A 71,730-nucleotide genomic window follows, 5' to 3' on the forward strand; every position below is an offset into this window, starting at 1 on the left:
TCTTTGTTCATGGTACACATAAGCTGTGCTGATTCACCGACTTAGTCCACACTTCACTTGGGACTTTTCATCAGCTCTCATCTTTTTGGATCTCTGTGGTGTTCAAGACTCTGCTTGAGTTATTTTGTAAATATTCCATTTGGCCATGGCAAGTTACAAGTCTGAGTAGGGTGTCAAGGGTTGGGCATTGTAATGTTAGATGGGGAAGGGTATGGAGATAGGGTGAGGTGAAGAATTTGGGTCACTAATAGTAGCAAACTACTGTACAAGATTATGGGAAGGATCTCTAAAATCATGGTGCAAATAAGATAAACAGAGAAACAGCAGTGATGATAATGGTAATGACTAACATTTATTGCACGCTTACTGTGGGCCAGTCTCTGTGCTAGAAGCTTTATGCATATTCCCTCACCCTTTGAATCCTTACAAAAGCCTTTCCTGTAGACTGTAGTGTTATCTCTCCTTTATAAATGAGATTGCTGAGGTTTAGAGGGATTGAGTAATTGCCATGGATTACAAAGCTCCTATATGGTGTATCTAGAATAAGAATCCAGTTCTGTCTTACTCCGGAATCTAGCTCTTAACCAAATCCTAGAATACCAGAACCTGGGGGTGAGGATATCCCCTGCGATTTATTGAAGAGAGGCTTAGGACGAATAATGAGTAGCCCTGTTTCATGCAGAGGGTGGCAAACTCAAGGAATGGGTATTTGCTGACGGTAGGACCTCTATTATGCCAAAGTTATGAAACTCAGCCCCAAATTAGTATGAATGCAAAGGCAACTCTGTTCAACAAAGGTTTTATATAAATGATAGTTCCTTTGTGACTTTTTAAGAGGAGAGTAGGAGATTTAGGGGATATTCCCTTGGATGTTGATGTTAATATGGTGCAGTGGTTTTGAAACTGTGCTCTCTAGGACTTCATGGTTTTGTTTTGTTTTGTTTTTTGTTTTTTTTTTAATGATAAAATCTTGAGGAGTATTGCAGAAGTCAAGGTGGAGTCCTGGAGGCAAGATTGCACCTTCTACTTCTACAGAACAGCTCTGCTTCTAACTGTCATATTTTGAGGTTTCATGCACTGTTTCTTTTTCTAGAAGAAATAAGGGCTTTGGTGGCCTAATAAAGGAAAATTCCTCTTCTTATGGAAAAATCTCTGGTCAAAAGGTCCTAATACCTGGGTCTTAGTGCCTCTTCTACCACTGCCCAGTGTGTGATCTTAGACACTTGCTTGACTGTCCCTGGAATCCTTCCTTCCTTTCTCACTTACAGAGTGAGGAGTTTGAAGCAGGTTTCTATGCTCTTATCCAGCTATGATATTTTGTATCTCTGTGAGGGATTGAGGTGAGGTGGGCAGTTGTGCCTGTTATACTGTCAGGGTAGAATTCTAGAGCTGGTGTACCAATTGCCTGACCCACAAGTCTGTCCCTTGCTTCAAACTTCCACCTGCTTCCTCACCTTCATCCAGCCAACAATCGTTCATCTATGGTTTACTCAGTGCCAGGCACCACACCCACCTTCAAACCTCCTAAGCTGCTAATACTTGCCTTGGTCAGGGAGGGTCCTAATATCGCCCCCTTGCTGTGTCTTCTCCTGTCACCCCAAGCCTTCCTTTCTTTTCCTTCTGCCTCATGTCTTTATGCCTCTCTGCAGGACAGAGTATGAGGGTTGGAACAATTATACCCTGTCAGAGTTGGCATTGGGGGCAGTGGTCCATGGGAACCTGGGGTGTTCCAACAGGTGGGCTCATTGAGTCATTGTGTTCTACCCAGCCACCAACAGTGTTTAAATCCCCATTGCTTGGCTACCTCTCTCTCTCAGGTGGTGACTTCTTGACTAAAGGTAGGAGCTGAGGTCTGGTTGTTTGGTAACAATATCTGTATCTCCTGTTCTCAGTTCCTCAGCAAGATGGGAAGATGTGGAGGGACATTTCTCTCACAAAGTATGGAAGGAGAGAAAACTGCAGAGTACTAACTGGTACCTCAAAGTTATTTTAGATAGAGGAGGCCCAAGGTAGAGGCCTAGAGGGGGGAGGGCTTGGGGAAGGGCATTATGGACAATGGGAACAGCAAAAGCAAAGGCTCTGAGGTTGAATTGTACTCAGCGATTTTTAAAAAAATTTTTAATGTTTATTTTTTTTGAGCCAGAGAGTGAGTGGGGGAGGGGAAGAGAGAGAGGGAGACACAGAATGTGAAGCAGGCTCCAGGCTCTGAGCTGTCAGCAAAGAGCCCGATGCGGGGCTTGAAGCCACAGACCGTGAGATCATGACCTGAGCTGAAGTCGGATGCCCAGCCAACTGAGCCACCCAGGTGCCCCTAGCAATTTCTGAAAATACCAAGGGGGTGGCATGTCTGGGGCCCAGTGAGAAGTCATGGAGGAACTTGGAGAGCTAGCAGGGGGCTGGCTTTGCAGGGTCTCGTGGAAGACAGGGAGAACTTATTTTAAAAAATATTTTAAAATTTTGTTTTAAAAAATTTTTTTGGATGCAGTTCACATGTAGTGTTACATTATGTTACAAATGCTGTACACACTTTAGGTGTATAGGGTAGTGATTTGACATGTTTAAACATTATGCTGTGCTCACCACAAGTGTGGTTACCATCTGTCACAATACAAATACAGTATCATTGACTGTATTGATAAGGAGGACTTTGGATTTCTTTTTGAGTATGTGGAGAAATCATTGGAGAGTTTTGAATGAGGGAGTGATGCCTTCTACTTTAAAGGTCACTCTGGCTGCTGCACAGAAGATATCCCATAATGGGCAAGGACAAAGCAGGGTTACTGGTTAAGAGGCTAGTTAGTACATAGTCCAGGAGAGAGACAAACACTGGTGTAGCCAAAGCTCTTCCCTATGAGGTCTTGGGTCGCTGGGCCAGACTGGAATTTTCTGCTAAAGAGTCAGGGAACCCAGGGAACATGAGAGGTGGAGAAGGGTATATGGTAGATTAGGTGGGGTTGTAGCAGGGACTATTAGCCAGACCTAGTTCTGCCCTTTATGAACTGCATGACTTTGGAAAAAATATTTAATCTCTTGGGGAATCTAAGTTTACTCAGCTATAAAACAGGGATAATAATAGGTACACTTCTTACAGCTTCTGTAGGAAGTCAGGTGTAACATACTTGGAGTATGCCTTGCACAACATGTGATATGAGTACTGCTGCTGTGAGATGCATGTATTGCTCCAACTGTGAAACAGCCTTTCCAATGGCTTTCCAAAATCATGGGTAGACCAAATGGCCACTGGCCTTGGTCCTGAACACACCTTCCTGGAGATGGCATTCCCTGGCATGGCCCTGTCCCTGCTTCCTATACTCATGTTCCCCATTCCCCACTGTCAACCATTGCTTTACACTGAAAGTAGCATGGTCTGTACCTCACACCTCTGAGGTGAACCCCACAGATGCGTCCGTGCCCCACATTCACCCCATGGTGAAGCTGGGGGTTGTCTGGTTTGGGTCTGAACAGCTCTAGTCTGTCCAGAGCCTCTGCACATCCCCCTGCCAGCTCTGGCACTACTTGCTTTGTTAATGGAGGATTTGTCAAGTAATGGGAATAATTAGCACAGTGGGGGCCTTACTGTGCCCTGGAAAGAGAACAGAGAGCCATCCCAGCAGCCCCAGACATGATTGCTGGGCAGGCTTATTTTCTCTTGTCTGCATCTCTCTCCCCATCTCTTGCATGTGTTTGATTTTTTTCTCCTTTGTATAGAGAGAGTTGGCTAGGAGAAAAGACCTGTAAATTGCACCCTTGCTGGGCTAGTGCTGCGAAAGCTGGATAAGATTGTCTTCTTGGACTGAATAATTTCCCTCTTCTCCTACCTCCTTTAGGGGGACAGATTGGCTAAATATCTAGTTTATTTCCCCCTTCCCTTTTTTCTCCTCCTTTCCTCCCCACCTCCACCCAAACCCTCCCCACCCTCCCTCCTTCTCCCTGTCCCCTCATGTAAAGAACTCACTGACTCTCAATTGAATCCTTTTTAATGGTCCCAAGAGGCGAGGATCTTGAAGGGTGATTATCTCCATTATAAATTATTAACTCTCCCTGTAGCCAGATGGCTTCCCAACCTGTGGCTTGGAGCTCTGGGCTGGGAGAGGAGAGGACGGGAGAAGGGAGGAGTCTGAATCATGAATGACCACGGCTTCTTGGGCTCCTGGTTGGATCTGGGATGCTGGGGAGGCTGTTGGCTCCTTGCAAGACCTGAATCCTGTGTTCTGTGGGCGTTTGTTGTTGTGTTTTGTTCACTGGACAACTTAGGGCTCCCTTAGCAATGGAGTAGAAGTTGTAGACAGGAGAGAAACTAAAGCCATAGGTTGCTTTTGATATGAACCTTACAGATTTGTCAAGATGTGGCAAGAAGGCATGATTATTATCTTACACCATGTAGTCCTTTACCTCCTTTGATGTTCACAACATCCTAGAAGGTGTATTCATTGTCCTCTCCAGTTTACAAGAGATAATAGTTTTCCATGGGTCATTTGGGCAATAGTTAGTAGAAAGACAGAGTCTGGTTCTGACCCACCCCCCAGCCAAGTGGCCTTTCCCCCCATACCAGACTTCGTCTTCCCAGTTGCCTGTGCTCTACTCATCCTTCAAATTTCCACCTAAGTTCCACTTCTCTGAGAAGTCTTCACTGACTTCACTAGGCCAGTTACCTTGTGTTCCTTTGGACTCTATTGCACTACATGCACAGACCTATTTACTACTGGAAATATAATTCCAAAGGGTGGCCAGCTTCTTCTGGAATATCTCCAGTGATATGGATGCCTACTTCATCTTGAGGTGGCCTGTGTGTAAGATAAAGATTCAAATACTCTTCCTCAAATTTATTCACTAGGCAGAGTCTTATCTTTGAGGGCAATAGAGAAACTGTGAGATCTCTCTTCCAATTGAAGAACACTTCAGACCCCTGAAGGTACTGTTCATGCTACTGCCGAGTTGTCTCCATAAGCCCAAACACCCTGGTACCTACAAAGGTTTCTCATGTAAGGAGACTCAGGTATGACTTTTAACATTGCCTCTGTAATTGGGATGAATTTTAAAAGATGTCCACCTGTCCATCTTACTGTCCCTGAGCAGCCCAGGTGAGAGGTACTAATATCAGCCATGCTGCCAGGATGACATATGAACATCAAGGGCAACAGTAACAGAGGCAGCAGTGGTGGCAAACATTTATGTGGTACTTACCCATGCTGAGCATTGTTCTAAGGGCTTTCCTTTGTAGTAGATGCCTTACTATAACAACTCGTTATTCAACACCTTATAGGTGAGGCAGCCGAGGCACACAGAGGGCAAGTAACTTGTTCACGGTCACACAAGCAATAAGTAATAAGTCTGGGATTTGAACCCAGGAAGTCTGGCTCCAGAGCCCATGCCTTTGACCTCTGTAAATGGGGTTATTTACCCTATAACACTGTGTTCTGTTTGCACCCTAGAGATGGACCACTGCTGTATCAAGGCCATACTCAATAGAGCCTTCTTCTCACCTTTGATCTACCTTCTTATATTTTAGGCTCCTGTCTTTCCTTTCTATTAGCATGTAAGTGCCTTGCAGGGTTTGAGCTATTTTTTAGAAGTCTTTGTCTGTATAGCATGGGTGCTGTATGGTTAAAAATGGTTAACAAAAACTTCCTTTCAATTTGCTAACTACCAGCTTACCTACACCTCTCTCAAATAGTGGGGCTCAGAATAAAAATCTAATGATCAAATTGACACAAATGATCATTTTCCTTTTCCTATAAGTTATATTTTAACTAATGTAATCTAAAATTGCATTTAGTTATCTGTCACAAAACACATGTAATCTCTGACTTGCCTCATCTTGTCTATTTAATTCCTCTGTCCTAGTTTACTATATAGTTGCAAATTGTACCTTCCACCTTTATGGGTTATTTTGGGGGATCATGCCATATAGCTTTCCATTTATCTCCACCAGAGTTTACCTTATTAAAACATAGGCTGTTTAATCCTGCATAACTTCATGGGATCCCACAGCATCATCTGGGATGCTCACAGACTGTCAGTGTCAGGTCACCCACAAACATGACCAGTTTCATCTAAGCTTAATGAATATGAGGGAGGGGGCAAGGCCTGTCCTCACATCAGAGGCTGCTTCCCAGAAGGCTTGCCCTCTTTGAATGCTGTTGTTTAGCAGTGACACATCTTCTTGGTTCTGTCCACCTTATGTTCCTTGTATCATGAGAAACTTTTCTGAAAGATTGGCTGAAGCCCATATGTGTTATAACTCCTGTGTATCTCTACACAGTAATCTATAAGAGATTACTATTCTTGACAGAAAAGAAATTAAGGTTAGTCCGACAAGACTACTTAGTTTCTATGGAAAATTGAAAAACCTATTATAATTCAAAGCTTTAAAAAGTTGTCTTCCTACCTCTGTTATCTTTTCAGCACGATAAAGCTCAAACACCCTTCTCTATATGTCCATTTGACAGACTGGTGTTGAGGTCCTTGGAGGCCTTCCCAATCTCCCTTACCTTTGTAAAAAAAAATTTTAATGTTTTTTATTCATTTTTGAGAGAGAGAGAGAGGGACAGCATGATCAGGAGAGGGTCAGAGAGGGAGACACAGAATCTGAAGATAGGCTCCAGGCTCTGAGCTAGCTGTCAGCGCAGAGCCCAGTGCGAGGCTCAAACCCATGAACCGTGAGATCATGGCCTGAGCTGAAGTCGGATGGTCAACTGACTGAGCCACCCAGGCACCCCTCAATCTCCCTTACCTTTCAGGGAGGCATAAGGACAGCTAACAGAGTAGGGTAAGCTTGTTGGCCAAGGCACCAATAAGACTAGACTCAGCTCAGATTTCAAGGGAGGAAGAGACAATAGAAGTGGGGGTGGTGGTATGCTTGGACACAAATAAATTGTGAACAGAGGGAGGTGAGTGAGGTTCAGCATGGGCTGGGAGGAGAGGACAGTGAGCTCCCTGTTGAAAGACCTTGTGGATGTTTGCCCCTATTTTCCCAGATAAGGGATTGGCTTTGACTCGAAGTATAACATGTGTATAGAAGAGTATATACATCATGTTCAACCAATGCATTTTTCACAAACTGAGCCCAATGTGCAACATCACCCAGATCCCGAAATAGAACTCTTTTACCCCTTTGCTTTCTTCTAGTCAGCAACTCCCCCAAGGGTAACCACTATTCTTACATTTAATAGCATAGAGTAATTTTGCTCTTTTCATACCTTATATGAATGGGACACATTCAGTGTGTGCTCTTCTGTGAGATTCTTCCATGCTGCTGTCCGGAGATGAAGACCAGTCATTCTCACTGTTCTATAGCATTTTGCAGGAGCAGACTATAATTTATTTGTTCATTCTACTGTGGATGGACATTTGGCTATTTTCTAGGTTTTGGCTATTATGAATAGCATTGTTATAAACATTCTCATGCATATCTTTGGTTGGACATATGTAAGCATCTCTGTTGGTATATACCTAGGAAGGGAATTATGGAGTTATGGGGTAAAAATATTCAGCTCTAATAGCTACTGCCATATAATTTTCTAGAAGTAGTTGGGTCTCTATCCTTTTTTTAAATTTAATAAATTTCAAAACTACTCTATGAGACAGGCGTTATCATTCCCATTTTTTTGGATGAACAAATAGAGGATCAGAGAGGTGCCCCAGGCTGAATAGGTATAATAATGAGTCTGGGTTTAAATGCAGCCCTGTCTGATGTCAAAGCCATTGATGTGCATCATTACCCTGAACTACTTTCATGTCTTGGAGAGAATTCATGCCTTTACCTCCCTCCCTGCCTGCTGTAGAGGCTTCACTGTTGCATTAAGGTAGGGAGGACTGAGCATGTGAGGCAGCTCTAGTTCTGTAGTGTCAGGAGGGACATAGTTTAGTTGACTTAGTGAATCTCTGAGGCTATTGTACGCGAGCATGCCTGCCTTCCCTTCCAAAGCACCTAGGGATAGAGCATGACCACGTCCTATGCTTTTGCCCAGAGATGTGGATAAGTGGAGGTGTGGAGCACTGGCCATGGGGGTGAGCCATCTGACCTGTGTCTCAGGTCACAGGGAGTCCTGAGAGGTATAGGTGGCCATATGAAATGAAAGCTCCTGTCAGCATGTCAATAACAGTGTTTTTGAAGGTCTAGTAACCCAATTCAAACTCGATTAAATTAAAAAAAAAAAGTTGTGGTTCATACAGTGGAAGTCCCAGGATCTATTGGACACTGGGCCTCAGGCCTGCCTGTATCTAGGTGCTAAAACCTCACTAGAAATCTGTCTTTAGCCATCTCTTGGCTCTGTTTTTACCTGAGACAAGGTCATCTTGGTATCTATCATCAACTCTGGGCTTCATTCTAACAGTTTGAAAAGATGGTGAGAAGAGGAGACCTTTCTGTCAATAATTCCAGCAACAGGCCTAGAGTTAACCCTAATTGGACCCTGGGTGACAAGCTGGTCCCTAAACTAATGGCTGTGGCAGGAGATTGGAATGTTCTAATTAGGATCTGGGATTAAGATAAACCCCACCTGAATGACCAGGACTGAGATTGGTGGTGAAACTCATTTTAGCTTCAAAGTGGAGTATGGCTGTGTTGAAAGGGGGGTGAGTAAAACCAACAGAGAGCCATTGTATGGATTTTCTGGTTCTGGTGAAGTGAATAAGAGGGAAGCCAATGAGCACTTCTAGTGGAAAAATGGCAAGCCCAGTCTGAGGACTGTGGCATACCAGCAAGGGCTGGGCATGAGGACAGTCACCATCGTGCCTTCACACACCCATCCTGGCTCTACACACAGGCCCCACTTTCTCCTGAGTCTGTCTCAAGAAGTGGAGACACTGGAGAGAGGGGGGTGGGAGAGAAAATGGCAGCCAGCTCTTCCAAACCAGGCCCATGTGTCAGAGTTGTGAGAGCCCCGGCACCCCGCCCTGCCTCCTAAGCAGTCGGATTGTGAGACATTTGCAAAGATGTTAACCCCACGTAAAAAGTGTGCCATTTGATAATTATGTAAATTAGCTGACAATTAGATAATGTCACTCACTTTCTCTCTCCTGCTAGATTCCCACATAACAGATAAGCGTTTGCGCTTCTACATGAGCCCAGACGCTCTGTGCAGCCTCCAGGGCAAACCATGTACCTACAGCTGCCTGGGCCACCCTGTGACTCAAGAGAGGGTGGAAGTAGGCTGACTGGGTGGAGAGGGCTCTCTGCTCCCATTTCCCATTTCTTGAGCCTTGTGTAGCCTTGCTAGAAAGCCAGAGAAGGCTGAAAAGTAAATGCCTGGCAATTGGCTTGAGGCCTGTGCTACTTCATGTAAGGTCATCTTTAGCTTTTAGCCATATTGACAATTTCCCAGAGGCCATGGGAATGTCCACAATCCAAGAAAAGAATGGAAGGGCTTTAGGAGAGAATGTGGGCCGATTATAGGGTGTCAAGTCTAGATGAACTCAATTCTGACGTTACCAGTCAGGAAATCAAATTCTTCCTGGCACCCGTGGGAAAGAAAACTTGTTTTTCCTCAGATAGCCCTTTTGATCCCCCTTGATGCAGGCAGGGGAACATTGGTTATCTCCTGTGCTGGTCTGGACTGGAGGGAAGGACTGTGAATCTGACATGAGAGACTCAGCCGGCAGGATGGAGCTGCTCCCCAGAACAGGCTGGGAAAATTCCCATGATCCTCCTTATAGAGGAGTGTTCCTGGAATGCTTAGTCCTTAATTCATGGGTTTCCTCAGATAACTAAGCATGTGCTGCTTTGCCCTTTGGGGACGTCTGAGGTTGGCATCCAGAGAAGTGTGGGAGGTCAGGGCTGTTGTCATTATGTAAAGTGGGGTAGTATGGAGGCCACTACATGGAATAGAAGTCAGATGATGCATGGCGATGCTCTTTAGCTTCTGTTTTCACTTTCCATTCTCTCTACATATGTTTCTTGAGCTCCTACTCCATGCCAAGGCCCTGTGGCAGGGACCATGGTGAAGCAGACCCTGAGTTCCCCATCAAGTTTCCAAAGCCTGGGCTCTTCTTTGCTGTTTTGTATCTTTGAGGCACACTTGACCCCTCTAGTTTTTGACGGCCTTAAAAATAAGAATTTTTAAAAAATTCTGCTTTGATAGAGCAGTGTTTGGAATGAATCAGAGCTCAATAAACAGATCGGATTGAGCAAGTCATTTAATTTATACAGACAAATACGTAACTTCCAGAGGCTTAGAGGTGACTTGGTGGATAGTATAGACCAGTCTGGAAGTTTCTGGGACTATTTTAAGGGTTTCCCATGTCCTTGCTCATCTATAATATTGGTCCTTCCATCTCCATGTCCGTTCCTCCCTCGGGTCCTGCATTGGCTAGGTTCCCATCTGAGCCTAGGCCTTGCCTGTCAGCCAGTGTACTCCTTGGTCTAAACTGGCAGGACAGAGAGAGGAGACAGAAGTCTCCCCTGCCTCCCACCCCATCCGCAAGAGGTGAAGCAACCAGCGTAGTGTCACTGAGAAAATTTTCCCAAGCCATTTGGGCTTACACACGCTAAGCTCCATTATGGCCATGTGATTTTTATATTCTTGGCTCATCAGTAATTCCAGGATTGGAATCCCCCCTGTAAGAGGCTTATTCTTTCTGCTCACACCTGCCTTGCTCCCCCTTTTCTTGCCCCTCCCACTTACCTAAATCAAAGGCATGCTGTGGGGAGGGGACAGAGGAGCAGCTGTCTTCTGAGCACATTTTCTGAAAGTGGCCCCTTTCAACAAGTTGATTTAAGGAAATATGTGAACGTGGCAGTTATTGAAACCAGAAGCAATCCTCTTTTCAGAACCAGGGTTTCCTCTTCCCCCGGGATGTTGCGTTTTGCCTTGGCTGGCATACCTCACCGCATACAATGGTCACATTCATAGAGACTGGGTCATGTCTCAGCACCTAGCCTCCTGATAATCTACCTTAGGCTTCATGTCTTCCAGTCGCTCCACCTAAAAGCATCAGCCTACTTGCTGTTCTTCACACATACCAGCCTGCTCTGGTCTCAAGGCCTTTGTTACTGTTACTCCTGGGACATTCGTCCCATGGGTAGTTCCCTCACTCTCTTTCAATGCATTCTTTAAATCTCACGTTCTCAAAGACTCAGATTTGTGGTCTTTGACTATTTCCATGGTGTAAATACTCCTAGCATAGTTGATTTCATGCTACTAAAGTGACCGTAACCAGCTCAAAAATTGCATAAGTTTTTATAGGTGGCTCTGACAAGCCCACACGATTTGGAAACTTCCACACTGCTGTGTCTATATTCTAGTTAAGCATCTTTTGTACTACTGGAGTACCCATGCCACACTTTTGGAAACACTGCTTGTACAAAATCTTGTATAGAAAAAAGGTTTTCCTTATGTTGGATTCAATCAACCCCTTGTTAGTTTGATCTGTTTGTTCAGTGGGCATAGATGTTTGTTCCTGGTTAAGGAACATTTTCCTCTTCAAAGCAGGGGTAATAACCAGCTTTGCTAATGCCATCATCATAAAAATCGTGGACGGTAATGGTCTGATAGAGACTGCGGTGAATTACCAAATGTGCCAGTTAATAAGCAGCAATTTGGACAGCTCTTGGAAATTATACTCTTTGCTCTTATGTGAACAAAGAAGCTCCACTTGCCTAGGTGGGCCAGAGTCTGCCTTCATCACCCACTTGACTGGGTTTTTGTGCACTTCCAATCAGTATAAAACAAAGGTAATGCACTCCAGGTCTGTGGTGTTCCTCATTTGTTGTTCATTCTGAAGTTTTTATAGTTTTTTTTTAAAAGTACTTGTGGTTTTATATACTGCCCCTATTCCGCAGATATACACACACTCACATCAACAACACTCCTTCTCATTCCTTTGTATCCAGAAATAAGAAAGTAAAGAACCTAGTGTTTATTGATCACCTACTATGTATGTAGCCTCATGCTAGGATCTTCCTTTCCATCATCTCCTTGTGTCCTCTCTCCAAACTTAGAAGTTGTTTTCCTCTGCTTTATCAATGAGGGAATAGAAGCTCAAATAGGTTAAGAAATTTTCTCAGAGCTCAACATAAAAGATCTAGGATTCAGACACAGCCTTTCTTTTTTAAGTCTCTTAAACACATTTTTTTTTCTATAAGGACTTTTCATCAACATTTATTAAGAGATGAGACTTGTTTTGTTCATTACTCACTTTCTAATTTAGTTTTGCTGATTTTTATAAATATTTCTTTCAAAAACTTAAAGGTGGGAATGTGTCTTAGGCCACCTACACCCAAGCATTGGATTGTCAAGTTGAAAAAGAAAAATCTAAAAAGAAATCAATGTCATTTCATGCCTTTTAATAGGTAAATAAGTTAAAATTATGTGTGTGTATTCAAGTGTATAAAATGTTAGTACTTAAAAATAAATTTTAGCTATGTGACCCTGTGATAGGAATATTGTAAAAATGTGCTGATGTGGCTTTGGGAGTTTTGTACTATTTTTGCATATGGAAAAACCGCGTGCATCATTAGGCATTGAGCTCAGGGTCCTGCAATGGCTCTGGTTAAGAACCGGGGCCCTCTCTTCTGTTTGAAGCGCCAGGCACTGTGAGAATCCTTAAAATAGCCAGACTCAGAGCGCTCCATCAGTATTTGTGAATATGAGATGCAGTATTTTCCTGACACCGCCCTAATCGTTCTTTCCTCTCTGCCCGCACCCCTTCTCCCTGCAGGTCTTTCTCTGGAGTCCTGAGACGCAGGTTATGGGCAGGACTGCCCGCGGTCGGCACCATGCAGTCTGAACCTGCTCCGGCTCTGCCCTGGGCCCTGCTTGGCCTGAACACTCCGCTTTGGGCTGCCCCGCTCCCGGCAGCCCCCCGCTGCTAGGAGGTAAAACTTCAGGACCCTGTCCTTGGCCTGTTTTTGCCTTTCACCTGGCTCACTTCACTGCGCACGCCTCCTCCATCACGGCACCCCCTGCCCAGCCCTCTCCCGGGCCTCCCCGGCTGGGGCGTTTGGGGGCCCTTTGGGAGGAGTGCAGTGCTGAAGGCTTCCTCTCGCCGTGGACCATCTTCTCCTTGAATCAAGGCCTCCAGATCCACATGGATAGCTGAGATCTTTTCTTGGAGAAAGATACTTTGCTCCTCACTCTAGTCCCACACTTTCCCACCTGACTTTCCTTCTCTTCTGCTGCCTGGTCTTTCCCCTCTGCTGCTTTATTGGATCCCTTGCTTGCGCGCCCATCTGGGGCCGACTCGTTCACTTTCCTTCTTCCTTACCCTCTGGATATCTGTGCGTGTGCCTCCTTCCTCTTGTGTGCTCTGTGCCCCCCCCTCCCCCCCCACCCATCTCCTCTTCCTCTCTCCCCTCCCGCTGCCGAGGGGGATCGTCCCCGGAGGGCTGTTCCCTGCCAGTCTCCTCCTCTGGCCTCAGTCCTGGCGGCCACGATGAGCTTCACCGCGCACTCGGTTTGCTTCACCCTGAAGGTGAGCGTCCTGCTGGGGTCGCTGGTGGGGCTCTGCCTGGGCCTCGAGTTCATGGGCCTCCCCAACCAGTGGGCGCGCTACCTCCGCTGGGATGCCAGCACGCGCAGCGACCTGAGCTTCCAGTTCAAGACCAACGTCTCCACGGGGCTGCTCCTTTACCTGGACGACGGCGGCGTCTGCGACTTCCTCTGCCTTTCGCTGGCGGACGGCCGCGTGCAGCTCCGCTTCAGCATGGACTGCGCGGAGACCGCTGTGCTGTCCGACAGGCAGGTGAACGACAGCAGCTGGCACTTCCTCATGGTGCGCCGGGACCGCCTGCGCACCGTGCTTGTGCTTGACGGCGAGGGCCAGACGGGCGAGCTGCAGCCCCAGCGGCCCTACATGGATGTGGTCAGTGACTTGTTCCTTGGCGGAGTCCCTGCGGACATACGGCCTTCCGCCCTGACCCTCGATGGAGTACAGGCCATGCCCGGCTTCAGAGGATTAATCCTGGATCTCAAGTATGGCAACTCAGAGCCTCGGCTTCTGGGGAGCCAGGGTGTCCAGTTGGATGCTGAGGGGCCCTGTGGCGAGCGTCCCTGTGAAAACGGAGGGATCTGCTTTCTCCTGGATGGCCACCCCACCTGTGACTGTTCCACCACTGGCTATGGTGGCAAGCTCTGCTCAGAAGGTAAGACCTTCTTCCTAAGTCCTCTCTTACTAGAGACCCACCCACTGTGTTGGGTGAGGGCCAAGACCCTGGAGAGAAACCACCCCTGTTGTTGAAGGGCATCTTTAGCTACATGTTAGATAATTGGGTCCCTTTCCCTGAGGAGGTGGTGGAAATCCTTGGATTGCTCTCAATGGAAAACCCCTCAGATCTGGGCAAGGAGAGAATCTTGGTTACTCAACCCTGGGCTCCTTACTCAGATGTTTGGCTGTACTCAAAGTGCTAGATGGAGTAGGTTGAAGGATGTGTGCCCCAGGTCAGCTTCTTCCATGGGAGATAGCTTAGCGGGGTCAGCACAGAGCAAGAAATTTGATAGAAATGGGCAAAATGGCTATCCCTTGAGAGTTGGGCCCTTGGGATGGATGGGAAACTCCTCATCACTTCCTCCTGAATCCCCAGGAAGAATGTCCATGGCAGACGGATGGCAGGTTCATGCTTGGCCCGCTGTCATCCCAGGCTTCCATTTGCTTCTCCTCCCACAGTCTTTGTGGAGGTGTCTGACGGGTGGATGAGGCAGCTGGGGACGGTCCTACTCACCTCCTCATTCTAGTAGCAGGATTTTTCATATGAGGTTCTTCTTTCTTGTCCTCCTCCTCCTCTGCATGTACCGAGGATGGGCAGGAAGGCACAGAGACTGACAGGAGCCTTGTCCAGCCACTCCCCTGAGGGAGCTGGCAATACCCAGCATAGCCTTGACGAGCCTCTCAAGTTCAACCATAGCTTCCCAGGGAGAGGGAAGGTGGGACTCATGCCTGAGGACTTAGATTGCCCTCAGGTTGTTCACCGAATTCTGACTGTTTGGGATTAGAGCTGAGAGAAGCGGCCCAGACTCTATTTTGACAAATACCTAAAATCCAGAGTCATGGACTCCAGGACTCACTGAAGGCCTGGCCTTGAACAGGAAGAAGTGTTGAAATGACAAAGAAGATGAGAACTGGCCACAGGGGTCTGCATGTTGGGAGGCTGGGATGAGGAAGAGGCAAAGAAGTTTGATTTTCTCCTATTCTTTTTGAATCAAACCCTGGATTCTTCTAGAAATATTTTGCCATCCCATGCTGGTCTCTCCATGGAGGGGGTGGGATGGTGTAGGGCAGAACAGTGGTTCTCAACCTTGGCTTCGCATTTTAGGATCACTTGCGGGGGCGGGGATTTAAAAACTCTCAGGCCACCCCGTGGGCTAACCTTGATCAGAATTTTGTAGGGAGTGGGATCCAATGTGTGTTTTTAAAGCTCCGCAGGCTATTGTGCAGCCAAGATTGAGAACCAACAGGTCAAGGGAGGTCAGATAGGTGGGGCTAGGTGAGTGTCCCAGCACAGACTCCTGGGATTTCTTCATTCCGGTGAAGCCCCTGCCTCGGGATTTGTAACTGAAAATAGTGTGTGTAGGTGTTCCTCAAGCCAACCCATAGTAGCCCATCCCCTAAAGCAGGTTGTAATTCATATGAACTTTAGCCACTCCCATTTAAATAAAAAAAAAATCAACAAAGTTTTTTTCACAGGTGGTAGATGCTGGAGACTGGGACACTTCGAGGGGCTTGTGGGAGGCCCCTTTGTAGGGGTTATTGTGGGGCCCCTCCCCCGGTCTCTGCTGCTTCTTTCCTCTGCTGGGCTGGGCATCACATCTCCCTTCCCGTAGCTGCGCTGCAGGAGAGGGAGATTCAAAACATGCATGCCACTTTCCATTGGCTTCTTTTTCTCCATGGAACCCACTGGAAAAGTGGATGGGGAAGAGGACCCGAGGCCACCCCAACCCACAAAGCCCCTTTGGGAATGTGGTTATTGAAGCACTTCTTATAAGCAGGTGCCTTCTGGAGCTGACTGCTGTTCCAAAGCTTCTTAGCTTTGGAGAAAGTTCTGCCTGAAGACGCTGACGTGATCACTTGTTTTCTCGTTCACCCAAAGGATCTGTTCTGTTCTCAGAACTTGCATTGAAAGCTGGCATTCTTCCTTTCTAGGGACTAGGGTGTTTGCAAGTGTGTTGTTAACTTGCTGATTATCCCTGATTGCATTTTTTGTGTTTAAAAAGAACTCATTTCCTCTGGGCAGGTCCGGATCAGCACTTTTCTGCAGGAAGAATCTCTATACTGTATATGTATACAGTTTGTCTTTTTCTCTCTTTTGGGGTGTGTGTGTGTGTGTGTGTGTGTGTGTGTGTGTGTGTGTGTGTGTGTGTTTCAGGTCTCCGGTGGCACTTCTTTAGAGCAGATTGTAGGTAGTCAATATTTTAATAGCTAAATACAACATGGATATTTTAGTAATAGTTCTTTTTGCAGGGTTCAGATCATCTAGTGGCTGTGGATTGATACCTCTATCTGAAGAAGGCAAACACAGAGCACAGCTCATTTATTCTCCTGATACATAAATAGAGTAAATGAACTCAGTTGTAACAGTAACAGTTGGTTGGCTTGGAACAGAGCAGTGCAAAGGTTGAGGTGAGGGTGGTTGTTGGAGGGTATCAGAATTTACTGTTGATAAATTGGAGTCTGTTGATCCTTGTAATTGTCATCATGCCTAATCAATCACAAAAATACATCACAGGCTTTTAGAAAATAATCCATCTTTGTACACATAGTTAATTAAAAACATTTTTTTGTTTATTCTTGAGGGAGAGAGAGGGAGAGAGAGAGATAGAGAGAGAGATGGAGTGCGAGTGGGGGAGAGAGAGAGATAGAGAGAGAGATGGAGTGCGAGTGGGGGAGGGAAAAAGAGAGAGGGAGACACAGAATCCAAAGCAGGCTCCAGGCTCTGAGCTGTCAGCACAGAGACTGATGCGGGGCTGGAACTCACAGGCTGCGAGATCATGACCTGAGGCAAAGTTGGGACGCTTAACCAACTGAGCCACCCAGGTGCCCCAGAGTTTTAGCTAGTAAGCAGGAAAACTCAACTGTAAAATATTAAGGGGATAAAATTTAAGCAGATCTGCCTAAAACAAGGTACATAGTCTAAAGAAATGCTTACCCATTTTCCTAAAGATAATGTGGTGAGGTGGGTGGTGAGGATGCATCCACTCCCTACCCCACCCCCTTTCAGTTGTACACATCATAGACCTGAAGCCAGCTTATTCCCAACCGTTGGTCCTGTGTACCAGGCCTCTGATTGTCCCAATTTCTAGGATAGGCCTTGACATTTGATTATGTGAGGGCTTGCACCCAGTATGGAAGATCCATTTTGTACTTCATGCTTTAGCAGTTCAAGAGCAGGAAGAGTGGGAGGTCTCCTGCAGCTTCAGATGGATGCGGTCGGGGCCTATTGAAGGCGCTGTCTGTGGTCCATTAGCTTCTAGCATGCTGACGGCATTGATGTTTGCTTGGCCTGTCTGGCTTTCCATGCCTTGATGGCTCCGAAATATCTCTGTGTTGCACCCTGGGAAGAATGCACAGATGGGCCCATCTCCTTTTTCTGCTTTGGGCTCTTTTGATCCCCCATAGGGTATCTTCCCTAGGAAAAACCTAGAAGACACCAGAGATAGTTGCTGTGGAACAGTTGGGCCTAGGGGTTGAAGGTCCTGGACTCACTATCTACTTTCATGTGGTGAAGAGTTATTTGGTCTGGTGTAGACTGAACTCCACACAGCCTCCTTAAGAAAACTTCACTCCTAGGCTCCCAACCTCATTAGTGGTCATTGAACATTCTGGCACATGGTGGAGATATGGTACCAGATCTTTACTTCCAGGTGTTATGTTTATAAATAAAATGTTCTGGTGCTCAACTTCAGACTTGCTTGTTGAAGCTTGCCTTTTTAGTAAGGGTCTTAGAGGACAGAAGAAGTGCAGGTAGTTCAAAATGATTTTAAACTTAAACATATCTATTTTGGAATATAGTCAAGGTATGACACAGTATATTCACTGGTTTCTGTCTAGCCCAGTCTATCCTGTTACCAGTATCCTGGGAGCTCACTGAGCAATGAAGAGCTATCCTGAGCTTCCCCCCAAAAGAGCTGTCCCCTCATGGGTCATTGAGAGTTTATTATTACCCTGAAATGAGTTGAGAATTGATACTTTATTTTTAAACCATTCTTAGTTTTGAAAATGTGTGTATTGAATTTCTTAACAACCTTATGGTCATGAAGAATTGATTTGCTCCCAAGGTGTGTATATTTCAGTACTAGTCTTACTGAAGAGCTTCTTTAGTGTGAAGTCAGCCTGTTGTAGGTGGGGTGGGGCCAGGGAAAGATGGAGAAGGCCTCACACGTTGATTTATCCTTTATCATTGCATGGGCCTACCTATGTCACATACCACTTGTGTGTCCATACTTTAAGGTTAATTCAGTGAAGAGTCATGAGGTCCTATTCATTTGGGGAAGAAAACTTTCATTGTCTACCTCTTCCTGCTGACTTGGGCAGGTGCCCAGACCAGAAGCTGCTGTCTTGAGTCTCCGCTCTTAACTTTCCAGATATTGTGATGCTACAGTGAGGTACAGTGGTGGGTGTTGGTGGAAGGAGCCAGGGCCTTATTACAAGCACACTGTTGAGTGGTATGCCTACTCGCCTCCCTTTTCCACCCTCCAGCTGTCTTAAGCTGCCAGGTTGGTTGGACTGATGGCTCAACACCACTGTGCGGCCTTGGTATGCCTTCCTGAAAGTGAATTTCAACTACTTTTCTTTTTATTGAGAATTTCGTGACTCTTCCCACATTTATGCAAGCCAGAACTGGAATGGAATGGTATACCAAGAGACTGTTTGCCCCTGAGCATTTACCAAGGGCCAAAGACATCCAATGCTGAAGTTAAGGTACCAGTGATTGCCCCAGCCGATCCTCCATTTCAGGGCATTTGTGTAAAAACACAAACGTCTCCCTCCCCGTCCCCAGTGCACATCCCCCTGGAATTGTAACATGGCAGTGTTGTTCCTAAACCCCGTCAACCCTGCATGGCCTGGGGGTGGAGGTGGGGGGAGCTGCAGGGGAGTGGTGAGCAATCAGAGAGTAAAGACCATCTCCTTTCAGAATCCTTCTCCCCAGGATGGAGACTGTACACCGAGGCAAGGCCTTACAACAAGCACAAAGGAGAACTGCGGCTTCTGAGACTTGATTCCCACCCAGCATTCAGGCGTTAGGTGGGACCAGCCCAGCCAGCCAGCAGGGGCTGTCGCTAAACGGAGCCTGAATAGGGGTCTGATTGCTCCTTTTTCCTCCTCTCCTCCTGATTACCAAGTGAGATTTCCTGGGTATGCTGTATGCTAAATGGCAGAGCAGCCGCCTGCCACTTGCACCAATTATCCCTCTTTTAACTGCCGAGGGAAGAGCAATTTTTTTATGTCCCCCCCCACCCCAGTAGCATCTCTGCCTCCTTTAAAGAAATAAGACCGTTTTTCCTTGTCCCCCCTTCAGAGGGGTGAGAACAGCCTTCTTTCTCCCTTCGCAAAATCCACACACCAGCTGCAGGCTACAAAAGGGGGTGGACACAGGGTAAATGCCTCCTCCGAATTCAGCGGGGTTGAGGGTCACACAGGCATTTTGCCAAGAGCCGTGGAGTGGCATGTGAGCTTGCATTTGCATTTGGTAATGAGACACCACGGGCCCAGCACCGGGGGCTAATTGTCTTTACGGCCCCTATCTCCCTTTGCAGGCTGTCGGGGAAAGATGGTTTCCAGTTCCTGGGGCAGCTGCCCATCAGCTGGGTCCTCTGCCCCCTTCACAGGACAGAAGAGACAGGGTATGGGCTGTGCTTGGGGGATGGGGCCAACATGCCCTCCCCTGCAGTGGGTGTCTTGTGTGACAAGGCCCAGAGGTGGAACTGGAGTGAGACGCTTTGGGGCAGGGCTGTGATGGGCAGGTACCCTTCCTAGGATAAACATAACGATGCCAGTATTACTATTATTGAATGCCATCCTGGGCCTGACAGCCTAGGTGCTTTAGGTGCATATGTCTCATTTAATCGTCACGGCACTCCTATGCAGTTGATACCATTAACTAGCCCCACTTTACAGATGAGGAAAGTGAGGAGCAGAGAAATTTGGAATTTGACCAAGGTTTAGTGTAGTATTAAGATCATGGCTTCCAGAGTGAAAAAGATTGGACCTTAATCTGGGCTTGCCCACTTCTAAGTTGTGTGTCTTTGGGGAAAGTTTTAGAAGATTCAGTATTGTCATCAATAATAGTAATAATTAATATCAGTTAACATTCAAGGAGTGCTTGGCCACACGTCTGCACCGTATTGACTGCGGTGTATGAAATGACTCTTATAACCCTCACAACCACTCAACACACTATTATCCTCATTTTGTAGACAAGGAAGCTAAGGGACAAGAGATTCAATAATCCGTCCAAGGTCACACAGCTAATAAGAGGCACAGCTGGGGTTCGCATCTAGGCACTCTGGCCTCAGAGACCACACTTAACCACTGTACCGCCCTGCCTTGCAGCAAATCAAGATAAGAAATTGTACATCATGGAGTTGTTGAGAGCGTGAAAGGAGATGAGACGTATGGAGTTAGCTACATAGTCTCTGGGCAAGAACAAGTCCTGACTCTGGCTGTTGGTCTCCTGGTGCTTGTAAGAATGAACCGTGTGTCAGTTTGGTTTCTCAGAAGGTTGGAAGCTCCCCTCCGAGTACCCCCACCTCTGCCATTTTCCTTCATCCCAGTTTGAGAAATGACAGAAACAAAAGGAGGGAAATCCAGTTTCATTGCCGTTTTGGCCCTGCCTGAGAATCGCCATGTCAATGATGAAGGTTGTGCCTGTTGGACCATATTTGGAGCTCTTTGCAAACCTGTGGTTCTGGCCCCCGTAGCAACCCAATGAGGCAGGGAGGACAGGCTTTCCCATCCCACTGAATAGGTGAGGAGGCCCAGAGCTGAGGTTCCAGTGAGCGTGTGGGTATGTGGGCAAGCTTGGATGCTGCCTGCTTGGCAGGTGTCTCTGGGACCTGAAAACCCAGATCCCCAGTGTGGCATTTTATTTCTGCTCCTAGGCTCCCTTCATTAACACAAATGGCCTGTGTCTCCATTGTGAAATGGAGCGTCGCCTCCCTGGATGCTGGTGATAAGCAAAATGTCAAAGTCCTGGTGTAGGAGGTTATCAGCTTGGCCAGTCCCAGGAGCCTAACTCCTCCCAGACAGACAGAAAGCGAGAATATGAGAGAATGAGAGAGGATGAAATGAATGTGTCTGAGTATTCAATTCCCACCCTCAAGATCCCGGTTTGAAGTGAAGTGACTGGGGATTGGACCCATGGGTCCTGAGGCATTTGGAGCACAGCTACACCCCACCTGAGTGTTGGCATCGCTGGACAGCACGCACGACCTCTTCAGACTTACCTTTGGTTTTCCAAGTACCAGGAATTGCCCAGCACCCCACCCAGGGTTGGCGGTAAAAGATGGAGCTCCTGGACTACTCTCTCAGACTCCTTCTTGCTTTCCTGCTGCCTTGGGACTGTCTTCACAGCTAACAGAACCAAACTCTCTTTCTCTGTGTTTATTCTTCTTTTTCCCTTTGTGTGGGGGGGAGGGGAGATCAATACAGAGGCGGATTTAACCAGGAAACAAAACCTTCCATATACCCTCACTTGCATGGTCCCTTTCAAGGTGCCATACCTAATTCTGTATTTGTGAGTTTTTTTTTCTTAAGGAAACCCCAGTATCATCAACTTCCAGCTCCGCCTCTGTGGATCCGCCTCTGTGAAGACTTGTTGCTGCCCAGTGACAGCAATGTGGCGCTGGGTGTACATGTGATTCCCCAGTGACCTACGACCCTTCATCACAGACGCATTTTCCTTCCTCTCATAACCAATAGGGCAGGAAGAGCCATGGAGGGGGTGCGCGGATGATGAAGGGCATCTAGGAGTATCATATGGGGAAGCATCTAGAATATCCAGTGGGTAGACAGAGGCTGTGTTTAGAAATGTTTGCTCTTGGTGCAGAGGAAAGTGCTGGTCCTTAAAAAAGAGGGGGCGTCCCTATCCCCCTCCTGAGGTTTTCTCAGCTGAAGTGGGGATGTTTGGTTCACTGCGGCTCGCTGGGGGGCTGTGTTACAGGTGACAGGCTGCAGCTGACAGAGGAGAGGGACAAAGCGTGGCTCGGCAGGCCTGTCTCCGTGATCTATTTGGGAACTGACAGTGCCAGTGGGTTGTCATTACTGTTGTTGTTCTCTAGAAATTGATGTCTTTGGGTGACCTATTTAAAAGCAATACGGGGCCCCCTTTAAATGTGCCATCATCCATATCTGCTCTCAGATCTCCACTGCTGACCACAATGTTCCTAAATAATGCACTTTCCAATTAAAAAAAATTTTTTTTTAATTCAGCAACCAATAGTAGCAAGCTTTTAAAAACAAATTGATCTCACAGTCATCCAGCCCAACTGCCCAGCTCTGCTCTGTGTTAAAACTTACTTCACACGTGGTCCTAGAAACTGTGATCTTTTCAGCTCTTTTGGGGAAAAAATGCTTTACTCCGTGAGGGTTTGCAAGGGCCTGAAGAGGGTGGAGACAAAAGAAAGGCGGGGACATGAGCTGTAGGCAACACGAAGCTCTTGGTTTAAGCTGGGAAATGCATTCAGGATCCTTTGGGTTTTTCTGAGGCTCTTATTTAAGTATCTTTGTACCTAAGATGACTCTGAGGAGCTTTTCCCTCAAGTTTCTCCATGAGACTCTCTGCGTCTTATCTTCTCCTGACATTTTTGCCTCTTGAGTGCAGGTTTAGTTCTCCTAAAGCAGTTGTGTTTGCAGGTGCAAAGTTCTTAGAAGACAGTCTCAATAGTCTCGTGGTTGTCGGCAACACAAGGGCCAGTGTCTTTGCTCTCTCAGGCAGAGTGTTCCAGGCAATCCCATACCCTCTCCTCCAGGAATTATTGGGAATGTGTTACCTGCAGCCTCTGGAGAATAGACACAGTGCAGCGAGAGAGTGTTGCGCTTCTTTAGTTAATAAGTTGTATTAAAATAAAAACAATACCCCTCTTGGGAGGAGGGACCAGCCAGGCTGAAATCACGCATCTGCGATCCAAACATTGGGAACAGGGCTGGCAAGGCTGGGAGGTTGCCATGTTCTAAATTTTTTTCCTTCCTCCTCGGTCCCTCAGGCTTCTTTCCTTTCCAGAAGGGGTCCTGTGTCTTGCCTGGCTAGCTTGGACTGCTAAAGGAAGAGGGAAGGGGGAGCTTAAAGGATGGTAAGCCTCTCACCCATGGGATTCCTAAAAGACTAATTTTCCCCTAGGACACTTGCTCCACCTGGTTCAGGAAAGGCAAGGCTGGAGTTAGGCTGAGGCGGTGTGCTGTGAGCCCCTTCTCAGGTTTAAGGAGACACACTGAAATTTGGGGGGACTCTGGTGCTGGGGAAGAAATATTCTGTGAGGGATGAAGCACACATCTCATGACCCATGTAGAGGAAAGTGAGACATTTACATTGCCTTCTGGTCCTGCCTTTGCCTGTGTAGTGCACTGGAAACCAAGTTTCATTGTGAAGAATCATGGGATAGTAACTTTGGAGGGGACTTTAAGGGTCATTGGGTCAAACTACCCATTTCCCGTCCTCTTCTCCACTGCGTAACACATTTTCCCTCCTCTCCAAAATCCCCCTAGTCAGCTACAGTGACAGATCGGGACTCAGTTCTTTTTAGGACAGCTTCATGTGTCTCTGGTCACTGCTGAGGATCAGAGAGCTAGCTCTTCCCACATCAGGCCGTGGTCGGCCTCCAGTCACTTCCTCACTGGTCCCGATTCTAATTAAAGCAGTCTGACCTTTGCAGTGGGTTGTGTGGATGAGGGGATGGGTGGGTCATACGAGTTCTGGATGATGCTCTGCAAGAATCAACCCTTGTGTCAAGTAAAATTCATAAGGGGTTCTCTAATATGGCACTGGCAATACACACATCACAGAGTTATTTAGAATTAACTGCTTGTGATTAATCTTAAACAACGTGGGAGGGACTGATGTGGGAAGAGACTCTGAGGTAAGCAGGTGATTCATGCTCTAGTCATTTCGTTCCTAGGGAGCTTGCACTCTGGAAAATTCATGGTTGGCTCCATCTCTGCCTCTATTGTCTGTGCCTCATCTCACCCCCCTAAGATGTCCCATCTTCCTCCACACCCTGCTAGCTTTGCAGCATCTCTGCTTTTCCAGGAAGCCCCCTGGAAATTTCTGATAGCTTGGCAATAAGATAGAAGTTGTAGAATGCTAGGGGCACCTGGGTGGCTCAGTCGGTTAAGTGTCCGACTTTGGCTCAGGTCATGATCTCGTGGTTCGTGGGTTTGAGCCCCGGTGTTGGGCTCTGTGCTGACTGCCAGCTCAGAGCCCGGAGATGTTTCAGATTCTGTGTCTCCCTCTCTCTCTGACCCTCCCCTGCTCACGCTGTCTCTCTCTCTCTCTCTCAGAAGTAAATAAAAACATTAAAAAAAAAAGAGAAGTTGTTGCAGAATGCTAGAATGCAGTAGCATAAAGTAGAATTGGATTGGACTAGTTTAACAAGCCCATCCTGGCCTCCAGGGTCAGACACCCCAATAGACATCAAGGTTTTGCTAAAAAGGCTAACAGAGTGGTTTTTTAGAAAAGAGAAGGTCATGGAATGAAGCAGTATCGAGAAGCTGCTCCTGGAAACTGGCCTTGGAAACAAATGCCCTGTCCAAAAATGCTTCCATTCTGCCAGGTTGCCCTGGGTATCCCATGTTTTTGGCCCTGTTGGGCAGAAGTCTCCTAGGAAGAGGGATTAGGCAGGGCTAGAACATGTTCCTCTCACGTTGGCATAGACTGTAAACCTGCCAAGCAAATTCCATCCTGCAACCTAAAGGGGGCGAGGCTAGTCTGGCACTCAGCCACCTCCTCACTGGTGGTCATTTTACTGACAGTGCCGCAAAGGATGGAGGACTCATCTCATAACTTTGTGATTTAAAATCATTTACTTTTAAGAGCAAAGCCCACAGACATCATTTTGAGTTTAAGCTTGAAATGTACCCAGAGTCACCAGCTTCTACTCCGTGGTCTCTTTGTCCATCAAGGTTCCTTGGACTGCACACATGTGCTGGGAAGTGGGCATGGCCATGTCACATAGTCATGTGAGAGTTGGCACGTGGGCCGATGGTTGGATTTTAGTTGCTGTAGAAACTTTGCTATTTGCTCCCCCTGATGTTGAGTGTTCAGCCTTGTGTTAATGCAGATTGGGGCTGCTTTCTCCCCATGTACAATATGTAACCAGTGGCTGTATTTTAATGTGTCTCTTGGCTCCCTTTGGCTTTCACATCCTTAATGCAAGTTGCAGTAACTCAGTTGAGTTCCTGATTCTTGTTGCAGGAGTGTATATAAGGAGATACTCTCTTTGAGAACTCTAAGACATGAAACCAAGGGAATCTGCTGTTTCCATTTGTTGATTACTGCACATACAGGCTTGGTGCTAAACCTCTGTTGTGTGACAGACAGCAGGTCTCAATAAATGTTTCACTAATAAAGCACATTCTGTGTATACAATGTGTGTGCTTTCATGTTTTGCATGCGTACATTGGTGTCTGTGTTCATGCGCTCACTAACACATGTGATGGATAGATGGAGGTTCCCAGAAATGTGAGTTTAAAAGTATCTGTTTAACAATTTAACTGATGTGTCAGATATGACTTGGGCTGCAGTAGTGCGGGCCACCACTGGAAATGCCTACTCTCTTTGAGTGGAAAAAGTGGCGTGTTTACTGTGGGGCAGTTTTCGCTGAATCTGTGTCAAGCGCATACCTGGTTTGATCTAGTTGAAGACAGACCAGAAAGACTTTCTCGTTTGTTTACAAACCAATGGTTTCCTGTAACAATTACAGGCAGCAGCGAGCCTGGGACCATGTAAATGCTTGTGCAGTTGCTGTTTGAGGCAGACATGTGGTTGTCACTGGAGATGGAGAGGCCCCATTAGCTTGTGTGGATTCCCTGGAGAAGATGAGGCTCACTGGGGACAGGATAATTGTCCTCGGATATCAGAAGAGCTGCCACAAAGAAGAGGAGCGGATACTGAGTGGGAGGGTTGAGAGATCAGAGCTACAGAGGAAGAATCCTGATGCTTAGAGCTATTGGACCATGCCTCCCCCCCATCTCTGGGGGGGAAGGGCAGCAGGTGCTGGAGTGACATCTGTCAGTGTGTGCTAGTGTGTACGTGCCTTCACGCTAAGGACGCCATGGTTTTGAGGGTCTCAGCCTCCAGGCCCACCCTTATATTTGATCATGTTCATCCTCTGCCTTTCAGCGGGTGGGGGTGAGAAGATTATTCTCTAGATCATTGGCCTTAAAAATGGGGCACATCCAGGACCATTCTTTGGGGATATGTATAGTTAACATATGCAAATTATTTGTAAATAAAGAAACATCTCTTGGGACAACATATTAAAATTACGTTTTTAATTTAGGCACTTTATTCAGAAAGGGTTAGAGGCCATCGATCAACACTCAGACTTGTGTTTATCTCTCTTTAGTTGATTATAGTTACTCTTGGCCTCCTGTTACAATTCCTCACACCCAGGGGCTTGCAGTTTTCGGGTGGTGCTGATGCCAGCGGTATGCGTATTGGGCTCCTTTGCTCTATCTTTAGCCCTGTGTACGGTGGTCTTGGTTGACGTGGTCAGGTGGTTTTGGAGGGCCCCATGGGAACATACTCCAGTCATACCTTCCTCCTTCAGAGGCCCCACTGTCTGGAATTACTAATACTGTCTCGGAGTTTCCTTCAGCATAATGCCAGGGCATTTGCTGGGGCAAATTTGGCTTGTGGAAGAGAACAAAGTCTTTGAGGTATTGTCAAGCATTTGTAAAGCAGTTCTTGATGTAGAATCATCTATTTTTTGGAATAGGCCATCTGTTTACTGGAATAAGTATATTCTGTGAATAGGCACTCTCAGAGGGCATGCGTGTTATGTATCAGTGAGGTCCCTGCCTATGAGGAACTTGTGGTCTAGTTAGGAAGCCTGTCAGGCAAAGAAGTTACAGCAAGCATTAGAGCTACTAATGTACCAGGTAGAATATTAGGAAAGTAGCTCCGAAAGGGGTGTCCCACCCTGCTTGGGGTTGGAGGACATTTCACAGTCAAGCTTAGAAGATTTATTTGGTAGACTTGAGGGGGGGAGGGCATTTTAGGGCAGCCTTGTGAACCAGTAGTTTGCAATAGGTAATGTGCCTGGATTGAAGGTAGAGATCGATGGGAAAATAATAAGAGGAGGTGTTAGGCAGGGTGAGTCTCAATGCTTTGTAAGGATTTTGGACATTCTTTTTTTCCTGCAGTTGAGGGGTATTGGAAGTTTATCAGTTGAGTAGTAGTAGATTCGACTTCTAGAAAGACGGCTCTGGGGCAGTTTGCATGATGGATTGGCTGGCTATTAGAAGCCTTAAAGCAGAGAGACCAGGTGGAGGCTATTGTGTGGTTTTGTTGAGAGAAGAGTCTGTACCAAAGGAGTAGCGATGGAAGAAGGATCAACTGCAGAGATGTTAAGGAAAGGAACTTAGTAATTGGAAAGGCAGTGACTTTGAGTGGTGTTGGACTCAGGATGTCTGGCTCTTCCACATACTAAGCTGTGCAGACTTGGACAAAAGACAACTTCTCTGTGTTTTAATTTCACCATCTGTGAAATGGGTGTAATAATAGTGCTCACCATTTAGGATTGCTGTGAGGTTTTAATAAGATAGCACACACAGAATTCTTAGAACAGCACTTGGCACATAGTAAGCATTCAGTGAATGTTAACCATTATTACTAATTAGTATCAATTATTCTTGAAAAGGGGAAGAAAGAGCTTCAATGACATGCTCTGGTTGTAGGTATAACTAGGGCAGGAAAGTCAGTGGGAGGAACAGATCTGGAATCAAGGCAAGAGAACGATAATAATCAATTTGGGTTTGTCTGTCTGTACCCCACCTTCTCTTTTGTCTCTGTAAGATACTTGCAAGGAGATGTGCAGAGGCAGGTAGGGGTGATGGTTGTTCTAGGGGGGAGGGTGGGATTGGCTGTAGATGTCAGAGTGTTGTAGAGGTGAGAGAAGGCTTATATATGGATGAGGCTGTCTAGGCAAAGAGTATAATTGAGAAGAAGGTGTGGAAGCTTTGGGGACCTTAATATTTAGATAGTAGAAAAAAAGGAATCTGAGCTTGATGAAAGCAGATGACCAGAGATGTAGAAGGAAATAAGAACAAAGGAAAGTTCCTTAAAATTCTTCACTGGTCAATAAATGAAAAAATACTCCTAACCTGGTTGGGGTTGGGGCACTGATTTGAATACAATAGAACAGCATCAAAAGATTACATAGTTTAAAAAACTATTCACATTGGCCTTTTTTCTACCTTCAATCTAGTGTGTTCTGTTCATTTGAGAAAATTTCTACAAATAGGAAGTGAAGTCTTAGATAGAGATGGTGAAACTGAGGGTTTTGGATGTTCTTATGATGGAATTTCTGGCCCCTAGAACATCAGAATCCCATGGGAATCTAGGACTCAAAGATTTGAAAGAAACAAATCCAAAGAAAAAGGAGTGACTTGCCTAAGACCAGCCAGTTGGCATTCTTATTTGTGCTTTGCATTTGAGACCATGTGAGTTAAATATGAAATGCCTTGTCTACATTTTTCTTGGGGCTGGGCATTACTCTTGAGGATACCAGCACCAGCACTTAGTTCAAAGCCACACACCTTTTCCTGGGATTGGGCGAGAGATCTTCTAATTGTGGTCCTTGTAAGCTGAAAGAGCAAGTTCTTCTACACAGGGGAAGCCCATGGAAGCCCATCACTCAGCAGCTGGTGATGTAAATGCTGGTAATTAATTCACTTGTGGTTTTTCTACCTTTACCATGGGTGGGGTGTTTGGAAAGGAAGCACAATCATTTCTGAAGGAAATTGAGGCTCTGTTCTAGCTGCCCGCTTGCTGCCTTCTCCTATCTCTCACTCTCCAGGGCTGGGGGGCCGGTGCTGTGTCCATTCTCCGAATGCTTGCTGCGCAGCACCGTTTTCCAGGAATTTCAGGACACAGGAATTTTCACCCAGCTGTGTTGTGTGTTGCTGTTCAGCAATCTGAAGTTGCTTATCCAGCGTAAGTCAGAATGGGGAGCCCGGGGAGGAGGGGGAACGCCTTCAAACATTTTTCTCAGCAGAAGAAATTGAGGTGTTAGGGGCCCAGCTGGCGTGTGATGGGAACCAAGAAATGGAGCCGACGTGAGCATGCATGCTCACATGAAATCTGCTACTGATGATGTTATTCCAGACGTACTTCTTTCCACACCCTTGACCACAATGAACACTTACTGAGGACCTACTGTGTGTCAGAGGGAGCATGGGAGTAGAGCCGTGAACAAGGCAGGCATGCCTTCATGCTGCTTAATTCACCGAGAAATTATCAAAGTGATGGATGCTTTGAAAGGGGAAGTGTAGTGTAACAGTGGTCATACATTCAGGGGTCCGTCTTCAAGGCTGGCAGAAAAAAGACTGAGGGAAGTTCAAGGGTATGCTTAAGATACTCTAAGGAATCACAGGAGGTCCAGTGCTTTTTCTAGATGCACTCCCAGACTGAGTCTGCTGGCCACAGACCGCAAAGGTAGGTTCAAGGCTGAGTTTAGCTTAGTGCTCTGCTCTAACCAAACTACTGAGTATGGTCTTTAATTTTGTGGAAATCTCACAGATTTATCACTTGCTTATTTTAATTGACTAAATTTAATGATGATGCTGATGCTGATGAAGAACTAATCCTCACGAAGCACTTTCTACAAGTCTGGCATGGTGCTAAGTGCCCTCAAGTGTAAGTTCCTTTAATTCTCTCAACGACCCCTTATGAAGGAGGTGCTGTTGTTCTTGACTATAGGTGAGGGAGCCAGAGTTGAAGAGAGAAAGTCATCTATCTGCCTAAGAAGCAAGCCTGGGTGCAAAAGAGGGTGATTACCCTATAAGGTGGTTTCAAATATTAAATGAGATAATGAAGGCAAAACCAAGAAGCACATTGATTGTCAAATAACACATGATCGCTCCATGAGAACCATTATGGTGATTGATCCCTGCACCAGGCTCTATGATGGTCACTGCTAGCCATGTGGTTAAGATTATCTATGCACTAGACATTGTTCTAAGCACCTTACATACCTAAGTTCATTTAATGCCCAAACAGTTCTCTGAGTGCTGTAGTATTCCCATGTTATAGATGGATATGCTGAGGTCCAGAGACACATACTTATTTGCCCAAGGTCATGCTGCCAGACATTCTCCATTAGAAGCGGGTGTTTTAACTCCAGAGCACATGCTCTCTTAGCCATTATGCTGCATGGGACGTAGTTACACAGCCCCAAATTCAATGCTGTCCTACATGAACTCCTGAAACAGAAGACGTGGTTAATTTAGCCTCCCGGGTCCTGCTTGCCTCTTATCATCCACTCTTCCTCCGTTCCCCTACACCACTGTTTGATATTTTAAAGACAATGTGTAGCTAAGGAGAAAATGGAGAAGAGGCTTGTCCCACGAGAGCTCATTCTCGAGTGGATCCTCTCAACAGTCTTTCAGATGAAATAATCATGTCATGGTTATTAAGACAACAAGGAAAAATACTAGAGAAGCTCTAAAGAAGTAAAAGCATTACATACAACACACAACAAAGAGTGGCTCAGACCCTCATTTCTCCAATTCAGCCCACCCCCCAGACTCAGCCTCCCTGTGAGAGAACCTGCTATCCTGTCCTTACTCTCTCCTCACCCCTAATAACCAATCAGGCCCCTAGTTCCACCCAGCTAATCCCCACTCCTCCATCTCATCTCAGCTCAGACCTCATCTCCTCCAGAAAGCTCTCCTGGACCCCCAGGCCCAGCCCCCTCCATCTGGACTGTATGGCCCTTCCTGAACGCCTATAGCATCCACCACAGTTTCATAAGTGGAAGGCGACTTACAACAGGCCACTCTGCCAGTAGGTGGCTGAGGCGTGGGGAATAGAGCCCACATATTCTAACTCCAAGTCTGGCATCCATCCCCCTACATCACGCTGAGAAGAGATAGGTGGCCCAGGAACCGGCTGATTCCACAGAACACAGGTTGCCAAGTACGGTGTGTGGTGACGTTATGGTGCCTGTATTGGTGGCATCTTACAAGTTAGAGGACAATAGGGATGGAAAACTTAATCCGATATGTGAGTAATTATACATGTGATGAGTGCTATGGATGGCAAAGAGCGGGATGGGAGGGGGGATGTCATGAGAAAAAGGGTGGTCAGGGAGGACTAATGATGAGAAGGAACAGGGAGGAAGCAGTGGAGACGGGCAACATCTCTTCATTGTCACTTCTTTGGCCTAAAGACAAGGGGAATTAAGTCTAATACTGCTGTCAGGAGCTGTGTTATATTTGTAAATGTTTGTTTGGAATATGGTTGATGGGTAAAACCAATGGAAGGAGGGAGGACGGCGATGGAGAGCAAGAGAAACCTTCATTCAGTATGGTAGGATGAGGTCACTGGTCATGTCTGGTAAATGGGTGTATCTAGGGACACCTGCATCCAGAGTTCAGAATCTGGAGGTGAGGATTTGGGGATAGAATCTCCATCTAAAGGAAGCTCCATGTGGAGAAGGTGAAGATGAAAGGCCGCTAGAACAAGAAAGCCGGTGAGTGTCATTAGCTGCCAATCCAGACAAAGACACTTGTTCCCCAAATAGCCGCACAGCGTGAGGGCCACCCACAGCATTTCCAAGCAGCTGCCTTTCCGCCTAGCGCTGACTTTCTCAGGCCTGCCCTATCGGACGCTCCTGCCTGCCATGTGTGTGTTCTCTGTACTGGAAGAGGAATAGCGGGTTGCCCTGGCTAATGCACATCTTTAGTTATGGTCAGGAGCATCATATTCCAGAACGTGTAAACAGTTCTCAGCTTGGAGGAGAGAGGGGACAGTCTGAGGCTGGGAATCTGCTTGATCCTAAGTGTCCCATGCTTCCTGGGTTTTAGGCTAACATTTATTGAACGATTACTATGTTTCAGGCTCTGTATGATTAGCTTTAACTTTTGTTCCCATTTTACTGATGAGCAGACTAGAGCACAGAGACTTTCCCCATCTACCTTCGGTGACAGACACGCAAAGGTACTAGAATGAAGTGTCACCATTTTTCAGGAAAACAAGAGAAATAAACATAATGTAAGAAGTTTACTGTAAAGTCACAATTTTTTTTTTCCGACTTTGAGATTATACCCTTTTACTTTTTGGTATTAAAGTACCTTTTATTTTTAAGAAATCCTGGTTAATCCAAAGCATCAGTTTTGGGCTTTTGCTTTTTCTTGGCAAAAGAAAAATATAGTTATCCTATGTTTCCAAAAGTACTAAATTGCTTGAAATATATTCCAGGAGAGTAAAATCTATTAGTGTGTCAATGATTATGCAGGCAATAGGTGGTTCCCATGCTACTTCCTTCCTATGAATAAAGTGTTTGTATAATTCTATTCACTTTCTATTCTGATCTTTTATCAGAAAAAAAATTGCAGCTGGACAGGAGCTCTGAGATAATATAATTTATTTTTCTTCAGCATTTATCAAGATGTTTTGATTGCACAGTTTGACCTTGAGACATTTTAACTCTATGTTGGTGTAGTCAGGATTATACAAACACTGAAACATTTTTATCATAGGAGTATTTTTAGAGGCAAATGGTATGGGGCTCAGATGATTCCTCAATCCATTTTTTCTTCAGCATACTTAAACCATTTCTTACTTTTCCAATTCATTTATATTTTACTGAATTCGTTTTAACCAGATCAATTCTGCTCCATGTGTCTTCTGCAGTAAAGATTTGATTAATCGATCAGTTATTTTTTTGTGTGCCTATCAAATTTTGCCTATATAGCTTCTGCCATTGTGAATGTTCTTTTTGTGGTCATTATTTCTACCACATCCAATTTTCTCACGTCAGATTTGCTGGTCTAAATTTTGTCAAGAATGCTTGATCTTTCCTTCAAGTTTTTAGTCAATAACAAATTTTACTATGTGCATTTTTAGCTGCTGTCAGTTCCATTTTTTGTTGACTTTTTTCCTGACAGGTCTGATTTTTTTTTTTCAGGTCACTTTTTGCGGTTCGAAGAACCACATCTTCCTACAACTAAAGTCAGCCTCTTGCCCAATTTTTTTTTTTTAAAGCAGTTTCAAAACATACATGAGAGGTCAAAAATTCAGGGTCCAAATAGTCTGTGTTGTTGACAGAGACCAGTGATCCAGAAGGATGAAGAAATCTACCCAAGGTCATACATCATGTTCGTGGCAGAGTTCTGCTGAGTTATTTTAGCTTACACAGCTCCACTAGTTCAGTGAAGGGCAGATCAGACTGTAAGATTGGGTTGATCTTGACGGCATCCTATCTCCTGCCCTCTTAATCCCCCTTCTGAGCCTAACGGAACTTCCACCTACCCTCCTTCTTGAGAAATGGCAGCTGGGACCCCAGTTCAAAGCCTCTAGATTTCTCTTCCTACTTCCTAGCGAGGCCCACCTTAAGCTGTGTGTGCACTGATGTGGCATGATTTACAAATAAGCAGGACCAAAAAGGAAAAATCCTCTCTTGTGGAGAATTAGGTCAGTGACAGAGTTGGGGAGGGGAGGGAATCCAGACCTTGTTCTCCCATCTTTCACTTCACCCCCTCTTGCCTGAAGCAGTCAGGGCAGAAGCCCACAGTGCTGTTGGGAAGCAGACATCTGGGCTTGGGGGTGAGGAGTGGGGGGCAGTGCCGTGCACGTGTTCTTGGGCAGATGCGTGTGAACATGAAAGCGGCCTGTTTTCTGGCCACTCGGGACTCCCCCCTCTCTCATTGTATTTGTCTGGATTACTCTAAGGGGGATATTAGTGTTGTCTAATAACGGCCTCAGATTTATCTAGGGATTTGTGTGATTAATTCCCAAGCAAAGTACAGCAGTTAGATTAGAGCTCAGCCTGTGTGGTGGGTCTACACCCGCTATTCTCTGCGCCTTCTAATTGGTTTTGGGGGAGGCTCTTCTCTCGTTGCCTTGTTGTTCTGATTGTTGAAGGCTGTAGCATTTAGGCCCCCACCGTAGGATAGTGGAAACCGTTTTTCACTGCTACAAGCTTGAGCGAGGGTCTGAGAAGACAGTGACATCTCCAAGTTCATGCTCTTGTTCCTTTATGAAAGCTGCAGAGATGTGGTCACTTGCTTTTGTCTCCAGGCTGCCACCACTGTATTCTCAGTGCCAGATTCTTCTCGCAGCCCTCCTCTTGGGGCCCTGGTAACCCAGCTGCGGCACAGTGGGAACAGAGGTGAACCGGGATGCAGGTGATCTGAATTCTGGTTTTAGCATCAACATCATTCAGCTGAATGGACCTGTCGGTTACCTGGCCTAGGGTCTGTGTCTCTCCTCTGAGCCTCAAAGGATCCTGCACAGCCTTATTGCACTGAGCACATTTATGATTAAGTAACTACTTATTTGGTTATTTGTGGCCCATCGACCCAGCTAGACCTTAAGCTCTAAGAGTGCAAGCCCCACATCTGCCTTGTTCATCTGCCATCCCCCGGCCTGTGTGCCTAGCACAGTCCCTAAACACGTGGGTGTTTGAATATGTGTCGATGGAATGAACTTGTGAAGCAGAAGGCACAGATCTGCTGGACACTCTAGAGATCTTCCACTTCTAAAATTCTCTGTGTCTCTCCTACTCTATTTTCTCCAAAACAATCATATAAACACCCCCCTTTCTAATGTTTTTACTGTTTTTTAACTGCCGTACCCCAGAAGTTGTAAGAGAAAAATGGCAATGAATAATAATAATTTAACTCAAAAAGCATATGACTGATACATAAAATATGAAATCCCTTCTAAGAGCTCGCCCTCTGCTCGCTTGTGCTCTCTGGGTCCTGGCAGTGGAATGCCACCTGCCTGGGCTTCTTAACCGACTGAGCCACCCAGGCACCCGCCACCTGCCTGGGCTTCTGAGTTCCCGCTGCCAGGGCCTGCAAGATCCTGTTGAACCCTCAGAATAGGACTGGTACTGATTAGTGGGCTATATAAGTGGTTCTCAGACTCGAAAATCATTCTCTTAGGTGCAGAGCAGATCTTGTACTAATGTCACGTCACAGGCCACCCTGCTTTTCAAGGGAAGAAGTCCACCTTGCTAATTTCCTGAATATGAAAGAAGGAAGAGTGCTTAAGAGAAAAGAGAAAAGTTGATGGGGGTACGGCAGTGAGAGAGCCTTAGGGTTACTTGCTTGCTTATGAGGTTCCCGGGTCACTAGAAACTCCATATCTCAGGGCAAAGACCCTTGGGAAAGCATTTAGTTGAAAGTCTCCAGCTAATAGCAGCCAATATGTGGCCGCCTCCTCAAGCCCATGGCAGACACTGCTAATCAATCTTGACCCTCTTTTCTTTCCAAGCTCATAAGCAGCCTCAGACTCTTTAAAAAAAAAAAAAAAAACCAATTAGTTTTGAAACTATAAAAAACTTAAAAAAAAAAATTTAGTTTTGAAAGAGAGAGACCGTGCGCAAGCTGGGGAGGGGTACAGAGAGAGGGAGACACAGAATCTGAAGCAGGCTCTAGGCTCTGAGCTGTCAACGCAGAGGCCAACGTGGAGCTTGAACCCATGTACCGTGAGATCATGACCTGAACTGAAGTTGGACACTTAACCGACTGAGCCACCCAGGTGCCCCCTCAGACCCTTTTTTGACACATTATTCCAAAAGTGCCACCAAAGAAAAATGAAACTAATGTGTGCTGAGCACTAGGCATTTTACATACATTTGTCTGTTTTGATCCTCCTGACAGTGTGCATGATCCCCATTTTACAGATGAAGTTTAAGTAACTTATACAAAGTCATATACTAGCAGAGTTAGTATTAGGGCTCAAAGCTTATCTGTCGCCGTGACTCCCCGGGAACCCCACCCTTGGGTGTCAATCTGACCATCAAGCCAGTTATGATGAAATCTTCTTATGAGATTTGTCTCCACTTAATTGTCGCTGTCCATCCTCTTGGGGCCACTTCAATATTACTCTAGTAAAAAAAGCAAAAACAAAAACAAAAAACAAAAAAAACTTTGAAGGATTCTCTGTCAACCGTAAATCCTGTATTAGCACTAAGTGCAACAATAGGCCATATAGGGCCAGCCACCCTATCATGTTTATCTACTCTTTTGGTTTATTAGATTTACTACTAACTACATCCAGGGAAGGTTTGTTTTTTTTCAGTCTCCAGTGCCTCAGTTGGTGTCTGGCATGTATAAGTGGTCAATAAATGTTAGCTATTGCGAATTGAACCTGACACAAAGGCTCTCTCTGGGAACAAAAAGGGTGAGGATAAAGGCTTATGGCAAATTGAAAGCCTTCGTGGCTGTTCTGAGAATCTCACAGCCAGCCTTTTCCAAACCGGAAATCTCATGGAATGAGATTTTACTAGGTATTTTATGGAAGGAGAGGTGTCCAGTAATCAAAACATTTGTAAAACTGCATACTGTAACCTCTCTTTGACTTCACAGTGTAGCTTAGTGTAGGCGAGGCTTTCTGAAGTCTTGCCATAGAGAAACTTGATCATTTTTGTTTAATTCGCTTGTTTCTACATTTATTATTTTGATGTTGTTGGCGAGGAACTCCTATTCATATTTTGCGGGATGTGCATTTTTGTGGAATTCCGTTCTGGCTATGTTGCCTCAATTTGTAATCCTTTCTCTGAAATAGGGGTCCTGAAGTCATGGATACTCTAATAAATTTAATGACATTCTTTCTTTTTATTAAAATGTAATTAATATACACTGTTAATTAGTTTCAAGTGTACAAGATACTGACTCACAATTCTATACACTTCTCAGTGCTTATCAGGATACATGTACTTTTAATTCTCTATTTCACTCTTCCTGCATCTACCTCCCCTCTGGCAGCCACTTCTGTATTTAAGAATCTGGCTTTTTTTTTTTTTTTTTTTTTGTTTGTTGGTTGGTTTTTTTTTTTAAATTCCATGTATGAGTGAAATCATACAGTATCTGTCTTTCTCTGACTTACTTCACTTAGCACTATACCCTCTAGGTCCATCCATGTTGCTACNTTTTTGGTTGGTTGGTTGGTTTTGTTTCTTAAATTCCATGTATGAGTGAAATCATACAGTATCTGTCTTTCTCTGACTTACTTCACTTAGCACTATACCCTCTAGGTCCATCCATGTTGCTACAAATGACAAGATCTCAATCTTTGTTATGGCTGATTGATATTCCATTGTGTATATATACCACATCTTCTTTGTCCATTTATCTGTCGATGGACACTTGGGCTTCTTCCATAGTTTGGCTACTGCAAATAATGCTGCGGTAAACATAGGGGTGCCTAGATCTCTTTGAATTAGTATTTTAGTTTTATTTGGGTGTAAACCCAGTGGTGGAATTACTGGATCATGTGGTAATTCTATTTTTAATTTTGTAAGGAGCATCGATACTGTTTTCCATAGTGACTGCACCAGTTTGCATTCCCACCAACAGTGCGCAGGGGTTCCTTTATTCCCACATCCTTGCCAACACTTGTTATTTTTTGTCTTTTTGATTCTAGCCATTTTGACAGGTATAAGGTGATATCTCATTGTAGTTTTGATTTGCATTTCCCTGATGATTAGTGATGTTGACCATCTTTCCATGGATCAGTTGGCCATCTATTTGTTTTTTTCTTTGGAAAAAACGTCTATTCAGGTCATCTGCCTGCTTTTAAATTGGAGTATTTGTTTGGTATTGAGTTGTGTAAGTTGTATAAGTGTTTCATATATTTTGTAGATGACTTTTTTGTTTTATTACTTATTTCTGAGAGAGAGACAGAGTGCAAGTCGGGGAAGGGCAGACAGAGGGAAAGGCACAGAATGCGAAGCAGCCTCCGGGCTCTGAGCTGTTGACACAGAGCCCAATGTGGGGCTCGAACTTGCGAATCATGAGACCATGACCTGAGCTGAAGTTGGATGCTTAACTGACTGAGGCACCCAGGTCCCCCCATATATTTTGGATATTAACCCCTTATCAGATCCATCATTTGCAAGTATCTTCTCCCATTCAGTAAGTTGTCTTTTTGCTTTGTTGATGGTTTACTTCACTAATGACCATCAATTCTTGTCACTGGAATTGGCAACCTCACACCGCAGTTTCTTGAAATTTGTCCCCAATTCCCCAGGATCTCGATTTGGGTGGTTGACTAGTGAGGGAAGGAATAATTGGGAATCGGTGGATGGTACTATGAGAAGGAAAAAGATGTTTAATTCAGAGAAATCTGAGTTAAAATCCTGGCTATGATGTGTGAGTAAAGTGAGCTTAGGGCTATTAACTTCCCTGAGCCTTTGGTTTCCTTGTTTGTTAAGTGGGGATAACAACCGTGTCTATATCAGCATTAGATCAAGTCATGTATGGGGTGCCTGGGTGGCTCAGTCGGTTAAGCATCCGACTTCGGCTCAGGTCATGATCTCACGGTGCGTGGGTTCGAGCCCCGCATCAGGCTCTGTGCTCACAGCCAGCTCAGAGCCTGGAACCTGTTTCAGATTCTGTGTCTCCCTCTCTCTCTGACCCTCCCCTGTTCATGCTCTCTCTCTCTCTCAGAAATAAATAAAAAGCATAAAAAAAATAGATCAAGTCATGTATATATGATGCTGTCATAGGGGCAGACATATAGGGGCCTTCATTAAACAGCAGAGATTATAATGGAAGGTGAATGATCCTTGCGCTTGTCTTCTGGGTCATATTTTTAGGTTTCTTTTATTTTTTATTTTTTAAAGTTTATTTATTTTATTTTATTTTGAGAGAGAGAGAGGAAGGGAGAGAGAAAGAATCCCAAGCAGGCTCCATACCATCAGTGCAGAGCCCAGTGTGGGGCTTGAACTCATGGAGCCATGAGATCATGACTTGAGTGGACACTAAGAGTTGGATGCTTAACCAACTGAGTCACCCAGATGCCCCAAGTTTCTTTTGTAATATCATTGTGAATAGTGACCGTACTTAATAATTTTGATATTAGCTTTGGTTGTGAAAAGAGGTTCAGAGAGGGCGGTGAGTTGCCAAAGGTCACACAGCTGATACTAGGCTAGAAAGTCAGGGCTCAAAACCTGGGCTTCTGTAAGCGAAATGTGGTGTATACATACAATGGAATATTATTCAGCCTGGAAAAGAAAGGAAATTCTGATGCCCACTACATGGATGAACTTTGAGGGCATTATGCTGGTGAAATAGGCCAATCACAAAAGGACAAATACTGCATGATTCCACTCACATGAGATTCTTGGAGTAGCCAAATTCGTAAAGACAGAATGTAGAAAGGGGTTTGTGGGGGCTGGGGGGAGGAGGTGTGGGCAGGGATTGTTTAATGGGAACAGAGTTTTAGTTTTGCATGGTAAAAGGAGTCCAGGGGATCGATCGTAGTGATGGCTGCACAGTGGTGTGACTGTACTTTTATACCACTGAGCTGTACACTTAAAAATGGTTAAGGGACCCCTAGGTGGCTCAGTCAGTTGAGCATCTGACTCTTGATTTCATCTGAGGTCATGATCCTAGGGTTGTGAGACGGAGCTCCAAGTCGGGCTCTGCACTGAGTGTGGGGGGCTGCTTGAGGTTCTTTCTCCCTCTCTCTCTCTCTCTGCCCCTCCCCAGCTTGTGTGCCCACATGTGCGTATACATTCTCTCTAAAATAAAATAAAGAATTAAAAAAAATGGTTAAGATGGTAAATTTTATGGAATGTGTATGTTACCACCACCCCCAACAAAAATATTTAGGAAAACAAAAAAATTCAGGGCTTCTGATTCCAAAGGCAGGGCTCTTTCCTGCACATCACAGCACTCCCTACAGAGGGGTGAGCAGCCAGGGTGGGGGTGGGGATGGCCTTTTCCAATGCCCATTGTACTAAGTTATAAAATCTGCAGAACTCACCTCTGCTGAGAAGATCCTCTTCTCCCAGATCATTCTTCCAAGTGGCACAAGCTGAAGGAGTTAGTCTTTTCAGACAGCAAGGAATCCTTGGAGAGAGAACTGAGCCCCAGTCTCATGGAAACCACTTGGGTCAAATGATAATGATTTACTAACATTGATTAGTACTTCCTCTGTGCCAGACACACTCCCACTGCTTTTGCATAATTCGCTCCTTCATAACCCTTACATCAGTCCTACAAGATAAATAAACTCTCCCCATTTTATAGATTGAGAAGTTAGGGCTCAGAGAGGTCAGGTAGCACGGCCAAGCTCACGTACGGTGTGCGGAAGAGCCAGAACTTTTACTCCAGACCCTGCCTCTTAACCCCTGCGCTGTCTGTAGGAGGAAGGGAAATGGAAGGCTTCTGCACCTTGGCTGTTTTCCCCTGAGGACTGACTGATTTCTCTTCCCCCCTGTGATGCGCTTCTCTCTGTCCTACCAAGATGAGGGACATCTTCTCATCTAGATCAGTTTATCTCCTGATTTCCAGGTGTTCTCTGGGATGCGGGTGTGTACTCTTCTCCCTGGTTGGGTCGTGCTCATTTGGGGAGGATGATACCCATTTTTACCCAGGAAGTTGGCATTCGGGCCCCATCTCCTGGCTGGGGCCACCTGCTATGAGGAGTCTTCTAAAGCCCTATCAAGCAAAGCCCATTGCAGGTGCCAACCTCATGGTCTAATACCTGGAAGTACTGTTTACCTAGAGATGCCTTTTGTTTGCAAGGCTTAAACAGCTGGGTAGAAGCTCAACTTGGCACTTGTGGTTTACAACAGGTGTATCAACAAGCCAGCAGAGACATCCCTAATAACAATTTCAGTAAGTGTTTATTGAACGTTTCCTCTGTGCCTCACCTTGTGCTAAGCGCTTTATATTGGATCATTTCACTTGACCCTTTCAACAGTCACATAAATTAGGTACAGTCAGTTCTGCTAGAATGCTGTTTCAAAAAATGCAAATTTGTTCGAATGTGATCGATCTATCAGGGGACAATTTGGGCATAATAATTTTCTCTTTGATTATGCATGATCCTGTCCACAAGAAACACTAGGTGAAGGCAGTAAACTTTAGCCAGCTGAACAGGTCGTGTAGAAATACACAAAACGCACACTCCTCAAAAGCGTGTGCGCTCCTTCAGTTAGCACGTGTGCTGTGAGCCACACCCTTGCCCATGTGGTGTCACAGCTCTGTCTGGTGTCAGAGCCTCCTCCTATTACTTGGCGACAGCTTACAAGCTTCCTGCTTCCATGAGCAGTTTGGGTCTTTGTCAAGGGCTCTAATGATGGTAGTATTTGTATATTTCTTAACTATCTAACACGGTAAAACTGGTTCCTCTCTACCATTTTGGGTCACTGATGAGGTTTCCAGGTGTCATACCCCAACTACATTTTCCCCATTAGCCCTGTGGTTTTTACTGTGTGATTTTGCACGGTGTTGTGACTTTTAGGAGTGTACACGAGCTTCTAGCCAAACTCACTCCACTGCCATTGTTTCTATGTGGACAAAGTGGAAGGTAAGGCTAAGAAATCTGACAAAAGTATCTGTAATAACTAACAGTAAAGTCAGGGTTCAGACCCCAGGTGGCCTTACCCCCGTGTCTGTGCTCAAAAATCTCTAAAACATCAACAAAACAAAACAAAACCAGAAACCCTGGTGTCTGCACTGATCTTTGATTGCACGTGTAACAAGTGGACTCTTTCTTCCCCCACCTGTCAGTCAAGCTCTGGTTCCTCAAGCCAGAGCCACTACAAGTATGTGAGAGCCCCTGAGGTATCTGAGCACAGTAGTGACCGAGCCCGTGGGCATGCCATCCGTGTTCCTTCCTGCTTGCTGCCACTCCTCTCTCTGCTGCTGCCTTTCCTGGCCGGCTGGCAGCTGACCTAGCAGCTACCTCTCCCCTCCATCTTGCCGGCTGGAGTTATTAGCATCAAAGAACAAAAACAAACAGTAGCAAGGCTGGGGAGTGGGGCGGGGTGTGGGGTGGGGGGAGGCGGCGCTCAGTCTTCTACAAAGGCAGTCAAATGGGTTCTGTGTTGAGGATGAAGCTAATACCACCTGGCCTTTTGTGGAGAGACATCTCTTCCTGTGTTTGAAGAGCTCACACACTGAAAGCTGGAAAGAGCCCCAGAACACAGGAAGCCCAGCCGCTTCGCTGCTTGAAGTTTGCTTTAGCTCAACTAACAAGATCGTTTCTGTATTTGTTCCTGAAGTAGAGGGAAGAACCCTGTGCTCACTCTCCCCAGGGACAAGAAAGGAGAGGCCATTGGGGAGATCCGGTCTATGCCTTTTTTGCCCCCTCTCCTAAAATTGTAGTCAGGTGTACTCTTCACTTGAGGGCCTGATCTGACGCTTGAGGGCCTGGGGCAAGAACATGCATGAGAGCCAATGGGCAGCCTCCCTTCTTTCTACCTCTAGCAGCATGGAGATCCTTGTGGACTTCTTTGTGGACACCCCAGACTGCAGAAGGCCACAGCTCCTGCAAATTGCTTTCCCTTGGGCATTTCTTGACACTAGAGTATGCACATTGGTGGACTGGTCAGCTTTGGGGAGAATGGACCCAAGGTAGAGACCCATATGAATTTGGGGCAATTCGAGCAAGGAATTCTGAGTACCTGATTGTACTCTACAAAGTGACTTGGTGGCAGGAATTGCAGGTTCTCAACGGGAACACCTACTTGGCCCTGTAGACTCCTAGATCCTGGGCTGAGATGTAGCTGCAGAAGGGCCAGAGCACACCCATGCAAAGCATATCACCCAGGGCAAGGACTCTAATTAACCAGGACTATGGTCATATTGTGTTTGACCCCTTCCCTCTGCCCTGGGCGGTGCCTTTTCCCCACTTCTGTGGATGCCCTACATTCCTGTCCCTAATTTGTAGCTTGATGGGTCAGAGGGTACTTGTCCTGGTTTGCTCTTTTATTCAGAAATATAGCTTGACCCTTATAAGCTACTCTGAGTATGAGAGATATTGATAATGAGAGAGCCTCCTCTCTGTGTCTTAGTTTCCCTATCTGCAAAACAGGATGAAGAATGTTTCTACCTGTTAGGTGGAGGATTAAATAAAATGAGGTATATAAAGCACTTCACACAGGGCCCAGCACACAGAATATTTGATAAATGTGAGCTTTATTATGAGTTAGTAGTGTTCTGTGCCAGGGCTATATAGACGTTATCCCATTTTATCCCCACACTTGTCTTGTGACATGTGATGCTAGACATAGTAATTGGCTCAGGAACATCAGGAACATGTGACCTAAGCGAAACCAGTGGGAGCCTTCCCAGGGAATTTTACCAAAATTACCATGAAATCGGCTGCTCCCTTTTCTTTCATGCTGCTAGGGCCCATCTTCATTACCATGTGGGTTCTTAATTAGGTAGGGGATTAAGACAGACCCAGAGTGTAATAGCAACTCTGCCCCCTGTCCATAGGCATGTGCCATAACTTCTCTGAGCCTCACTTTTCACATGTAAATGGAGATTACCAGTATTAATCAAGACCGTCTATTAACCATTCAATATGTATTGCTGATCACCTGTAGTAGGCCAGACCTAGCTTAGACACAGGGGACACAGGCAGTGAATAAAAGAGACAGTGCTGCTCTCATGAAGCTTGTATTTCCAGGCAGATATAAACAATAAAAGCAGAGACCCATCCTGTGAGGTCAGATAGTGATTAGTGCCACGAGAAAGGAAAAGCAGGGTAAATGGCAGAGAAGGGTCCCTATTTTAGAGAAGGTGGTTAAGAAAAGCCTTTCCGAGGAAGTAATATTTGAGCTCATACCTGAAGAAAGTGAGAAACGGCCTTACATACGCCTGACAAAGACCATTCAGTTGATGGGCTAGCACATGCGCAGGCTGCAGGCAGGACCTGCTCAATTAGTGTGAGTTACTTTTATGATGGGCGTTGAGGACTGGCTCTCATAACCTTGCACCTTCCCTCTTCTGGCCCCCTAGCTCTGGCACTCACACTGATCCCGATGGAAAATATTCCTGATAAAAACAAATTCTGGCCCAGTCTGGGGCTATTTCTGTTAGGAACGCCATGCTCAAAGCAGGGGCGGGGGAGCAACCCAGGAGAGGAAGGATTGTAGCCGCCACTGCCACCCTTCACCTACTGTCTTTAACGTCACAACCAGGGAAGAAGTAAATCAGGGCATTCCCCCTTCACTCAGTATCCCGCAGATGCTTATCGTGTGTTCAACAATAACCTCAGCCACAAGTGCATACACTCAGCATGGTTATTTTAAAGTTCAAAAGGAAACACTTTTCTGTAGTGTGGGGAGATCTGGTTCTTCTAACCATGGGGAAAAAAGAGGGACCCTGTTGTGTTTACAGAGGAGAGCTACGCCGGGGAGCCCTCCTACCTCACCCTTCATTTGGGCTAGATCATTTCACAAGGAAGGAGTCCAGGATCCCTCCCCCACACCCCAACACACACCACGCCCCCCAAGGAGCCCTGGGGAGTGATGGGCAGGCTGCACAGCCTGCCTCCTGGAGGCAAGGCCCGGCCAAACCTTTTGGGACCCCACCTGGTGAACTCTGTCTTGGGTCTGACCTATTTTCTAGGAGAGAAAATAGAATATAGATTTAAATGCAGTGGTGCTCTGGAAAACTACAGGCCCAGCAGTGTGAGAAAATAAAACAGTAGGGGGAACAGAGGAAGTGTTGGCATGGGTGAGGATTCCACCTCTCCTGGATCAATCTTATCTGGTTGTCAACTGCCTTTTCTTCTGCAATTTGCTCCTTTTTCTCTGCTAAAAAATTGATATGCATACACACATGTACGTATTTATCTTTCCTCTGACCTGTCCTGGGGTCCGATGACGCTTCCCCATATACAGTCTCCAGGCTGCAGACCAGCAGCAACCACAGACAGCAGGGGCTCTGGCGATGGTCACCTTGGAAGTGGAATGGCAGCAGCGCATAGAATCAGAAATGCCCACGGTTGTGTCCTAGGTCGGCCTTCCTTGTTCTGTGACCATAGGAGAGATTTTTAATACCCTTGTCTTCTCATATATGAAGGTAATAAAATTACTAGCTAACACTGAGGGCTTTCTAAATGTAGGTACTGTTCTAAGCTCCTCACAACCTCGCTAGGAGGTAGGAATTATTATCATACCCATTTTACAGATAAGAAAGCTGAAGCACAGATAATCTCAGTAACTGACCCAAGGTCTACGTAGCCTGTAGACCTGGCAATCCAGCTGCAAATCTCCCTCTCTCTGTCAATTCCTATGAGTTGGTCTGAGTCATATGGCTACAGTTGGAGGTCATCTCCACCAAGCCACATGGATTTAGGGTGGGAAGGGGGTTCCCCAGAAGATAACTGGGATTTGTTACAACAAAGAAAGGGTAAAGGATGGACGGGCAGTATAACAGATGATTCCCCCACACCCCCATTCACCTTTGCCATTTTGTTCAGTTGGTCAGAATTGAATGTGGAGATTCAGGTTACTCACTGCTTCTTGGGACAGGAGCCAGGTGACGCTGTGTCTCTCTATTCTTCAAGTTGGACACAATGTTCAGAACTGCCTCCAGCTCACCAGCACGGCGAAACACTAAACCTGGACCCTACCCCTCACTGTAGGAGGTTTCTCTTGGTGGTCTTGTTGCCCCTTTTTGGCAAGAAGAGATGCTGTTATGTTTTATGCTCAGGACTAGAACTGAGGCCAATTAAGGCTTCAGGAGGGAAAACAAAAGAAACAAGAACAGCATTTGTTTTCATCCCTGTTCCTGCTCTCCTAACAACCTCTGAACCTTCCTTTGTCCGTCTTCCCACTGAGGAGAGGAAGCAAGAAAAAGACCCAAGGGAGGGGAGGGCTGGAGCAGATGCCTTCATTGACAAGTAGAAGAGCTGAACCAAAACCTCTCTCTCTCTCTCTCACGCACACGCGTACACACACACACACACACACACACACACACGTTGTAATTCCTGTGGTTGCCATCTGGTCAACATTTTTTGGTAATTCTGTCTGTGGTAATTCAAAGTGATAACAATCAGTGGAGCTAACGTTTATGCAGTGTTTGCCTTGTACTGAGTTAAGTGCTTTATGAGTATTTAATCTCCTAACACTGCCATGAAGGAGGTTCTGTTCTCCTCTCAATGGGTTGCTGAGGAAAACAACTCAGAGGTTCAGTGATTGACCCAAGGCCATTCAGTAGGCAGGGATTTGAACTCAAACCTGTCTGTCTCCAGAGTTTAAGATTGTAAACAGAATGTTGAAATGAGAAACTTTGGGGTTCCAAGGTATCCTGTCTCCCTTGAGTGTTGGTACCTCCAAAGAGCGTGTTTCCATGAACAATGGTGTTGACACTCCCACCACTGAACTCCACCACATGTAAATAGTTTGATATCCTGTTTAATGAAGGGGTATTTTAATGACTACTATTCTAGGCAATCCATCAGTCACAGTTAACAGCCCTGCTTAGTTATTTATACAGAATGTTTTCCCTTCCTACCTCTTCTATTTTGCCACTTTTCTTCTTGCTTCCACTCCACCCCTGAATCTAGCAACTCACCAGAAAATCTGAAAGGGGGTGTGGCTGAGGAATGATTCAGAGCTCTCTAGAAGTCTCTTTGGGCAGATATAGCTTCTAGGGAACACAGGGTGTGGGCTGGAGAAATGTTCAGCTGTTGCTGTGGGTTTGCCCCTCCTGGGTATGGGGGCATAGCTCTGTTAGGTCAGTGCCTGGATTTTCCTGGGGCAGGAGTTACGGTTCCTAAGGGACTTGCTGAAGCTTTACAAATCTAATTGCAGCAAAGTAGAGGTGCAGTGGATAACCCATTACTCACTCATGGGGTAGCTAGGAGGGTCTCCCCCATGGCTCCAGGCTACTCACTTTAGCCTGCAAACTGAATTCGGGTTCCATATGCCCTTGCAAGACCAGGGTTTGTGTTAAATAAATGCTGAACTGGGTGGGATTCAAGAGGTATAGGGTCTTATCTGGTCTCTGTACCTGAACTAAGTTTATGACCTTGCGTGAGTTTCTCAACCTCTTTCATCCCCCATCTGAACCAAAAATGAATTAAGCTAGATGATGTCTGTGGGTATCCCAGGTCTACCTTCCAATGATTCTAAGTGAGTCACCCGGGATTGATTGGATGGCCAGTGGTTTTTGAAGCAGCCCCCCTGTTCCATCTCCTCGGCTCAGGCATATGCTTTCAGGTCGGGTCTAGAGGTTTTAACAAAGCTTTGGTCTGCTCTTGACTGGGCTTCTCAGTACAATTCTATCTTGCATTTGAGGGTAGGGGGAGGAGACTGTGTTCATGAAGACAATGGGAGTGAACCATTCTTCATTTTTTGAAAGTTCATTTGCTTAATTCAAAGGTCAACCTTCGTAGGGCTGGATGTATATTTGTAGTTGTCAAAAGTGATTTTAAGTAGCAATTCCTGTCATTAATGATGGGGTGAAAAGCAAGGAGAAAAATTAAAAGGGGAGGCAGAATTTCAATTTGTATGGCAAATGATCTACTCACATACAATCTTGTGTACACACGCTGCTGTCTGTGATGAAAGATGGTCACTGGGTATCATCAGGGTGGGAGGGGATTATAAATGTTTTGTTATCTTCTGTCCTTCAGTCCTATATGGTAAATAATGATGCAACTTGCTCTTGATTCTCATGCCTCTTTTTCTTTTTTCCTCAAGGGAGTGGCTTATTATTATTTTTCTCTCTGCGGGGAAACTTGCTTGACATCATGTCCAGTGTTCTGTGTGTGGAGGCGAGGAGGATTTGCTTAAGTGTTGTGTAGAAATCAACCAGAATATTTTAACCAATATTCTTGCAGGATTCCAGTCTGCTTGGCTTTTGGGAGCCCTATCTGATTCCAGGATGATGTCTTTCCGGACAGATGTGAAGCTCACCTCTCTTGCTACATGCACAGTGGAAAGGGAGCTTGGCCCTTCAGCTTGCATGGGTGGTTTTTGGGTGAAGGTAGAACAAAGTGCTCAGAAGTTGAGTACCTTTGGGGTCCTGCATGAACATGATAGTCATGCAATGGCACGTTGCACTGTGTGTGTGTGCGCTTCTAATACTCTTCTTCCTTTTTCTCCCCCTTTCTCTCCTCTGCCTTTCCCTCCTTGAAAATTCTGCCACAGATGTCAGTCAAGGTCCAGGTGAGTTTCTGTGTTTGCACAGCTGCCGTGGAAATTTCCCCTCTGCCAGATTGTGCATGGTTTGACTCTGAGTGAGACCTTTTTCTAGGGACGCTAAACAGAACAGAAATCTAAGTACATTGCATTTTCATTGATTTGGGTTGAGAATAAGAAATGTCTTGAATTGATGTGTTTATGTTGGTTTTGAAAACCATTTTAAAGCCAAAGGAATGTGGTTCCCATGCTTATACACTCACTTACTTCTGATTAACATTTCTGGGTGAATCAAAGTAATGGGAAATGAGCATTTTGCGAAAATATTTTTAAAGATATTCTTAAGATATGAATTCCCCAATTTAATGAGAATTTTTGCCTTGTCATACATAAATCTACTTATCTTCTATAGTTTCATGTGGTTGAAAGTTGAAAATATGAATACTTAGCATAGAAAATATGTGGGTGAGAGAAGTCTTCTTTCTTTCAATTCTAAGAAATGGCTTTCCCCTGCCCCACAATGAAATTAGCAATTTTTAAATGGTTATGTAACTAATACATGCTCACTGTATTAAGAAAAAGAAAAGAAAAAGAAGAGGAATGGTTTTTGTCAATGAATAAACAGAAGAACCATTCTTATGCTAATTGTGCATTTTTCTTTTTAAAATGCATGCTCATCGACAGTTCTGACTGTAAGCATTGTGTGTGTGTGTCTCTGTGTGTAGACATATATGTACACACATACACACAGGCGCATATAAGAGGATACAGCCATACATGGATAAGAAGTGGGCGATGGCCTAGAATGATTTGGAGATCATTCTAAACTGGATAGAATTTTGAGTTAAGGAGAGTAACTAACCCTACCAAATGAGAAGGGAATATCATCTTTCTTTGCTATTTTCACATTTCTCGTTTAGTCCTTTGAACATTTAATTCGTATAATATCAGTACAATTATATTTTAATATGATGGAAATTAAGAGCCCAATAGGTTAAGCCATTTGACCAAGGTCATGGGACTTGTCATTGGTAGTACTGGGATTTGAACTTAGGACTTTGGGACTCTAAAGCCCATGCACATGGAGGAAGGCACTTGTTGGGATGAGTACTGGGTGTTATAGGGAAACTAATTTGACAATAAACTATAATTAAAAAAAATAAAGCCCATGCACATTCCATTCGAACATACAGAAAATTCCATCACTGAAAATTCTCAGCAACTGAAGTTCTTGTAAACATTTCCTAATAGGACTGTTGTTTATTTTTTGCTTAGAGATAATGTGACGTTTTAATGATTAGCAGTCCTCTTTCCAAATGAATTTATCCTTCGCTTCTCTCTCTCTCTCTTTTTTATTTTTAATTTTTTAAATGTTTATTTATTTTTAAGGGGGGTGCAGAGAGAGGGAGACACAGAATCTGAAGCAGTCTCTAGGCTCTGAACCATCAGCATAAAGCCTGACATGGGGCTTGAACTTCTGAACCGTGAGATCATGACCTGAGCCAAAGTCGAAGGCTTAATTGACTGAGCCATCCAAATGCCTTTCTTCCTTCCTTCCTCCCTCCCTCCCTCCCTCCCTCCCTCCCTCCCTTCCTTTCTTTCTTCCTTTCTTTTTCTTTCTTTCGTCCCTCCCTTCCTCCCTCCCTCCCTCCCTCCCTCCCTCCCTTCCTTCCTTCCTTCCTTCCTTCCTTCCTTCCTTCCTTCCTTCCTTCCTTCCTTCCCCATTTAAAGAATCAGCCAGACTTTAGGATTTCTCACCATTGATCTATATGGTATATTACATAGCATAAAAGAATAATACAGTTATCTCCAGCTAATACACAGGATTTCCCTTTTTTTTTCTGTCCATAAGTTGTGGTTGAAATGAAACACAGGACAGCATTTTCTAGGAAGGTACCATTAAATTAATTTCCTATTTAATACTATTTTACTTAACAAATATCTATTGAGAACCTGTTATGTGCCAGGCACAGTTCGAAGCACTAGGGATAAAACAGTGAACAAAACAGAAGACAATCCCTGTCCTTATAGATCTTTTATTCTACTTGAGGGAAGACAATGAACTAATGAACTAGTTATATATGCACACCTATATACATATGACATATATGTATGTACTACATGTATTGGAAGGTGGCTGATAAGCATTGTGGAGAAAAACAAAAATGTTAAAAATTAGGTTACTAATTTATAGAGGGTGGTCAGGAATGGCCTCTCTGTTCAGATGATGTTTTCTGGAACACCTCAAGGAGGTGAGGTAGGAAGCCCAACACCTGAAGTTTTGTTTGTAAAAGTGCCACTTGGCTCATTCCCTCCGCCTGCCTGGTTCCTGGCAGAGAGGTGACCCAGGGCCCCCACTTTGGCTTGTGTGTGTTGTGCCCTTTCTGGGGCTCCTGGCTGAGGGAATGAGTGGGGGCTGAAATCCAGCCTGTGTTCCTCTTGCCAAGCCTGCGATCCTGGGGCTGCCTCTGGCCAGGGGGCACCTTTTTGTAATTCTCACAAAGGCACTTATTGGTCCTGGATGAAACAGTATGGCGGAGTAAAGTGTAGAGGACACACGGGCTCTTGTCTTTCTAGCGAGGTGGGCGAACCTCCCTTTGTTAATAGTAATGATAATTAGCCCAGCTCAGCACCATTGCAAGGCGAATTGTGTCATCTTATTCTCCCAGTAACCCTCTAAGGTGTGTCTGCTGAGTCCCATTCTTGCTGAGGAAGTCAAGGCCAGGAGGTTAAGTGTTGTGTTGAGGCCACCCAGCCATAGAGTAGCTGGGCCAGGTGAGGTTCCTGCCTAGTTCCAAATCTTACACTCTTTGTTCGGCCCTAGAGGTGTCAAGAGCTCATTGCCAATCCTCTAACCTCGTGGTCTGGACCCCTTGCTTTTTTGTTGTTTCTGAGCCTGAAGCAGATCACTAGTTCAGAACCTTTCTTTGTGGCCCAGGACACAGCAGGAGGCAGGCTGGGCCACCTGGCCCTGGCCGAGGTCAGCGGCAGCCTCCCGTCTCTCCGAGGCCCTGGCCGGGCAGCGTGGAACCGGCAGTGCTGCGGCTCTGAAACAGGAAACCTTTAGGGGTTCACTGATTTTTTTCCCTCTTCCCCTCAGAAAGACAAATTGGGGATTTTATGAGCTAATGTAACTGTTTACCCAGGGGCAGCTGGAAGACTGTGAGGGACGATTGATTAAGTTTACGTGTTTACAATTTTACCTGTAATTTATTGGTTAGAAGTAACACTACTGTAGAAGACGCAGATGGAAATGGGGCTCGGCAGGCAGCTTCCTCAAGGCCAGGAGATGGGCTGGGGGTTCGGAGAGACTGTCCTGGAAACACCCAGGAGGAGAGCCGCAGGCGATGCGGCCCTGGACTGCCGTGTGGGAAGATCCTCAGCCCCTCTCCTAGTCTTTAGGAGGGAGGTTTAGGATAATAAAGTAGCAGCAGGCATTTGTGGGGTGCTGACCTTAAGGAGGTGAGGGACACTCACTTTGATGTAACTCCTTACCTCAAGCGTCCCAGGCAGGTGTCGCCATCCTCTCAGGTGAGAAGAGACTCAGAGAGGGTCACTAACTGCCCACAGTCTCCAGCCACTAGGACAAGACCAGGATCTCACTACTGTCTGCCTCCAAAGCATGTGCTCTTTTTCTCTGAAACCCTGGCATTTCCGAGACAGAGCTGTGGGCCTCTTATCGGTATCTGTGTTCTTAACTCTCCATGCAGTCCATGGCACATAGTAGGGTCTCGAAAAATTTATTGAGCAGAGAGTGTAAGAACAAGGATCAGGGCATTGGGAGTCTGTAGGGCCCTGAGCCGTACTGGAACTCAAAGGCTATCCTGTCCAAAGAATACAACTATTTTACTTCTTGGTGGAGGAAACTGAGGCCCAGGGAGGGGAAGGGACATCTCCAAGGCCAGGTAACCCCTTTGTGGCCAGGAAGAGACCCCTGTCAGGTACTTATCCTTTGACCCCGATCCACTGGGATTTGTTATTGGTCTCTCTGTGCTGCCTGCGGACAGGAGTAGGCAGGCCCAGCCCCGGGTACCATGCCACGCCCCTAGCGCTCTCCCTTCTTCCCGTGTGCTCTAGAACTCTCTGCCAGGGGGAAAGCAAGCCCTTTGGAGGTGAGGAAGGATCTACAGGGATCGGTGCTGGAGCTTCTAGGGGTACGACCCCGCCCATCCCCTCCCCCAGTGCTTCCCCTCCAGCCAGGAGGGGCTCTTCATGGTGCTCCAACCACAGGCTCTCTCCTCAGAAGGGATAATTTCTCAGGCTCTGCCTGCTGATTAGAGCTGGAATTTAAATGAATAACTGTGACCTTGTGGAAGTGCCCTAGTTACTCAGAGGCCCGATGAGGAAATAGGCCTCTCGCTTCGGTCCATCAGAGCTCTGGCGGGCTCAGAAGGAGGGGCTGCTGTCTGCCAAAGCCCGGAGGAGGCCCAGTCTGCTGTTGCCCAAAGCAACTGACGGCCTTTGCTCAACGCTCCCTCTGCCCACTCTTGATCTCTGCCCTTGGTATCTTCCCCCTTAAGTTTAAGTCATCTCAGGGCTGTCCTTGGGGAGCGGACCTGATCATTTGTCCCACGCCCTGCCTTGTCTCCAGGGAGTCCAGCCGAGGGACACTGTTCTGAACCACTGCACCGATGTGTCCGACTCGTGTGATGGACACAAGAGTCAGCCCTAGAAGTAGCTGCATGGATGAGAGACCCCAGAACCACAGCCCCGGCTTCACGCAGGAGCTTGTTAGAAAGACAGAATCTCAGGCCTCACCCCAGACCTGCTGAGTCAGAATCTACTTTTAACCAAGATGTCCAAGTGTATGTACACCCATTAACGCTTGAGACGCGCTGACCTAAAGCGTCCAGCTTCTCTTCCCCTTTGAGGCCACGGGTGCTGTGTTCCTTGTCTCTTCTGTTTTTCTGGGTTGACGGGAGATGGAAGGGAGGATGGGATTAGGGAAAGGAAGGGGAATGAACACTTCCTGACCACTGCATCTGTGCCAGTCAGTTAGGGGCCTTTCCATGTAAGAGTTTACATCCTGTGAGGCAGGGAGCTCAGGACCGCACAGGTTTCCGTGAACAACAACTCAGGGGCCAAAGCCAGCCTGCTGCCTGCTTTCATATGGCCTGGGAGCCAAGGATGGTTTTTCTCTTTTTAAATAGTTGAAAGCAGCAAAAATAATTTGTGATGCACGCATTTTATGAAATTCAGACCTCAATGTTCATAAAGGTTTATCGGAACACAGGCACACTTGTCATTTCTGTTTTGTCTCTGGCTGCTTTGCAAAGGTGGGGTTGAGTAGCTGTGACAGAGACTGTGTGGCCTGAAAAGCCTGGAAAATTTACCATCTGGCCCTTGACAGAAAATGTTTGCCACCCTTGGGCTAGAGCACAGACTTAGAGCCTGTTGCCTGGGTTGACATCCTGGGTCTCTCTCAGTAGGACCTATTCATTACCTTCCCTTTGTGGGCCCTACTTGCCTCATCTGTAAAATGGGGACAGGAGTTACCTACCTCATGGGGCTGTTGTGAAGATTAAGCAAGCTCATGCATGTCAAGTCTTCAGAGCAGTGCCTGGTACATGATAAGCCACATATAAATTAGCTACTATTATAAATCCTCTCATTTGATCCTTTGCACACATTTTCATTTCACAGATGAAGACACTTGGCTCAGAGGGTTTAAAACCAAAGACGTTCTTCTGTCTGTTTGGTCTCCCAAACTATTCAGAGGCATGCCACCCGTGCTGTGCTGCAGAGCCCCTCAAAAGACACCTGCTGTGTTCCTCCTTATCACACATTCTCTCCCATCTGTTCTGATCTTTATGCTTTCTGTGAAGAAGTCCCTCAAACGTAGATCCTGGCCACCACTGCTGTGAAGCAAGGCCAGAGAATCCCACTGAGGGGGAACAAGGGGACTGATATTTACTGGGGTCCCACTGTACACCAGACGCCCCTCATGGATGAAGAGCCTGGGGCTCCAAGACATTATAGCCTTTGCCCAAGGTCAGAAGCAGGTATGGGAGGCACCAGGATTTAAACACATATCTGGGATTTCTGCTCTCATTCTGCCTCCTTCTGGCTCTGCTACTTTCCCTGGGGGTTGTGTGGCCTTCGGTAAGTCATGCAGCCTCTCTTTTCTTTAATGTGGAGGGGTTAAATCAAATGGCCTCTCAGGCTTCTTTCATTCTGAGAATCTAGGATTCATCCTCCAACTGACATACCTTGGGCAACAGCAATCAGAAAAATGACTTCTTGGTTACCAAAGACTTAACAGTTCCCAACACCAGTGGTTCCCATACAGTATTTTGCCTTTTCTTTCCTCTTCTTTTGGGCAACAGTCACATTTGCTTTTCTCCCTTATTTATTAGGAAAAACACCTGAGCTTGTCTTGTGAGCCAGGCACTAAAAACCTAAGTTTTTGCACACATCATTTAATTCTTTTGACATCCTCAGGAAGTAGATTTTGTTATTAGACCCATTTCACCCATGAACAAACTGAGGCTCAGGCGTGTTAACTCGCCAGTTCCACCCAGAAAGAAGTGACAGAGCAGGATGCAAAGGCTGGTGTGTCTGGCCCTGGAGATGCCTCATGGCATCATGAGTTTCACCAGAAGGTACACTCCACAAAGGTGCACTCCTGTTCACTACTTTTATGCTCTGGGCCTAAAACAGTGCCAACAGATCACAGGAATGCAATAAATACTGGCTCAATGAATAAGTAGTACTCAGGACTCAGCTCTTAGTTTTACCCCTCACTCCTCTGAGAGAAAGTCTGCTTTTTGTATAGGGGTTCACCCTGAGATAGAAGGTAATTGAGTCTTTATTCAGTATCCATGTTGGGCTTGGGTCAGTGAAGGATTCAGGCAGTAGGGAATCCACCATGGCTATGCATAGTTGGATTGGAAAGGGGCCTTCGGCTGGGCTAACAGTGATCAGTTTCTAGCCAGTTGCCCAATGGGGCCTGGGAAGATGCCCCCGCCCCCGCCTTGGTTGCTGTAGCTCTTCTTGATGCATAAGTGTGAGTAGGGAGCTGCCTACCCCTTTTTTTAGGGAAGCTGCCTACTTCCCAGCCTGCCTCCATCTTTGGCTAACTCAAGGAAGCAGACCACTGGGCCTTGGTGTCTTTTTCTAGAGCATTTTAACATCCTGTCCTGGCAAGGCAGACCCACTTGGGTGCTGCTTATGGTCCCAGTTTCTTAGTTCTGGAGTGCAAGGTGAGAGTTAGAGCTGGAAAAGCATCATTAGAAATATCTCATAGTCAAAATGGAATAGTACTGCCCCCATTCCTGACCCTGCCAAACATGTGGGGTATATATTTGTTACTCTAATGATGAACAGGCGTGATGGCATTAAGAAGAATCAATGAATGCTAAATGCACTGTAATGTGTGGGAGAGTGTCATTCAAAGATTTGTGTCCTCAAAATGCCATTGGTGAGACCATGGAGAAACTCTTCTAGACCGATTCCTTCCTTGTACAGGTGGGAAACTGAAACCAGAGAACTTCCATATAACGTAGTTAAGTCACACAGCTTGTATATGGCAGCCTCAGAGACCTTCTCGGTCCGTAGACCTACCTAGCAAGGTCTGGTAAGGACCTGGGCTAAGCTGGTTGGCTTGTGGGGCTAGGTCTCAGGAGGGCTGGGGCAATGAAATTCAGCTGAGGGTCGAGGGCAGTGGGTCCCCTGTGGGGCAACTTAGTTGACTATGACCCTGGAGGAAGGCATCTGAGGATGCACTGGGCAGGTGGTCTGCTACTGCCGCCAGTTTGTTGAAAGACTGGTGTTGGCAAGAGGTGGGAGGTGGGACAAAGAGAGGGCCCAAGATGTACCAGTCTTCTGAATAATGACAGTGATGACTACACACTTTTGAGCCTTCCCTGCGCTCCATGAACTGTGCTAAGTCCTGTCCATACATGGTTGCACGTGATTGTCACAGTGATCCTGAGAAGATATTTTACAGGAGTGAGGCATGGAAGAGTTAACTTGCTCAAAATCCCATAGCTAGTAAGAGGTAGGACTGAGATTTGAATTCAGGTCTGGGATGATTTAGAGCAGTGGTTTGCAAAGTTTGGTAAGCATCAAAAATCCCCTGGAGAGCTAATAAAGAAGACCCAGGGTCATTAAAGTAAGACATTTCTCCCAGGTGATTCTGATATGACCAAAGTTTGAGAACCACTGTTTTAAAGGAATGTGATCTGGAAGGTAAAGGGACTTGAAAGCTCCAGCATTAACCACTGTTTTTTACATTATAAACATTAAGGGAGGAGGGCAGGAAGTTGGAGGGGCAAGTGGAAAGGAATGGAATGAATGATTCCCCCTTTGAACTTGTGGCACCTTAGGTGATGGCGCTGGTAGAGCCATCATCATAATACATTATAGTTAGCTGTGTATTGTCCCCCACAAGCCCCTTCTTTGGCCGCTGTGGGCTCTTGAAGGACATGAGGTGTTGTACTTTTTGAAAAAGATTTATCCATGCTTGCATCCCTCCTACCTGCCACATTGTATGTGCTCATAAAACTTTGTTGTTAGAAACAGCATTTCAGGGATGGAAAGGACCCAAAAGGTTGTCAAGGCTCTCTTTGCACCTGGGTTTTGAATTTTTTCTATAAGAGTTCACTCAGACTTGGCTTGAACCCCTATGGTGATGAGCAGCTCATTGCTCCTTTCACCATTCCATCCATTCCGAGAGCACTGAATGTTCTCAAGCTCTTCCTTATTCTGAGTCACTCTAGCTTTTACCACCTGTGTTACTTCCAGCCCTGGGAGACACACAGAATAGATCTAATTACACTCCCAGTGTTTGAAGATGGGGCTTTTTGTCTTTAAGGATTTTCTTTTCTAAAGGCTGAAATATCTCCAGTTTCCTTGGGCATTCTCATACAACGGTTTTACGTTCTTTCATCTAGGTCGTTGCTTTCTGAAAAATGACATTTTTGGGGGGCATGCTTTCCAAAGAAGCATGCCCACACTACATACAGTTATATGGACATGTCCCGACCAGTTCATTAGAGAGGGAACCTACTGCTCCCTTTTCCTAGACTTCCTTCATATATTAACAGTGGTACCAAATACCTTAGCTTGTTTTTTTTAATGACTATAGCATTAAGTTGAACATAAAGTCACTGAAAATCTTTACTATTTTGTGTGCCCTGCTGCTAAACCATTTCTCTCCCTTTCCTGTTCTGTGAAATGGCTTATTTGACTTTGGGATCATCCTTTGATTTGCCAGTTCTGCCCTGGATTTTTAAATTCTAGCACACCATGATCTATTAGGGTAAAGTTCTTTCATCTAGCACATCAGCTGTCCCTTCCAGCTTCATGTCATTTATGAATAAAGAGCGATTTTAGAAAAGTTCATGACAGTTGGAGTGTAAGAACTTCTCCTTCAGGAGGAGTCTCTTCTAAAAGCCACAGTTGCAGATCCTTTAACCCTTAGGGTGATAAGCATGACTGCCTCCATTTCTTTTCTTCCCATGGTATTCATGCAACAGGAAAGCCCAACCCACCTTCCACCCTAAAGAGGTGGAATAGTTTGCAAAGTTGCTGGGTTCTTGCCTCTGCCCCGTGATTATACCATGCAGAAGCTATTGGTGGTGATTCCTGGCTGACATTGGAAGAAGTACTTTCTATTCAGTATAGCTACCGAACTGTAAGTATAATGTTGGTCTAGAGGCAAACAGTGAGTGGGCTAGTGCAGTTATATCCTACAAAGGGCTTAGTGGTGAGAATGGCACCTGGTAGCATCATAGAAGGGCAAACCCAGAAGCTGGGACCTGAGTACATCTGCCTTGGATAATTAGCCACCGGCTCTCTTTGTCATCATTCCAGCTACTCAGTTCATCCCAGTACTATTCCAAGGATCATGGAAAAGCCAAAAACGTATGTAAATGGGTGTTAGTCCCAAGTGTCAGCTCATGATTGCTGTTAGGTGATTGATTAAAGCTTTGTTTACTCTCTACCTTTTTGATTCTGGGTGGTGATCTCAGAGTATTAATTTGAACCATTTAAAATAGTCATTTTTATAGGTCAAAAGCAGTCCACTCTCAGTTTTGTATCATTCAACCTAATAGTTGGCCTCTTTGGATATCATCTTTGTTCATAGAGGCATAGTGTCTTTGAGTTGGAATGGATTTTTGGTAGCTATCTCCAAAAACCCCACTCTGACTCTCTTCTGTGGCACTTCTGGAATGTGAGGCTTCCCCTATTACTGGGCCGTCTGTTCTTGCCAGACGTGCTTGCTCACTTGTCTTGCATGTGCAACTTTAAAAATACTGGAAGGCAGCTCTCCTGCCCTTTTATTTATTTATTTATTTATTTTTTGCTTTTTATTTATTTTTTTTCCAGTTTTCTTTCTTCCTTTCTTTCTTTTTTCTTACAAATAGTTTATTGTCAAATTGGTTCTCCTGCCCTTTTATAGCTTGCTCTTGTTTAGGCTGTAGGTAGCAGTTCCTGCAGCCATTCTTCATATGATGTGGTTTTGGACCCCTGAGCATTCTGATTTTTCTCCTTTGGACACACCCTATCTTGTTAATGCCCCTTCTGGGGTATGGTGACGTTCTCTGAACCAAAACCACAGGTTTGGTACATTCAGTGTTGAGAAGAGGTAGGACTATTATCTTATTTTATTTTGAGGGGATAGGGAGTGTTGCGCCTAAGTGCCAGAATTTACATTTGTCCCTTAAGATTAAATTTCACTTTTGCCTGTTCACATCCTTTTGGACCCTGATTTTGATATCTAACAAATTAGCTATTCCTTTTCAGTTTTAGTTCATCACAACATCCAGACACTTGCCAATGAATGTTTTCAGCCAGGTCATTGATCAAAATGTTGAGCAGGCATAGGCTCTGCTGTAAACTGCTGGTGACCCTCTGATAGAACAAGGAAGTTGCAGTCCATGATGAAGGTCAGGGAATTGCCCAGGGAACGGCTGGTCTTGGGCACAATCATGAAAATAGGTGAAAGTTTCTTTCAGACCCACCTTTTCCCTTTAAATATCCCTCTCTCCTTTCCTACCCTGTCTGCTGAGTTCTTTCTCCTATGCAACAGTGGAAGACTTCTTCAACCTATGGCAGCATGTCTCTGTCTTTCCTTCACTCAGTCCCTGCACTACCCCTGTCTTTGAAGGAAGATCTTTGATTTTGCTTTCTGATGATTTCACACACAGGACAGTGTCAATAGCTGGGGACCCTGAGTGTGTCTCATGTTCAGATTTGCAGCTTAATGAAGAGAGGAGGCTTAATAACCCTAAAAAATGCCCCAGCAAGTAAAAGCTTCATGGTTTAGAAGAATCTGGGAGTAGGGATTGGGGAGAGGGAGGGAGATGGTGGCCTTTTAAAAGGGCTCCTTATATCATGCTGGACCAGAGTCATAAATAAAGTTGAATTAATATCCAGGCACTATTTTGTGCTCTTGAGTTCTCCAACACTTGTCTCTTCCTTTATCCACACGCTGAAGGAGGCAGTGTGGCTAGTGTCATGGTTACCATCACAGCCAGGAGAGTCCATCTGCTGGCTTAGAATCCTCACTTCACCCCTCACTAATTAATGTGACTTTGGCTCTTAGGCCTTGATTTCCTTACCTGTAAACTTGAAATTATAGCACTGCCTTTCCCATTGAGTTGTATTTAATGAGATGACAAATAGCCATGACTTGTCTGCAGTAAACAGTCAACAAATATTAGCTACTGTCATAATTCTTTTTCCACATTTAACCAGATTTCCTTCCTTTTAAGTACTTAAAATGTCAACATGTATATTTCTTCTTTCTTTCTTTTCCAAATTCCTAGTCACCTCGTAGCCACTGTCACTTATGGCTTCTCATTGGGCTCCACCCCCCAGCACCTTCACTATCTTCTTAGTTCCTCTGGAAACATCAATGACTGTTTCTATTACCTTCTGATTTTATGTAATTACTCCTTTAAATGGTTCTTGTGGCTTCATAGGTATTCAGTGTTAGCACTTGGCACTTGCAGCGATTAGTGACGTTTAATGTCTCTACTTCAGTATGGAAAAAGAGATGATATATGTGGATTTTTTACTGGGATAGGAGTTACCCTGGAAATGAATGAAAGAAAAGTCTTGGCAGAGATCATTTGCTTTTTTTTTTTCTTCTTCTGAATCTTTTTTTCCCCCTCCCATGAGTGACTTCTTTCCTCCCTTGAAATACTTTCCCCAGTTACTCAGGCAGAATGAAGGAAGGTAGGATGGATTGAAAACCATGTGAGGTGGGTGGGATATTGTAGGTTTGCGGGGGAAACAGTATTAGCTTAAATGATGAAGGCCTTCAACTTCTGGCCTGGTTCCTGAACACTGCATCTTCCTTTTGCCTGTTTCAGTAAATGGTTTCTATTCTCTGTATCAGTCATTCTCATGACAGGCTTCATGATGGCCACAGCCGCTTACAAATGACTTTGCTTTCATAGCCATTTCCATTCTCCCAAGCTGCAAAAGCTGCTATCTCCATGGGGATTTTCCCAAAGGATGTAACAGCATTTAGAGGGCCATACGTGTATTTTGCATATAATTTACATATGATTTGCAGTCTGTTCTACGGTGGTTTCAATTTTGTAAGTCTTACCTACTGGTGATCTTTTTCTCTTCTTGTTCTTGCATCTACCCTGAGAAGTTGTGCAAACAGATAGGTAGGCACAAGAGGGTGGGATACAGCACTAGAAAGAGTGAGGGGAAGGGTAAACATATTAGACATCTTATTGGGATCCAGAAAGGTCCCTGGATCCAGCTAGCGTAGCACTCTGTTAGGGTGTCACATCTAGATAGGAGACACTTTTCAGTTGCTTCCAAATTTTTGCAATTTTTTTTAATGGTGTTGTAGTTCCATAAGAATTCTGTGTTGGCAATTTCTAATATCCTGCCTATCAAAGGCTCATCCAAGCCCACTTCTAGTTCCCTACCCTCCACTAGGTGAACTTTTAGGGAACTGGCTTTTGAGTCTTAGTTGAGAGCCCATGGTGAGATTGTTTTTGGAAAGATGTGATCCCCTTTGCTTCCCTGAGCCCCTGTTCCAGGCCATGTCTTCTCCTGAACATCACACCCAGAATAAATGCCAAACTCCAAACCCAGCCAGGTGCTAGTCCCAGGGCCGGCTGTGTAGCCTGAAGGGCTACTGCTGACCCTAGGTTGCTGAGGTTGATGAGAAGACCAGTCTTCATTTTTCCCCCTTCCTCATCAACCACACAGATAACACACACCCAGCATAGATTCCTTTTTTTCCCCCTTACTAATTATATCCTTCTCAGTTAAGATTTTTTGAGCATTATTTTCTGTATCTATATTTGAAAGCCATATCGTTCCCTTTTCTTTCTTGAATATAAAATTTTATTCTAATGTTGAATATGATGGGAAAAAAATAAAAGAATCTCCAAGATATCTTCATACTCCCCTCTCATCTCTCCCAGGTTAAGAATCAGTGCTTAGCCCCTTTTTCTTTGAGGATTCATTGACTTACATGGGCATAGACCCTCTCTTCCATGAAGGGGAAGTGATACACCCTGATATTCATCCTGACTTTCTTGCAGACATTAGTCCTACATTTTAAAATGAACCCTAGACATTTTTTTTGCTTGAGTGATTCTTCTGTTTCCTCAACTCATGCCTAAAACAGAACTCATTATTGCCCTCTCCGCCTATTCATCCCCCAACCCACCCCCACCTTCCTATTTCTGACAGTGTTCACTCGGCTTCCCATCCACTCCTCCCATGAAAAATCTCATCGGTCACCCAAAGCCTGTTGGATCCTCTTTTTCCTTTTCCTCCTCATTGCCACGATTCTAATCTAGGCCCTCTGCCTGTGACTGATCTTTCTGCCTCTGTCTCTTTTTCCCTCTCATCTATCCTGTCCGTACCATTGCCAAAGCAATCTTCCTCAACATCATTTTCCCTGGGTCATTCCCCTGCCCATGAACCCTCACTGTGTCCCACCAGCTGTAAGATCCTTAGCCTTGAAAGTTAAGGCTTTCATACAATGGTTCTTATTCTCATCGTTAAGATCACCTTTTATTTCTTCCTTATAGGAACTGTTCATATGTGTTTGTTGTTATTTGAATAGCATATATTATATGCCTACCATGTGTCTGGCAGTGTCCTAGGTCCTTCTGGAAAATTAAACAGTAAAGTCCATACAAATTCGCTCTGTGGTCCTGGGAGCTGGTGGTGTTACTTGGAGTGTCCTCCATTTCTTTACATCCTAAATCATCTTCCAAGGTCTATTTCAAATCCCACTTTACTCCAAGAACCTTTCCTGTACACCCAGGGTCCACCTCACAGTCCTATGGTCTTTATTGTCTGAATTTGTCATTTGACGCTTAGTAATGACCCATTCATTCATTCCTCACTCTGTTACCAAACATGTACTGAGCACCAACTATGTGTCAGTCATTGTGCTAGGTGTTGCCTCACATATCAGTATGTTTTTAAAACATAATAAAAATAACAACAGTAACCCTTATAAAGCCCTTACCATGTGCAGGCTCAGTTTTATGTATATTCGCTTATTTAATACTCAAAATCTATGAGTTTGGTATTATTATTCAAATTTTGCAAATAGGAAAATAAAGGCACAGAGATATTCAGCAAATTTACCAGGGTCACAAGCTAGAAAGTAACAAAGCTGGGATTCACATCTGGCTCTGAAGTCCTTGATCTTAACCCCTTTACTTCACTGTCAGATACCAGTAATATATATAACATGCATGTTTATGTAAATATAAACACATAACATCTTCCCGGTTAGACTCTACACTCCTGGAGGTTAGTGACCATCTACCATACTGGTATATCTAGTACCTTATCCAGTCTTTCCATCTAGTAGATCCTTGCATCACTTGGTTGATGGATTGTTGGCTCTTCATTCATCTGACCTGGGGGTGGGGGAGGGAGCAGTGGGGGAGCTGCTCAGTGGCAGCTGAGATTTTTAACAGCAGGTAGGAGAGTCTGGGAATAAGAGGGGACAGAAACCATTACAGAATAGAACTGGACACTTTGAGATTCTTGGTTTCCAGTTCTTAACTCTGCAAGTGTTGAGAATAGATTTGTTTAAGAGAAGATACTGATGTAGCTCTTGAAAGTGGAATAAAATTTCCTTGTCCAAAACCAAAATAAAACCTAAACCATATTACGGTTGTAGTTTCTCCCTTCCACCACCCTGTTTCGTGTCCATTTTGCTTTTTTAGCTGAAAAACCAATTTTAACATCAGGATCCTAGATTTACATCCTTGGCCTAATATTTCTATTTAAGATTTTCATAAGTTGAAGAATATGAACATTTCATTAGAGTTCCAATACTGCAACTATATATGTAGCTTAATAAAGCCTGATAAGTACATAGTTGAATTTAAAAAACAGAGGTGGTGGGTTATTTGCGTTTTAAAAGGATTCCTTCTTTTACAAAAGGATCCACTGCAGGGTTCCATTAAATATCCAGTTCCTCTTAGCACATTTATCATACAACTTAATTTACCAAAATTTGATTTATATGCCACTCTAAACGGGTAGCTCTTAAGTTCTAGCGAGAATGGGAATCACTTGGGCAACTGGTTTAAAATTCATATCTTTCTCCAAACTCCTCTCCAAGATTCTAATTTATTAGAGTCCTGGGTCAGGGGCCCAGAATCTTCATTGTTAATAAGCATCCGCAGGTGGTCCCTGAAATATACTTTAGGAAACGCTGCTTTAAAGAAACACATGTAGCACATAGATGGACCCCATCTCCAGGGCTTTGGATTCCCTCTTATACCAATTGTCCTGTTTACTCTTCATTCAGTATATCTTTTTTTTTTTTTTTTTACAATATCTATTTGAGTCAAAAAAAAAAAGGAAAGACTATACCACATCTCTGAGCTGTTAAACATCTTTAACTGTAAGTGTGAAATGTTTGTCCTTTCATTTTTTAATTTTAAAAAAATTCTAAACTTTCCCCACTAGCTGTATTTAGATGTAATTGATGTACAACGTTGTGTAAGTTTATGGTGTACTAGGCATTGATTTAATATATTTAAATATTGCAAAATGATTAGCACCATAGCATTAGCTACCACTTCCATCTCTTCACATAATCACTATTTCTTTTTTGTGGTGAGAACATTTAAGCTGTATTGTCTTAGCAACTTGCAAATATACAATACAGTATTAGTTTCTTTTCATTTTTAACCCCTTCTTTCGCTCTTAGGTATCTTCTTAGATCTTCTCATTTCTTTTTTAAAAATATTTTTCATGTTTATTATTTTTGAGAGCGAGAGAGAGACTGAGTGCAAGCGGGGGAGGGGGAGAGAGAGGGAGACACAGAATTTGAAGCAGACTCCAGGCTCTGAGCTGTCAGCACAGAGCTCAGTGTGGGGCTTGAACTCACAAACCACGAGATCATGACCTTAGCCAAAGTCAGACACCTGACTGACTGAGCTACCCCGGTGTCCCTTCTTCTTCTTAATTCTTACAATTCTCCTGTGAATAGTCACTTTTTCATATAACCCACCTGCCCCAGACCTCCCCTTTAGTGCTCCTGATCTGGATGGTGAAGGTGATGACTTGGTCCAGAAATACCAGGCATTTTAGAAACAGTGACTTCCACCGAGGTTTCTCTTAGCCAAATAAAGGGTTCTTGTGTTCTCTTTCCTTTTATCCTTTCCCAAAAAAGACCAAAAATTATTTTTTAAACAAATCATGAGAATGATTTACTTTGGCATGATTCCATTCTCCTGTGAGTATATTAATCCTAGGTCTGCTAGAAATGTGCATTTGAAGTGTGATTAATGAAATTTGTTTAAAAACCAGATTCCATGACATTTATGACACATATATCTATGTATTTAATATATCATTGATCTTTTAAAAATCAGTTGGTTGACCCATATTTTGCGTCTGATTACTTTTCTAAATCTCTAGTAATCTCCAAAAACATTTAGGGATTTCTATACTTTGTAGAGATTTTTCTCCTTTATTAATCCCGCATGTCCCTGAATTTCACTCTGGGTAAAGGTTCTGTGGGGTGATATGGAGTTTGTCAAATATCTCCATTAATAATGAAAGCAATGGTAGAGCTAATAACTGGTGCAGTTGGTTACCGGTTAGAAATCTTTTCTTTTAATAGATTTATCAGAGCTTATGCTTCCCATGAAGTAATGAGCTCTTAATAGCCTTGTTTGACTTCCTTAAGAACATAGCCAGAGGTTGTGCTATTTGTTAATTGGGATTTTTGTGTACCTTCTTTAATCCATTCAGTACTGGTCTTGACCTTCCTGATCAAGGGCCAGAGACCTTCTAGGACAAGACAGTGGTGGGGGATGTAATGGAAGGTAGGGCTGTGGATGTCACTGGTCTAAGTCAAAGTTGAGAGGGGAAATCCTTTCAGGCTGTCTGAGCAACTCTGGGAAGCAGGAATTCATTCCATTTTTGTAGAAAAGAACACTGTATCCAGAAAATAAAATGGAGCGGTAACCTCTGGATGGTGGGATCAAAACAGATAACGTTTTTCTTTTCTGAATTTTCCAAAATTGCTACAGTGACCATGTATTAGTGTAAAAAGCCGTTTAAAAGAAAGAAGGAAACGTGCTTGGCCTGGCATCTTGAGTCTCCTTCGCAAGGAACCTAATCTTTACTAGGTTTATTTCAAATCCTGAGCATCATATAGAACAGCGGTGAGTGGAGGGTTCTCACGATGAGGCCCAGAGCAGTTCGGCAAATCAAAGACTGTCCTTGACCTGGAGGGCTGCTGTTCTGCCAGCAGCAGGGAGGTGGCTTCTCAGTGTCGTTGCATGTGTGTGAGTGCGGATGTCCTGCCACTCAGTCCTTGTCCTACGTGAGAACTAATTGACGATTGCGTTGTATTGGGGATTTTAACTTTGTCTTCTTTCTTTTTTCCTTACCCTTCCCCCTCCTCACCCCCTTTCCCCCTCTTTTCCTTCCTCAAGGCCTCTCCCACCTCATGATGAGTGAACAAGGTAGGTGCTTTGTGCTTGTGGCCCTGCAGCTGCCCCGATTGCTTGCCTTTGTGCCTCTGGCTGGCCGCGCAGAGCCTCATTGTTGCTGGCAGGCCATTTGCTGCCTGTCCCTCCCGCTGTGGGCCAGGCTGGCAGCGGGGCCACCTTGTGGTGGGGGGCGCCTTTCCCGATGCATCTTGGTTTCCGTCCCCGTCATCCCCTTGGCTTGTCCATTCTGCACCACCATTTGTCATTCCGGGCGCTGGCCCTGCCGGGCTGCCTCCAAGAGAGAAGCATGAAACAAGGCATGACGGCGTCGATAATGGGGGTGAATGAAGCTAATTTCAGAGCAGCAGAGCGGTTAACTTCCTCCTGCCCCTCCCTGCCCCATGCTGGGGCCCTGTGGGTGCAGGAGAGGAGCTGGGCTTCTCCCTGAATTTCACTCTGAGCAAAGGTTTGCTTTTTGTCTTCCCCTCTATCCCACTGCCCATTTCAGCCTCACATGGTCAAAGGAAGCCCTTGGGGGTTTGACTGTTTCCACTTTTATATAAAAGCAAAAACCACCGAAAGAACATGCTAATGTCTTCGTGGCAGGATTCTAACTCATTATACACCCCGAAGAAAACTGCATATAAAGATCTGTAAATTCAGCATCTGCAACCTAAAATATTCAAATATGCGGGGAATGAGCTGTGCAGGAAATTCAGCTCAGCTAAGCACAGGGTGGGCTGTGAATGAAGCCTTTTTCTCCTAAATAAAAATTTTCCACATCATCAGCCTAAATCAGGATTCGAGAACTGAGCCTACTTAAAATTGTCTTTTCCTTCTCTGTTCAATTGCTACTATTGTGTTTCTTCTGAGCCTTGGGATGATTGCAGGATTGCTCTACCTGCCTTGCCCTGACACCCAAAGAGTGTACTTTAATTTCTCTTGTCTGTTTCTTTTGAAAATACACACAGGACTCGGTGCCTCTTTTGGAGGGCCAAAGAAAAGGGTTCTTCTGTGTTTCCTGGTTTTTCTTGATTTTTTGAGGAGGTTGAGGCAGTCCTGGAGAGCCAGTCTCCCTTCCCTGTTCCCTTACACTGGACCCACCCCACAGTGTTGCCATAAAGGGGAGTACACTCAGATACAGGAAACCACTCAGGGCTGAGAGATGTTTGCTTATGATGTGCAGCGAGCTGATGTGGGCAGTTTTGGGCATCCTGACTTGATAAGACAGTGTAAGGAGGAAGCACACTTTCCCAGTACAAGTGTATCCTCCACACCTGAGCCAAGATCTATAATGTGGAGTTCAGACTTTCGATGAAGATACTGTCTGGGATAGAGTGAATGTCAAAGAACAGAGCTGGAGGCAGGAGGTCAGGTGAGTTTGCCAGTGTTAGATGGAGCTCTGGGAGAGACTGAGAAGAAGCCTCGCTATTCTTGTCCGAGAGTGAGGAAAGTTATCTGCCAACAGCAGGTAACTACGAAGTGGGTATGAGCAGAGGGTGTGATTCATATCAACCTGGTGTTTGGGAATTTGAGAAAGTTAAGCACATCTTTGTGAAGCAGGACGGCCCAGACTCTATGAATTTCTGGATTTGGTGGCCTGACTTTGATAGCAAGTCCTACCAGAAAAAGTAGACCGTCGGAGTCCTGATGACTTTTTTGCTCTGTGCCCCTCTTTGCTCTTTATGGTTCCTCCTAGCTTCTACAGGGGCTTGGAGTGTGAGAGCATCGTGTGGCTGCTGTGATAGGATAGAGACTAGGCAGATGGGATAGGCTAGTGGGACTTCTTTAATCTTGATTTGGCTTCTTTCAGACCCTCTGGAGGTACAGCTAAGGTATTTTGGAGGGCTCAGTCCCAACGTTGTTATGAACAGCATGTGGAGAATCTGTCCTGTACAACTCCCCCACTTTCCCACCTCCTCCTCAGCTTCTTGTGAGTCCCCAGCATCATTGTGTACCTGAGCAGAGAATTCACACACACCCATGGACACATGCTCTGGAGTTAAGTCAAGTACTGTCTAGAAATAGAGTCTTTAGGCAATGAAAGAACGACAGACACAGTACTGGGAATTCCTCTTTAAAGAGGGTTTCAAGAAAGGATGCAGAATTCTTCTGGGTGGTCAATGCCTCTAAATTTTTAAGTTGTAACTTGCAGTTTAAAATGTTTTTAAGAAGGTCCTTTGACTGCATTTCCCTCCTTTCCTGTTTTTCCCCACTTTCTACTCCCTTCTCTGTTCTTGCCCTGTGATGATTGTCTAAGTAACCAACTCTGCTTCGCATCTGTACTACTTTCCTTCCCCTATTCCTTCAACACGAAAGAAAGATTTCGGTCTGGTTCCCACCGGATCTCCCAGAATTTGTTTCTGATGCCTGAAAATATGTCTGGAAATGTTTAGGTGTGTTGTGTGTGTACCATCTGTACATGTATGTGACACTCTTGGTCCTCAAGACTCATGTTAACGTTGGGGAGACACCAGAGGACTTGGCTTCTCTGAGACTTTCCCTAAGCAATTTTATGTACATACATACGTACATACATACATACATACTATTTGCATTGGTTAAGTTTGTGCAGTTTCACATGCATGTGGCCACGCAGTGCTTTTGCATGCAGACTTGGCCATGTTTCTAAGAATGGGTCTGGGAAGAAACAATGGGAAAAGCTCAAACATGAAGCTGGTGAAGGCAGCCTTGCTGGTCACACTGTTTCGGCTTGTTTAGGCTTTACATTTGTGCATTTGTTTGTGCTGCCTTCTCAAGATATTGTAGTGCTGTTGCCTTTACTGTTGTGGGTTTTTGTCATGTATGTTATGTTTCTTTGTGTGTCTGCAGTGTGCTGATGTTTTCCTCTCCCTGCTCTTTCTCTCTCCCTCCCTCCCTCCCTCCCTCTCCCTCTCTCTCTCTCTCTCTCTCTCTCTCTCTCTCACTGCCTCCATGGTGGACACCATGCTTCCTCTACTTCATTGGACCTTCACTTCATTTCTGTAGGTAGAAGTAAAGGTAGAGATCATTTTATTTTTCTCATTATAACTATCAATCTGCCTTCTGAAATATTCATGTATCCAAGGGGAATTGTCGATTCTGATGAATACAGTCCAGATTATAACTGAGTGCTTTTAACAACAACTAAAAAATAAATAAATAAATCAAAAGCCAATGCTATCATTTCCCTTCAGTGCACTTGGTGTTTGGTGGTTGGAGATCATTCCGAGTTGGCCTGCCTCTCTGGGAATCCAGGATGGGTCTTCTCCATTACGGCGTGCTATTTCTAGCAGGAATGGGGGGCTCTGAAAGTAGTTATGCAGAACTATTTTATTAAAACATGGGATAGTCTAAGATCCCCTCCCAGTAAATGTGTTGAAGGAACAGGGGAGATGTGAAATGGCCTAGTGTTATTTTTATTACTCGGGGACAAATGCATTTGGGGACAACATTTGTGAGGGAAGGATGATAGACAAGAAAGGGGAGAGGAATGGCGAACTGCTTGACATTTAATGTGAAATTTGGGGGATATTTATGTTTTGCTATTTTATCTTCTCTATTTCCTGCATTTTGGGGAGTGGAAATGTTCTGACTGGGGGCAGTGGGCTAAGAAGGGTGGGACCGGGGCTGCGGAAGAACACAGGAATGACAGTGCGTTCCATCGGAAGGAGAACGTGGAGAGAGGTAACACTGGAGTTTTGCTTCTGAAGTCAACCTTTTGCCGGTAGGCAGGGAAAAGGAGAGGCGCTGAGGGGTGGGCTTGCTCCAGTCCTCTGACATGACTTTCAGCTTCACACCTCTGGAGAGCATGGCTCCCTCCTCCATGCCAATCAAAGCTATCAGAGAGCCATGCCCAAGAACCTGGCTCACCAGCTCAAATTGGATTAGCTGTGCAGGAGTGAAGGGAGAGGTTAATTGAGAAGTTATAAATATGTGTCTGCATCTGCATCAGCTCTCCCCTTTCCCCTCCTAACTCTCCGGCCCCATCTCTGTGGAGCTGTGGGTGCTGCTTGCTGTAGAGACCAGCAAATGACAGGAATAGGAGATGTGAATTCTGGCATGGATGTTGAAGAAAGAAGGGGCTGATGGTTTTTGAACATGCTGATTTGATACTAGTCTGTGAATGACCATCTCTCATTTGAGTTCCATGCTTCACTGGATTTTTTAAGTTATGGATGGCTACCTTGGAAGCAGTTGGTCCTCTCCATTTTGGAGGTGGTCAATTGCCTTTTTTTTTTTTTTTTTACACTAATCACAGGCAGGCTCATTCTCTGAAATTTGTCATGGGGAACCCTTACCCAGTTGTGAGCTTGGAGCCTTTTTTTTTTTTTAATATTCTTTAAAAAATGTTTTATTTATTTCTAGGAGAGTTTTAGGATTTCTAGGAGAGTTTCTAGGATTGTTTTAGGTACCAGTTGGAAAAGAAAAAGAAAATATATGAACTTGATATCAAGATGTGATTGCAAAATACTGCAGTCATTCATTAATTTATATTTATTGACTGCCTACTATGTGCTGGGCCCTATGTGTGAGAACCCAAGGGATGGAGCAGAAGCAACACAAAGTTTTTGCTTTTGCAGAAATAGCCTTCTAGTTAGGAATAGTGACATTTTTTTTAAGAATTTTTAAAAATGTTTTATTTATTTCTGAGAGAGAAAGAGAGAGACAGTGTGAGCAGGGGAGGGTCAGAGAGAGAGGGAGTCACAGACTGAAACAGGCTCCAGGCTCTGAGCTGGCAGTCAGCACAGAGCCCGATGCGGGGCTTGAACCCATGAACTGCGAGATCATGACCTAAGCGGAAGTCGGATGCTTAACCGACTAAGCCACCCAGGTGCCCCAACTTGGAGCCTTTTGAAAGGAGGTGGGGAAGAGGGAAGGGGAGGAGGAAGGATGAGTGGAAGTGTACATCTGGCTCCCCTTCTGCTTCTCTCCTTCGTTGAACCAGAGGTGCCAGCAATCTCCTCATAAGCAAAGCTGCCAATCCTTGTCCAGGACTCAACCCTTCTGAAGCGTGTGGTGCTGTATCCCCTGCCCCTCCTCCCACTGGCTTCTATGAGATTACATGAGAATCAGTTTTCCTCCCTTCCCACCCCTCCAACACCCTCCTTTTCTTCCCCTAATCCCCTAAACCATCCCACAAGAGAGATCTTTTTAGCTTTTGCATATGGGTAGCTTATTTTCTTTCTCTGGCCACTGCTGCTACCACTGAACATGTCCTGTATACCAGCCATTGTGCCATGTGCTTTATATGCCTTATTACACTTAATCCTCACACCTGTTTTATGGGGTAGGTGATGGTGTTACCATTGCTTTATGGACGATTAGAACAAGGCTTGGAGAGCCCAAGTATGTAAGTCAGATGGCGACTAAGTGGAAATGAAACCCAGAATTTGGGCCCCTAACCTCTACTCGTATTGTCTCTCTTGGATTGAAGGATGACTTCCATGCATGTGCCTCCCAACTACTTCCCTGGCACCATCCTGTCTCAAGTTCCAGCCTGTCACTTTGCATTCTCTGGACCATGTGTCCATATCACTGTCCCACTACTGTGACCTAAGGATGTCTAAACTCAATCTTCATATCATCTGGCCACAATCCAGGTTCCATTTCTGACATCCCTGTTTCTGTTAAGGTGCTACTCTCCCCCTCCTCACCCAGACTTGAAAACTAGGAATTGATTTCTGTCCCTCCTGAACTTTTCTGTTCCCAGGTGATCAGTTGAGAGAGCTTGTTGGGGTTCTCCTCTGGAATGCCTCTTGCATCTCTCCTGCCAACACCCTAGTTCGCTTCCCACTTAGCCCTTATTAGATTATTGCCTTAGCCTAATCAGTCTTCTCACC

At 45.2% G+C, this 71,730-nt stretch overlaps 1 protein-coding gene across 1 annotated transcript; it reads left to right on the plus strand.

Moving 5' to 3' along the window:
• Positions 1-13,374: 13,374 nt before the first annotated feature.
• Positions 13,375-51,069, plus strand: NRXN3 (neurexin 3). The gene is made up of 5 exons (XM_039232206.1): positions 13,375-14,083; positions 18,631-18,647; positions 19,451-19,600; positions 19,689-19,775; positions 50,827-51,069. The coding sequence occupies exons 1-5, from the start codon at positions 13,375-13,377 to the stop codon at positions 51,067-51,069; spliced, it is 1,206 nt and encodes a 401-aa protein (XP_039088137.1).
• The last annotated feature ends 20,661 nt before the right edge of the window (positions 51,070-71,730 follow it).

Source organism: Hyaena hyaena, unplaced genomic scaffold (genome assembly GCF_003009895.1).
Source record: "Hyaena hyaena isolate Hyena2069 unplaced genomic scaffold, ASM300989v1 scaffold_65, whole genome shotgun sequence".
In the NCBI taxonomy this organism is placed as follows: Eukaryota; Metazoa; Chordata; class Mammalia; order Carnivora; family Hyaenidae; genus Hyaena; species Hyaena hyaena.

Excerpts from the sequence above, each read along its gene's own strand:
- NRXN3 (XM_039232206.1), top strand. The coding sequence starts at position 13,375 with ATGAGCTTCACCGCGCACTCGGTTTGCTTCACCCTGAAGGTGAGCGTC. Across the intron at positions 19,601-19,688 it reads CAAGAGCCGTGGAGTGGCAT|GCTGTCGGGGAAAGATGGTT; the intron begins GTGAGCTTGCAT and ends CTCCCTTTGCAG. Across the intron at positions 19,776-50,826 it reads CACAGGACAGAAGAGACAGG|AGGTGTCAAGAGCTCATTGC; the intron begins GTATGGGCTGTG and ends GTTCGGCCCTAG.